Consider the following 63,921-nt stretch of genomic DNA (forward strand, 5'->3'; position numbering starts at 1 on the left):
TAATATGTCACAAAATGCTTTTCATTATTAACACACATTTATATTAAACCATATATTATTTATCTCTATATATTATATATATGGTACATAAAGGGTCATATAGTGGTACATAAAGGGGTGGTACATAAGACGACTGGTACATAAGGGGTGACATTCATTTTAATATCCGATTGGAACAGTCAATTTTATGCAAGTATATGTTTAAATGCAAATATACTATTTTTTGGTATTTTACTATGGTATTTAAAGAACTGTTATTTGTTTCGGAGGTTTAAACATAGCTTATTGTTATTTTAAATATTTTAGTATGGAAAAATAATATTTGAATATAAATTTAGGGGTTGCTGGCAATGCCAAAATTTATCTAAATAATCTCAAAAGCGAATATAGAACCATATCCGGTGAGTATAAAATTATGACCCCCTATATATCTTCGTGACCTTTTTCTTACATTGTAACACAAAATTCCGCATGGGCATCGATTTTGCTTTCTTGACGTCTTGTTTTTCTTAAATGTCAAGGTTCAAACGTCATTAAAGACCACAAAGTAACGAGTTGTCTTACCTTAATTTTGGTCATGCTGTCCCTTGCACACTTCAGTCCTGAGATTATTCCTTTCACTTCATCGTTAATTAACAACAGTAAAGTCATTGCACTCAAGCGAACCGACCACTCCATTTTGATCCAACAACAGAATTAGCAATTCAATGACGTTTAGTACGAATACTACAATATTGAGTGCTGCATATTTGTGAACATATATGTCCTCCGAAGAAAATAGGCGTTGCCGATGGCATGACATGCGCAGTCCATGTGCATTTTTATTGGCTGCCCTCATACCCCATGTAGGGGAACAATTAACGTGCGATTATTTTTCGCCATAAAGCAATTTAGTGTGAACTACTGCACTATTAATCAAACGCTTATTAACAGTACTGCTGTACTCAAGATAACAATCAATGTGCTAATCCGTGAAAACCGGCAACACTGTTATGCAGCCATGGGTTGTCAATTTCCAATCATCATATTGGTGCTTATGGTAAGTCACTTATATCAATTATTTGCACTTCTAGTGTTTCAACTTAACCTTTAAGATGAATAGTTCTTGTAGTATCAGCATATATTATAAGCCACTTTCAGCCGAAACTGAAATGCTATAAATGATTTAAGTTTGGTAAAATCGTTAAGTTAAAAAATGCATGCATAACAAGAGTATTTCCTTGAAGAATATGTTGCGTGTTGTGTTTTGCGAATTTCGGTCACATATTGGTTAATTGTAATTAACTCTGGTCACTAATTAATCAATCAACCACGTAAACTGATAATTGAAATTAGGATCCCTTCTTTTAATAAATTCCCAAGATTAAAGAAAAAACAAACAAAACATCTTTTACAGTTCGCTATTGGATAATACAATTAACACGCGCGTGATTTGTTTTTTTTCTTTCGCAAAATCCTAGTCCAGGAAGAGCTTTTATTAATTATGAAAAGAAAAAAACAACAACTGTGTATTAGAAACAAAACTTCAATTACCTATAACTCATGAATTTGTTCTAAATAAAAATTAAAATTATAGCATTAAACAATTGAAAAATCTACAGAATCAATATCGAAATAAGTCGGACTGAAACCGTTTTTGGATCGAACGATCGTAGCATTTATTATACTGTTATGTTGTTTATATATATATATATATATATATATATATATATATATATATATATAGATATATATATATATATATATATATATATATATATATATATATATATATATATATATATATATATATATATATATATATATATCTATATATATCTATATATATATATACGCGCTATTAAATAATATTATTTTAAGGTTGTATATGTTATAAATAAAAATGTATACGGGAATATTTATCAGCAAAAGCCTTTCAAATAAACTATTCACCCGCATTATTGCCGCGATTTGGAAATTCTTATGGTGCTATGTCTTTAAGCATCGCGGCATTATAAATTCTTATTCTAGCATAATTACTTATGTTTCCATGAAACATTATTTTATAAAAATCGGATCATTATTGACCGCCTTAACATTTTCGCATAACTTTGCTCGATAATCGTAGCCGTTGCTACTGACGACGCGTCGCCATCTTATCGTTTAATTGACCACGTGACCGCGCCGCCGGATTTAATTAAAGCGCGAAATTTCGAATCTCTGTATTTTATATGCCTTTGAAAGCGTTTTACAGTTCACCTGTTGTTCTAAATAATATACGTTTGTTCCCACAAAAAATGCGTCACTCTTAGAAACTCAATCAATTAAATGAGTACTAATAGAAATTGGAGTTGCAGTAGTAGTATAGTAGTTACAGTAGAAGAAGAAGTAATATCATCAGTAAACAGCCACTCAGTAGTAATTATACTAATAATTATAAAAATAATTAATAATAGTATACTATATGTACAATAGTGGCACCAACAACATTATCTTTGAAATCATTTATTGCAATAGTCATTATTTTTATTATTATTATTATTATTATTATTATTATTATTATTATTATTATTATTATTATTATTATTATTATTATTATTATTATTATTATTATTATAATATTATTATTATTATTATTATTATTATTATTATTATTATCATAAGTTTAACTATGAGTATTATTATAAGCAGTACTTTTAGTATTTCTGTATAATTATAAAAGTTATTATTGATATTAATAAGGTAAATGTTTCAATATTAAAGCCGGCCTTTTTTATTGTGGAACCTATCCAAGGGGCGATATTCCAATTACCGCAGAACACAGTCTATTATAAAAACATCAAATAATGAATATGCTATGGCACTTATATACAGGATGTGGCTGTGCGATAAGTAACCAAGGGTCCGTTTTTTTACAGCGTTTGACAGGCCACTTGATTTTCTAAATAATTTACATTTTGTTTGCATACGAATGAGTCAATCTTAAAAAACATGAATGTCATAAACATCTATGGCATAGCAAATAAAATTTTAGAAAGACTGTGGTATTTATAATAAACGGAGTAGAAGAAGAAGTGTTAGCATTATTATAAAAATGTAGTAGTAGTACAACTGGTAGCATTAGCAGTAGTAGTATCAGTAATAGTAGTAGTAGTAGTAGTAGTAATAATAATAATAATAATAGTAATAGTAGTAGTAGTAGTAGTAGTAGTAGTAGTAGTAGTAGTAGTAGTAGTAGTAGTAGTAGTAGTAGTAGTAGTAGTAGTAGTAGTAGTAGTAGTAGTAGTAGTAGTAGTAGAAGTAGTAGTAGTAGTAGTAGTAGCAACAGCAATATTAGTAGTAGTAGCAGCAACAATAATAGTAGTAGCAGTAGTAATAGTAATAGTAAACCTGAAAGTAGAATTATAGTTAAAGAAGTAGTAGAAGTAATATACCGGTATCGTCAGTGAACAGCAGCTCAGAAGGAATTTATAATAAAGATAATAATCATAATTACGACTACATGAGAATAAGTAAACATTGCAGTAGTAGAATTAGTAGTAGTTGCTGTTGTTAAAGTCGAAATAGTTGTTGTTTTAGTGGTAATGGTAACAGAAGCAGCAGTATTAATCATCAGCATAATATTTACACAAGGCGCACCAACGACTTAATGCTTGGAAACATCAACAGAAATTAACGTTATGAAAGTAATTAATGTTATTATTGAAGTTAATGTTTCAATATTAAACCGGATTGTTAAAAAATCGCGGAACCGATCCAATGGGGCGAAGTCTCTTGTCCAACAGGACACAGTCTATTATCAAAAATATTTCTTGTATATTCATGATATGCCTTTGCGATAAGAAATCAAAAGTCCCTAACTTGAAAGCGATTTACAGACCACATGTTGACAGCATAGGGTTATGTTTAAGCATGTCAGGGATACCTAATTTGCACAAAAATGTGGGTACTAGCCACGGGACGGATCCAATTCGCACAGCAGATAGTCGGTTGTCATAGCATTTTGGTATTAATATACAGGATGTGGCCTTGCGATAAGAAATCCAATGTCCCTTATTTTACAGCGTTTAACAGGACACATGTTGTTTCAAATACAACATTTTGTGAGCATAATAATGCGTCAATCTTAAAAGAAATCAATTAATATAATAAAAATCCCTGGAACCGCAATTTAACTTTATTGAAAGAAATTAATATCGATGTAAGCATGATAATAATTCTTCTTATTATTATTATTAGAAGTTTTAGTAGTATAAGTATTATTATTATCATCATCATCATCATTATTAGTAGTAGTAGTCATAGTAGTAGTAGTAGTAGTAGTAGTAGTAGTAGTAGTAGTAGTAGTAGTAGTAGTAGTAGTAGTAGTAGTAATAGTAGTGGTAGTGGTAGTAGTAGTGGTAGTAGTAGTAGTGGAAGTGGTAGTTCTAGTATTATTATTATTAGTAGAAGTAGTAGAAGTAGTAGAAGTAGTAGTAGTAGTAGTAGTAGTAGTAGTAGTAGAAGTAGTAGTAGTAGTAGTAGTAGTAGTAGTAGTAGTAGTAGTAGTATTATCATCATCATCATTATTAGTAGTAGTAGTCGTAGTAGTAGTAGTAGTAGTAGTAGTAGTAGTAGTAGTAGTAGTAGTAGTAGTAATAGTAGTGGTAGTGGTAGTAGTAGTGGTAGTAGTTGTAGTAGTGGAAGTGGTAGTAGTAGTTCTAGTATTATTATTATTAGTAGAAGTAGTTGTAGTAGTAGTAGTAGTAGTAGTAGTAGTAGTAGTAGTAGTAGTAGTAGTGGTAGTAGTGGTTGAAGTGGTAGTAGTGATAGTAGTAGTGGCATTGGGTTATGTTTTCGCATGTCAGGGATACCTAATTTGCAAAAAAATGTGGGCACTAGCCACGGGACGGATCCAATTCGCACAGCCGATAGTCGGTTGTCATAGCATTTCGGTACTTATACATAAAATAAAAGATCAAATGTACTTAATTTTACTGCGTTTAACAGGAAACACGTTGTTCCAAATAAAACATTTTGTAAGCATAAGAATGCGTCAATCTTAAAAACTCCATTAATGAAATATACACCTCTAGCATCGCAATTTACCATGTAAAAATAATAAATAAGCAGTAAGATAAATTGCATTATTATTATTGGTAGTAGTGGTAGTAGTAGAAGTAGTAGTAGTAGTAGCAGTAGCAGTAGCAGTAGTAGTAGCAGTAGAAGTAGCAGCGGTAGTAGTAGTAGTAGTAGTAGCAGTAGTAGTAATATATATACGCAGTCGACATTTACTCTATCATTACAGCTGGTAAAAGGTGTGACATGTGGCTTTGATCATATACTTGTTAATGTAAATTAAAGGTACAACTGACTGACGATCATTACAGTTTTATAAAGGTGTGACCTGTGGCTTAGATCATATACATGTTAGTGGAACTTGAACGGTACAACTTACTGACAATCATTACTGTTTGTTAAAGGTGTGATATGCGGATTTAATCATAAAATTGTTAATGAAAATTAAAGGTAAAACTGTCAATCATTAAAGCAGATCACAACAAATCCAAGTATCAATCTGTGAATAATTACAAACGTTTAACAGACATGGTACCTTAACAACATTATAAAAGTTGATATGTTGAGTATTTGTCTACAGTTGCTTATAAACAAATTAATTGTTCCTTACTTATTAACTGGTAAGTTGTAAGACTTGGATGAGCAAACAAAATTATCAATAAGCCATGCATTTTGGTGGAAATGTGAGAAAAACTTCGAATTAACTATTTCATTTATTAGTGAGCTTATGAATTGCAATTACATCGACATATTGTGAATGTCGGTTTTTTGACTAAATTAGAATGGAAACAGACAAAAATTAAAACAACAACAAATATATTATACTTTTTTTTAATTTCATGAAGTTTACATATTCATATTTGCTGCACATAATACATACAGCATTTATGTACTTTTACTTGCATATACAATATGAGAAGATGTCATTAGAAAATATTTCCTTTTAAATTTTTTAAGTTTAATATTTACGTTATCTCATTCATATATTGGTAAAACCGTTATGCTACGCTTTAATGATCTGGGTGACTTGTTCTCAAGATTATTATCAGCTTATCAACAATTAGTTTAAAATAACATGCCAATGTCTTGTGTACTAGGAGCAAAATATTTTTGGCTATGATTCAATGAAGGAGGATGATAAGAATATTAATATTTTGTAAAACCAAGTTTTATTGCACATCCAATTTTGTATAGAAGACATTACTTTATTGATAATAAACACATCAGTAATGTTAGATTTATCAGGGACCTATACATGGATTTATAAAATGAATTACATTTTTATCCACAAAAGCATCTTAATATACATATTTATCACCCGCTCTTTTAGTACGTGCCGTAAAACTCGATCTGTAAGTCTATGGGCCATTTATTAATTTTTTATTTTCAATAATGGTTCGAATAGCCAGAAATCTATTAATAAATATTTGTTTTAATATGTCTCTGTATAACCATTTCGCTTTCATATTCGATTGGTCAGATAAAACTGGTGTCACCAGTCTCAGAAACATTGTACAGCCGAGTCGACAGGTACCAACCCAATAAATATTGTAAACGTAATCGATTAAAACGCCGAGAAGTTTTCAATCGAAATCGATGGTAATAAAGTATTATTTGATTGGACATTAAGCTTTACGATAACCAATGATAATGATTGTATCATACTAAACAAATGGCGGTTCATTTGTGGGAACAGAATCTCATCTCGGTGAAAATCATAATCGGTAAGGCGGTCCATACAATAACCGAAAAGCACCGAAAAGCACCGAAAAGCACCGAAAAGCACTCAATTTCTCTCTATATATATGCAATATATCGTTTTTAGTGTATGTTAACGAGTTTAATTAGTAATAAATGGTTATATGATTGTATGTTTATACTACATTGTGCCCAAAATGGTAAATATCGGCAAATACCGACCGAAAAGCACTTCATGTGGAAACCGAAAAGCACTCAATTTCTCGCTATATATATGAATATTTGCGTTTCTATTGTGTGTAAACGGATTAAATTAGTTATAAATGGTTATATTTCATGCATATTTATACTACCTTGGGTTTATTATGAGGTATAAAGCCCCAAAATTGGATAAATATCGGCAATATACCGACCGAAAAGCACTTCATGTGAAGACCGAAAAGCACTCAATTTCTCGCTATATATATATATGAATATTTGCGTTTCTATTGTGTGTAAACGGATTAAATTAGTTATAAATGGTTATATTTTATGCACATTTATACTACCTTGGGTTTAAAACGAGGTATAAATGCCCGAAATTGGATAAATATCGGCAATATACCGACCGAAAAGCACTTCATGTGAAGACCGAAAAGCACTCAATTTCTCGCTATATATATATAATATTTGCGTTCCTATTATGTGTAAACGGTTTAAATTAGTTATAAATGGTATATTGCATGCATATTTATACTACCTTGTGTTTATTATGAGGTATTAATGCCCAAAATTGGTTAAATATCGGCAATATACCGACCGAAAAGCACTCCCGCGACAGCAGAGAATCACCGAAAAGCACTCAAGTTCTCTATATATACATGCAAGTTAACTATAAGGGCCGATTTTAATGGATTGAAAAAATGTACATATTTATTTAGTCAAAGTCTGTTCATATTGAAACTTAATTTTAATGTCTGAAGTCATCATTAACAACTTGTGAACGAACGGCCGGTACGCTTCTTTAATCAGCACAAAGCAGTTTGGAAATAGATTTTCGCACCTTCAATTAATTATATTCCAGATAATGATGAGAAGTTGTGTTATGATCGGCGCCTTTCATTCATGTCCGAACAGTGCGGCTCGTGTGAATTAATGTACAGTTTTGTTGATTTACATGTGCTCAATTATTTATTCGATGTACGATGTGAATCTAATCTTAGTTTTAGTGCAGATTCGTTCATACGACACAAAGACACTATTTTATGTTACGGATCTTTTCGGTTTAGAGGACTGAGACATTCATGTTAAAAATCGAATATAATATATATTTTTATAAAAAACAGGTAGCAAGTTATAAATATATCGGCAATGTACCAACCGAAAAGCATTTCATGGTGTTTATCATCTTATACGTAAATTGATGTATATGTTTTAAGTATTTCTTATTGACGTGAAACTCTTGAATAGAAATTGCAGCATGACTTTTAGTTAATGTGCTTTGTATTAATAATAGCGATTTTAATCGTTCCATTAAAACCATTCATTGCGCGAGCATCTAGTGTACGCTGGTAACTTAACACGCATTTTATTATGACTATTAATTAACAGCTCAAACACAAATTTAAAAAGGGGCGTGTGCGTTAAATCAATTACAATGGATTATTGAAGATACAAAAAAATCAACATGTACACTTGAAATTCAATAGCTCCCCAAATGAGTGCAGAAAAAACAACGTGTCAACGTGTCACGTATATTTCCCCTCCCTTACCTACCTGAATTAATATTGCAAAAAAACGTGTCAGCAATGCTTCTCGTATGACAATCCTCCCCCAATTAATGCAATAAAAACAACGTGTCAATATGGGACCCCAAAAACGCACATGGTTGCCGGGTTATGACCCCCTTTTCTCGCATATATTTTATCCATGTATCATGTGTATTCAGTTTTCATGCGAAAATATATCTTATTTCTTAATTTCCACCATCACACTTTATTAGCGCAGCGCCGACTCAGTAAATTAATTAATGTATTAAAAAAAGTGCAACGGTGAGGTGGATCAATTGTTAGTGCACACCACTTCAGCTATAAATGAAAGTTATTTTGGCTGTAAATTCGATATTTCCAATACAGTAGCCATGTTCCTGTGTATTGAGATGATAAGATCACCACAGCAGGTTGCTAATACACAGTGTAGACTGAAATGAAAACAGTTATTTTGGCTGTAAATCCAATTCCAGTACAGTAGCCATGTTCCTGTGTATTGAACTGATAAGATCACCACAGCAGGTTGCTAATACACCGTGTAGACTTCCACTGTTTTATTATAGTAATTGTTATTTACCTGCTTGGGATAAATGGTGTATTAATTCGGGTCTGATGGTGTATTGTAATATATATAATTCTGATAAGAAACAGTAGCACACAACAGGAATTTGGTTGATAAAAATAACTGATGTATTTATTGAAAGTGAAATTTGCCCAGAATAGTTGTATAAAATTTTTCGTCTAGCGGCCAAGTGCATTAATCCCGATCGCTGTTGGGTATTTTACTGTTTAGTAACACCTTAATACCATCATTTTTAAACTGATAACGGAAAGAAAGAAATATCTTTTTTTTGTTAAGTATACGTGCTTTCATTGGAGATACATTGCGGCAGAGTTCTAGTTCGCAGCGTAATCAAGCTCCGTGTAATCGGTATCCTTCAATAAATAAGTTTTTAATTATGTGTAATTTAATTCGCAACATTGCTTATCTCAACGTTCAATGGCCCGCGCACGTCACAAAATTTTAAAACATCATTATTGTTAAGTGTACATGCTTGATATATTCATAAAATAGCAGTTTTTTTTAAAAACAATCGGACTTTAACCTTTAATTTGATGCAAATGAACAGAAGAACTGATGTATTTATTTAACGTGAATAACATTTTGAACTAAAAATGTTTTGAATTAATGTTAATGCAAAAATAAATCTAGAACATTATACCGCTGTTGGGTATTTTACTGATAGTAACGCTCGATTGGTCATTGTCGGCTCGGGTAAAACTTACATGTACCCCGGGTACTCTTAAGTAACTCATACTCATGTTGATGCAGTTTCTTTTAACAGAAGTTTGTTTAAGATAATCGTTAGCGCGTTTTACATCGGATTTTGGGCGTGAAATACAACTGGGGTACAGTCTAATATCGACCGGGTACATGTAGGTAGTACCCGAGCCGACAATGACCAATCGAGCGTTAGTAAGCCATTAATACATACATTTTTAAAATGTGAACGGAAAAAGGGAAATATCGTTTTTTGAGAAGTTTACGCGCTTGATTAAATGTTAGCTGTAGAAATTTAGTCAACTCTTCGGGACACCCTCTTTTTACAGACTTCGGGCCGCATTACAGTCAAAAAAGAAAAATGCATTGATAAATGCTGCTAAGTCGGAAAGGAAACTATTAGATGCGTATAATGTGGGATTACAGCAGACTGATGTTACGTTCCCGTCTTCAGACGCGGACAAGATGGCGATCAATATTCTGCACAAATTTCATCCTGCAATGATAGGGCATTACACACCTATAAAAACAATCGGTGACGGCAACTGTCTGTTTAGATCTATTTCAAAATGTTTGAATGGTAGTGAAGAGCAACATATTTTGTTGAGATTGTTATCTGCTCTTGAACTTATTGAAAACGAAAGTTACTACAAATCTGACCAGTTCCTCGCCGATGACAGAATACTTAAGGCGGAATATTCAAATTTGTTGCATGATGTTATAGGTCTAAACACTTGGTCAGTCGTCGAGCTAATCTTTGTGGTAAGCGCAGTAATCAAAAAATGCATTAAGTCGTAAAACTCACTGATAGTTTACCTGTGCATTCCGTTGATATTTATATCTGAAAATAAATGAAACACGATTTAAATGCCCCGTCGTATAGATTTCTTTACAAATCTTAATGATAATCATACCTGGTTTTTTATCATTGTTCACATTTGTTATTATAATCATGATCTTGAATTTTATAACTTTTGTACCTTCTTTGCATATGTCTATGTAACATAGTTGTATCTTTGTTTATTTTGTTTAATCTATCTTTTATTCTAACTTTACTACCTTCTTTGCATATCTATATGTAACATAGTTGTATGTATAGTTTATCAATTTTTATTCTATGTTTTTTATATTATGTACCACTTATTAGTTAGAATGTACCATATATTTATATACACATTGCGTCCCATATGCCGGTGTATGTCCTGGATTTTTTTTTACATATCATTACTTTGTATAATCATAATCTGATTTGAACTTGAGGGTAACATAATCATTGACAGACAAGCTTATCTTAAGCTGTGCAGTTAAATTCTTGTTTATACAAATGGGACTGTTTCCGTTTTTTTTTATTTCTTGCATAAATTTTCGGGAATATTTCGGCCTTTTTTTTCAAAATTTGGCTCTTACAAGAGGTGGCCTCCACGTGGCAAGAGCTGGGCAACATATTCATTATGTTGGCAAACTACCTCATGTATATATGAGTCGTGTTCTGGGAAGAAAAAGGAGCTTAATGCATGTTCGTAAAATGTCATCCCAGATTAGCCTACGCAGTCCGCACAGGCTAATCAGGGACGACACTTTCCGCTTTTATGGTATTTTTAGTTTCAAGGAAGTCACTCCTCACCGAAAATCACGTTTGGGCGAAAAGTGTCGTCCCTGATTAGCAGTGCGGACTGCACAGGCTAATCAGTGACGACACTTTAAGCACATGCATTAAGCCCACTTTTCTCAGAACGCGCCTCATATATATATAGTGCTTTATTTTCAAACTTAAATCAATATTTAACGAAGTCATCATTGATTATATTAAATATAGAGAGAAATTGAGTGCTTGTGCTTTATCTTTAAACTTAAATCAATATTTAACGAAGTCATTATTGACTAAATAAATATGTACATCTTTTCAATCCATTATAAACGGCACTTATAGCTTAGTTTCGTTTATATATAGAGAAATTGAGTGCTTTTCGGTGATTCTGTGCTGTCGCGGGAGTGCTTTTCGGTGGCCACCAAAAATAGTAATGAGCTTTATATTTATATTCATATATATAGCGAGAAATTGAGTGCTTTTCGGTCTTCACTTGAAGTGCTTTTCGGTCGGTATATTGCCGATATTTATCCAATTTTTGGGCTTAATACCTCATAATAAACCCAAGGTAGTATAAATATGCATAAAATATAACCATTTATAACTAATTTAATCCGTTTACACACAATAGAAACGCAAATATTCATATATATAGTGAGAAATTGAGTGCTTTTCGGTCTTCACATGAAGTGCTTTTCGGTCGGTATATTGCCGATATTTATCCAATTTTGGGGCTTAATACCTCATAATAAACACAAGGTAGTATAAATATGCATGAAATATAACCATTTATAACTAATTTAAACCGTTTACACACAATAGAAACGCAAATATTCATATATATAGCGAGAAATTGAGTGCTTTTCGGTCTTCACTTGAAGTGCTTTTCGGTCGGTATATTGCCGATATTTATCCAATTTTGGGGCTTAATACCTCATAATAAACCCAAGGTAGTATAAATATGCATGAAATATAACCATTTATAACTACTTTAATCCGTTTACACACAATAGAAACGCAAATATTCATATATATAGCGAGAAATTGAGTGCTTTTCGGTCTTCACATGAAGTGCTTTTCGGTCGGTATATTGCCGATATTTATCCAATTTTGGGGCTTAATACCTCATAATAAACACAAGGTAGTATAAATATGCATGAAATATAACCATTTATAACTAATTTAAACCGTTTACACACAATAGAAACGCAAATATTCATATATATAGCGAGAAATTGAGTGCTTTTCGGTCTTCACTTGAAGTGCTTTTCGGTCGGTATATTGCCGATATTTATCCAATTTTGGGGCTTAATACCTCATAATAAACCCAAGGAAGTATAAATATGCATGAAATATAACCATTTATAACTAATTTAATCCGTTTACACACAATAGAAACGCAAATATTCATATATATAGCGAGAAATTGAGTGCTTTTCGGTTTCCACATGCAGTGCTTTTCGGTCGGTAATTGCCGATATTTACCATTTTGGGCACAATGTAGTATAAACATACAATCATATAACCATTTATTACTAATTAAACTCGTTAACATACACTAAAAACGATATATTGCATATATATAGAGAGAAATTGAGTGCTTTTCGGTGCTTTTCGGTGCTTTTCGGTTATTGTATGGACCCATACTCGGTAAGGCTTTATTTTAAAAAAGAAGAACAGCAAACACAAATTAAATAATATGAAATAATGCAAAGCCTCAAATCGTGCTCGATTAATGTTTAACAGATGAAAATAACAGAACAATTTGAGGACATATCACTTTCTGAAATGGTCAGAAGTGGGTGGGGAAATGTAAAACAATAATTCCTTATATTGACATTCCATTTAAAGTTTGAAACTGTGTGCACAATTAAAATAACATATACTTTAGTTATACATGAACTAGTTGTAATGAAATCTTTCTAAAGAGTTAAGAATGTACAGAAGAAACCCCATCCGGAAGAAACACCCTTCCCTAAAAACATTTGCAGCAACTAAAATAAATATATGTATTTTAATATATGTAGCTTCTAAAACAGTTACTGTGTTAGGTTTTCCATTCTGAATTATGATTCTTATACAACTACACATTAAAACTCATGACTAATACTATTTCTTCATTTTTCTTGACAAGAAAACACAAGCCAACTCAGGGTTTTTTTTTACTAAGAAAGTGACGCCGATATTCGGCGTCTTCCCCTACCAGAATTTTTCCCCTAAAAATACCATTTCCCCTCCAAAAATATAATTTTTCACCAAAATATAATAAAACCCTCAAAGAAATGTTTTTTTTCTTTTGGGAAGTCGACACTTATCCAATTTGTACCATGTACAACGATCTCGCTCTCTCTCTCCCGACGAACACTCAAATCTGGGAATCCCAGTGATTCTATATATAGCTCTTAAATTACGTCAATGAAACCGGGCAACTAATCGTATTAATCATGTGACTATTTTACTGGATTCCAAGCTTGCGCGAGAAGGGTGTTTCGTCAATTAATTACCGGAAACCAGTCGAATTTTCATCCGGGTTATGTGAAAGCCAAGATAAAAACGTTAAAACAGAAAAAAGTCTCACAATTGACGTTCATACGCGAACAAAATAAAACGTTCGGACTCAGAAAATATTAATTGCGTTGACGCATTTTTTAAGAATGAATCATCAAAAACCGTTGAAACCCAGCAGGATTCGGAGGTACATGTAATCAACATCGATTAATACTTTCGGATTATTGTGAAAGTGAAAGTAGACAATCGGCAGTTGCCGCACCTTTCCCTTCCAATACTGTAGCAGATCTAGATCGTCAACCCATTCATCATGAAATTGAAATCATAATATTGACATCGTTCCCCGGCCCCAGTTGAAAACATTTCCCATTATTAGATCTACACCTGCAACTTTATTTAGGACTTTGACTTTAATATCATACTTGTTCATGTGTTTAAGAACAAAAAGGTCAGAGACATGCCTCTTTTTCTAAAAAAAAACACCTGAAGTCTGTAGGTGAGTTATAGACATTGAAATGAACAGTTTTTATTTTTTCCCCAAATATGTCTCTTTCGCGCTCGATTTTCCCCTTTTACCCAGCGTCCAGCGTCTTCCCCTTTTTCTAAAAAAAACACCTGCAACTACAGTGCCCCCAGATAAGCTGCGTATCTTCGTCTTTCACCCTATTAAAATGTTTAAAAATGCAAAGAAATGCAATATCATGCGTATTGAAAACGCAACCAATTTGACTTTTACGCAAATTCGTCAAATTTGATGCGTACGATACAAAATCTACGATCAAAAATGCTTTGCTCATTTTAGGTATTTCTCTTTGGAATTATTATCGTAACGCGGTGACGCTTACATTCAGCAAGCTCAGCAAACGGTCATAGTTATTCAAACGCTATGCAGACTGGATTTCATAGTTAAATTAAGCGTCTGACCAAATAATTTACGACGACAAACATGCGTTTTCAATCTGACTTAATTCGTCGCTCAGTGTGCATGTATTTGTAAAGGGTCTGTACTTTTAGTTTCTGTAATGATGCGAAATAAAAATTGCTAAGAGAGGTCGAAAGACGTCCGAGATTGTTGCGCAAAAATATCAGCCGATCACAAACTTTTTTGAATCAAAAGGCAAGAGCCAATAAGTGCAGAATCATTCGTGTTATCGATTTTGTTAGCAACTGTGTATACAGCAGTTGAGTTGAAATCCAAAAAACATGATGGAAAGTCTGTTACTGAACAAACCTGTCAAAAGTCCTTGGTTAGAAATTGTCGACATTTTTTTAAGTTTATATCATGGACAGTTTCAAGGATTAAAGATATTACGAAACATAAGTTTATTAAAATTTATGATGATAGTTTACAGTTCTATTGAATCAATACAAGTGTGCAGTGTCAACAGAAGTATCTCTTCATCAACATGCTTTTCAAACTCTGAACAATCATTTTCACAGTACTATTTAAAGCCCTCCCCCCTTTAATCTATGCCATAACTTGTATAGATATAGTGACAAGTATACCGTTTTAAAAATTTAATAGTAATAAAATCTTCATATGTATTGTATTCAATAGTGACTATTCAATGAAATAAAACTGTCCAGATTTTGTTTTGTTGACAACTGTATATTATAAAAACGATTATTATTTTATTTTTGATAACATTGAATAAAGCTGAAATTAAATCTAGCATAATAATGTATGTGAATCAATGCTTTAAAGATCAAATGACAATAAAAAATTGACTTCAAAATAGGGCAACCAGTTTTTAATGAGGGCAAGTAGATGTTCAAAGTAACTTGCCCCCCGGGCAAGTGAGTGTCAATTTCTTACGTTAACCCCTGGTCATCCTTTAAGGTCAGAGGTCAAATATATTTGGCCCAAATCGCTTATTTTATGAATACTTTTGCAATATTGAATATAGCAACTTGATATTTGGCATGCATGTGTATCTCATGGAGCTGCACATTTTGAGTGGTGCAAGGTCAAGGTCATCCTTCACAAGGTCAAGGTCATCCTTCAAAGTCAAACGTCATATAGGGGGACATTGTGTTTCACAAACGCATCTTGTCTAATCTATGACTATCCACTCACCCTTCACTTAAATCTCCCCGCCCTTAATTACAAAAATATATCATATATCTATTGATATCAATGATCAACCAGAGCGTTTTTCTAAACTTAAACTTAGAAGTTAAACTTTCATCCATCTTTGTCTCATTGTTATAAACAATTACATACATCTCTAAGTTAATACTATAGTTGTATGTATTTAGCAAAAAAAATAAAATTTATCAATTAGTGTGAAATGGATAAATTGTTACAGTATAGTAAAATTTTGCTAAGGCTTTTGATCACAAATTATTATGTTAATTTATAATTATTTTTTATGTTCATTTATAATTAGATATAAGAAGTATTATGATAAATCAGCTAAATATTTTTTTATTATTGTAATTTGATATTTACATTAAAAGGTAATTTTATTCTGTAGGGAATGACCAATATATTTAAATTCTTTTTATGCTGAAGGAGGGCATATATTGATTGGACCCTCCATCCGTCTGTCTGTCTTTCCGTCACACTTTGTGTATAGGTTTCGCATTTAGGTTTTGAAAAATGCTCATAACTTTAATGTAGCTTCAGATAGCAACTTGATATTTGGAATGCATGTGTATCTCATAGAGCTGCACATTTTGAGTGGTGAAAGGTCAAGGTCATCCTTCAAGGTCAAAGGTCAAATATTTTACTTCAAAGCGGTGCAGAAGGGGGCATTGTGTTTCTGACAAATACATCTCTTGTTCGCTGTAAATTGATTAGCACTGACTTCTTCGAAACGAGCGCAGCCAATTTCAAAAATAGTTTTTACTTTGCCAGTGATGTTATTAACATTTTCAAAAGAAATTGCAGTTTATTTGTGTACTTAACTTATTTGTTCGTTTGAAAAATAGTTTGCAAAATGTATCGATTTGGCAGGATTTGTGGCACTGATATTGTATTTCTCAACAGGAAAAACAGCAACTTCCCGGTTTGTCAAGTATTTAAAAAACTTTATTGCATGACCGTTAACTTCACTCACAAATTCAAGCGGTCGATGTGATTTTTCAAGTCCTGCCTTCAAATTCTATGGAAGGATGGTTCTATTCAACACATTTAAATACTACAATGATTCTTTTTATTTACAGGTGAAGCAAGGTCAGGTAGAGGCATGAAAAAAAAGGCCTTAAATATATTAAGTATGAAGGCAGCTTTGAAAACAAAATGCGTCTGTGGGAATGAATGTTGTATGAAGTTGAGCATTGAGTCGGTAAGAGACATTCGGGAGAAGTTTTGGCACAATTCAAGATCAACAAGGATGTCATTATTGAAAGTGTTTTTTGAACAATCTAAAAAAAAGGGAAAATATAGATACTTTTCTGTAGTGTCAAGAAAACATAAATTTAGATTGTGCTCAAAAGTATTTCTTTCGACTCTAAAAATTAACAAAAACACTCTTACTATTGCTTCGAAAATGTGTGATGATTATTTGGATGCCCCATCTGGAAAGTCTCCACGCAGCTGGGATAGGAGCACACTCCTACTAATTGCATGGCTTGAAGAATACTTCACTTTTCATGGTGAGGCCACAATTAAAATATTGTTGGTTTGCCCTTTACCGACCCTAAATTTTACAGGTGGGTAGGTAGGTAGGAAAATTATTTTATTTTATTTGAGAAATTATATTTTTAATACTCTTATAGTCTATGAATATTTAAAACTCTGTTATTAAAGCACTGTTGCAGTGAACGAAGCCCTATGAAGCTTAACAATATCTTGTTTGCTGTTTATTGCATATATTAATATCAAATGCATGCTTGTGTGTTATTACATCAAATATTTGTTCATTATAATATGTTAATTGCTCAAATGCATTTGCAATTATTTAACAGCCAGACATCTTTTATTTTTAACTTAAACCTTTCCCTTAAATTGGGCTTAATTAGCATGCAACAAGCATCGAAGGAGTCTAGAAAGACAGCCCAAAGCCTTTAATGGAAAAATTCAGACATGGCGAAAGACCGTCACATTTTACAGGCCAGACTTGCCAACCAGGAGAAACAATTTACAGGCCAGTTGAAATTTGTACATGCCTCAATTTTAAGTGTTTGACCGGTTAGTGCATAGTTTCGGCATGGCAAAGTAAATTCATAAAAGGGCAAACTGAACAATATTATAAAGCATTATTTCTTCTTGAATGCTCTGAGCTTTTATGAGTACATACGTACAGCTCAGAGGGTAAATAGCTGGGAGTTGTATTATTGCAACTAACATAAGCATGAATACTTGATTTGGGGAAATAAATTAAGGGTGTTAGTTTCAGTTTGTGGATATATCAAAGACATAGATAACACAGATTGGAAACTTCGCGCCTTATCGGGCTATCTCTCGGCGGGGTCACGTGGTCGAGAAACTGATAAGAACACTTGGGATCAGCAGACGATTTATTCCATGAATAAATCGGAGTAGTCCGGAGATAGCCGGTGTATCACGATTGCGATAAGATAGCGACGCGTCAGTAGCAACGGCTACGATTATCGAGAAAAGTTATGCGAAAATGTTACGGCGCTGTAGAAAGGCGGCTGTAACTTGGTAAATAATGATCCGATTTTCATAAAATTAAGTTTCATAGAAACATGAGTAATTATGTTTTTATAAAATCTCGATTTTATTTACCTACAATAAGAATTCATAATGCCGCGATCATTGAAGCAATTGCGCTAAGAACTTCCAAATCGCGGCGAGAATGCTGTTGAATAGTTTATTTGAAAGGCTTTTGCTGATAAAATATTCTGGTATAATTTGGTATTTCAGACAGTTAAAACCTTATAAAATATTATTATTTCAAAAAGGATAGATACATGTGGACACATAGATCTAGGTCTCTGATTAAAACAACATTACAGTATAATAAATGCTATGATCGTTCGATCCAAAAACGGTTTTAGTTCGACTTATTTCAATATTGATTGTGTAGATTTTTTTCAATTGTGTGTGTGCATAATAGGGTAAAAGAGCTTAAAATTGTACCATCTTTGTACAAGGCCAAAATCCTTTAAAATGAACATTATCCTCCAGTTTAATTAATTCATACCAAGATTAACATATCACCAAGCATAAAAATCTGACTTAATCTATTTGGGATGAAAAATGAAAAAGTTTATCAAAAAGAACAAAAACACGTTTGACAGCTATCTTGTACAACAGAAGAAAAGAGCTTAAAATTGTACCAACATTGTATAAGGCCATATCCTTTAAATTGAATATTTTCTTGTAGTTAGTTTAAATCTATACTTAGATAAACATATTGCCTAGCATAAAAATCTCACTTCAACGATATGGGATGAGAAATGGAAAAGTTTTCACAAAGAAACAAACCACTTTGGCGACAGGTGTGAAAAATTATTGAATGAAATAACAGTCTAAAATTGTACAAAATGTACAAAGGCAAAATCCTTTAAAATGACTTATTTTCGTCTACTTTTTATTAATCATACCTAGAATTTCATATCACCAAGCATAACAATCTGACTTAATCGATTTGGGATGAAAAATGAAAAAGTTTATCAATAAGAACAAAAACACGTTTGACAGCAATATTGTACAACAGAAGAAAAGAGATTAAAATTGTACCAACATTGTATAAGGCCAAATCCTTTAAATTGAATATTTTCTTGTAGTTTGTTTAAATCTATACTTAGATTAACATCTTGCCTAGCATAAAAATTTTACTTCAAATATATGGGATGAGAAATAAAATAGAAAAGTGTTTCAACAAAATACAAACCACTTGATTGAATGAAATAACAGTATAAATAGTACAAATTGTACAAAGGCAAAATCCTTTAAAATACCTCATTTTCGTCTACTTTTTATAAATCATACATAGATTAACATCTCACCTAGCATAAAAATCTTACGTTATCAATATGTGATGCTTAATGAAGAAGTTTATAGAAAAATGCTTCGGGCCTTTCAATTTTTCAAAAATTATCGAAAATGAACGAATCCAGTGTTCTCTTTCAAATTCCGATAAATTAATAATTAATTAGAATAATAACTACCAAAACCTAAAGAATTATCAAGACAGAAAATAAATACTTATTTCTAATCACACACAAAATATTCAATATGTCTTTTTTCGGAGACCGACTTTGCTCACTACGTAAAGTTCGTAACGTTGCGCTTTCAGGCATTCATTGCTCTGCAAACTGACAACCGAGCGCTAAAAACACTAATTAACACATTAATATTGTTAATAACAATATCAAAATAATATAAACTAACCAGATCATGCTAAGAATACCCTACGACATCAAATATTAACGACTAATTACGAAGAATAATTGTTTGCTTTATAAGAAATTGGCCGACAGCAGCTGGAACAGGGAATAATCTACAGGTACACCGGCATCTCCAAAATCAATGTCACGTGACCCGCGTCCGCCGATAGATATTATCGCATATCGCTATAGCGGAGACGAGAGATTCCAATCTGTGTTATCTATGTCTTTGGATATATTAACGCTTTCAACATATATACTTCAGTGTTGTCGATGTATTTAGCTAAGAGACATTAATATATTAAATAAGTTTACCTTTACATATCCATTTCACTAACATGCCATTACAGTAAACTGTTTAGTGTGGCAAACATAATAAAGCAGAATATGCACATGAATCTGATTAAACACAGATCCACTTGCATATAAATCAAATCACGTTTGTCTTTTAATTTGCATTTTCGAACGATAATCCTGTAACTGTTAGATGTATTTTTCTTTGCGAGTAGACTGCATTCCAATTTTCAAACACTTGTTCTGTGACATTCAGTTCATACATTTCCAAAAAAAAAAGAGTTTTATTTGTATCTAAAACGTATGCTCCATCAGAGAATGACACGCTCTTTTCATTAATCCATACTAATTATATGATGTCCGTCGTAAATTCGATAGTCATTTGTCCTCACTGGACATCGTTATTTCTTTTAATTGTCCGCCATCTTGTATCACGTTAACAACATGTGTACAACAAACGTAAACTCGTATATGTCCGACTACTTTCGCGAACCAATAGTTAAGTATGATGTCGTTCGGCCATTTTCACGGAACACCGCCTATCGCGATGCTGGTTATAGACGCTTGCATTACTGTCTATTCTGGGGCGTATGAAATTCCAACCATCGGAGCGACCTAGATCTGTCAGGGGCGATAATAATAGACAGGGATATAAATACGCGCACGAATAAATATTGCAGTCGGCTCTTTTATGATCGTCGAAAAGAACGAAAATAAAAAAAATACGTTTTCAGAAATCGCAATAAAATTTTTAGGGTCGGGGGGTAAAAAGTGGGTCGGTCGGTAAAGGGCAAACAAACTCAATTTTAATTTAGGCCTGAGAGGATGCCAAACAGATATGAAATCCTTCTACCATACGGAACAGTCCAAAGGGAAATTTATGAACAATATAAAAAGGATGTTGAAAATCCGGTGTGCAAGAGCCAGTTTTATAAAAAGTGGAAGGAGAATTTTCAGTTTGTAAAGGCTAAAAAGGTAAAAGCTATGTTTGATTGTAAGTTTAGAAATTTTAATCTTAAAAGTTCAGTATATTATGGCAGGTATAAAAAAATGCAACTGAATAGTACTTTTTTCCCCACTATGTTTTGGTATGGGTCCTGGGTAATTAAAATTGAAAAATCCAATTGTTTTGACTTAAATTAGAGAATGAATTGACTTCTGTGTGTTTTTGCTAACAACAGAAAACGATTGTGTATACAATATTTAACATTATATTTGATGATTAAGCTGTTTAGCAACATGAACTGAATGTGGTTGGAAACCTTAAATTTGGAAGTACAGGTAGTCATTTGAGAAAAAAAACCTTGAATGTAAGAATGGGGCATAATTAAGCTCTCAAATTTTACCACAAACAAAAAAAGGATTATGATAATGATTATAAAGACGAAAATCTATCACTTTTTGATGAAATTGAATATAGTCATAATATGAGACTGACTGTAGAAGGAAATGTGTGTGTTGAAAAAGGGAAAGAGCCTCATTATAAACATATAAAAACAAAACAAAAAAACAACCTACTTACCCTCCTACATTTTTCTGGCAATTTTCCCTGCACCAAGACTTTTTTTGGCCTAAGAAGTCATTTTTTTTATTAGACATGATACTCATGTATGGAGTATATATCAGTCAACAGTCTTACAGACAGATATTTGTGCGCTTAAAACTCATAACGATACCTTATTTAATCTAAAGTAAATTAATGGAAGTTTTTTTCTTTGACTTTACAATTAGGAAAATTATAATTATTATAGCACTCAAGTAAATGTAAGCACTGATGCAAAAATATTTATAATGGACAGTTTGGCGGCTAAAATTCTTTTATCTAAAAGAGTGGTGAAATAAAACAATTGCATTGTGACATGCTCAGAACAAACTATAGAATAAATACAAGGCTATATTAAAGTAAAGAAACTGTTTTGTATTATTAACCAGAATCTATCCTTTTTCAGACAAATAGCTTTACCAGATGTACAACATGTGTGACATTGGAAAGACAGCTCACGAAAACCACATGTACAGAAATGCGGGCATTCTATAGACAAAAGAAAGAAGAACATAACCTTCGTCAGATGTAATTATTAATAGTTTGTTGTGCTTATATGAGTCGCAGTGAAAGTCATACAATCATAACAGGAAACATCTATAAGTCTCTTAAAATTTATACAGGCATTTTGTGGCAATGTTTGGAAATCATGACATATATTTGGTATTGGGAATTTTTAGGGTGTGAAAAGACTACTGCTTTTGGAAAAACTTATTAAATTTAACTCTAAAAAAACATTTAAATAAGAAAAACAAATCATATTAAAACTTATTGTTATATACTTTATTATATGTTATTTAAATTAAATTAAGATATAATAATCATAAGAAACTCCTTTCTAAAAAACATAAATCATTTTAAAATGGCATTTATTTTGGAAAATTGGGTATTTCTGTTTGCTTTGGGAATTGGCCTGTTTTACATACCCCATGAATACACCTGTAAATGCCTGTAACACTTTTATTTAGAATGTCCCTTCAACTACTGCTGGATGGATCTTGATTATTTAATTGTTCACAGTTGAATAATGTTTGAAGACCTGTAGATGGTTGTTAAAAAAGCATTTTAAATGTTCAGGAAGAATTATGGCCCCTTTATCAGTATTTAACATTGTGAAGATTGTTTTTTTTAATACTTGTTTTAATTACTTTTATCTAGTAGGTTTAGTTATTTTATATTTATGATACTGTGTTTCAGGTTTGAGAGGAAAACCTATTACAGTAAGCGTGAACTGGCTCAACAAAGCCCTAGGCAGCACATGTCCATTATTATTGATGGCATGGATCAAGGTTGGTCTTTTACCTGACATTTAATTAAAGGTTCATACCTACCGCTAAACATATTTGATTGATAACATTTATAAGAATCGAACAAATGATTGGTGTATTTGAAAATATCACATAGAACATTTACAGTTAGCTAAAGTGGACATGAAATGCTGATCAATATTATATACGATTACACTCAAGACATATTGAAAATCTGCGTCTGCCAACACTTGTTTACAAGATAAATTTTGGTTTCAGACATGATTTCAGTGTTCAAAGGAATGTTGTTTGGTAATGATTTTGTAGCTTTAATATTTTGTTAATGTTGTGTCAGTTTTTGGCCCTTTGTGATTTTTTGTCACTGGTCATCATCTTACATATTATTTATTGGAATGATCTGGTATTTGAATATTTTCTGAATATCATTCATACAGATGATTGTTATGGAATACTGTATGGCTATACTTAGTATGCTGGAGTAATGAAGACAAGTGCAAAATGATGTCTCCAGATGTGATAATCATTCAAAATAATGTTTCAAAATATTAATTCATTGCATTTTTTGCAGCAAAGACCAATTTGCCCCATTTTGCTGGAAGAAATCCAAAGGTAAAATGTTTGTTGTTGTTACCAACCAAAACAGAGGCGTTAAGTCTTTTGATATTTTTATTTTCTGCTCATGAGACATTTCTTGTTCTTAAATCTAATTTATTAATTTATTAATCTGTTTTTGTTTGCTCCCCGAAATATTTTCAGTGGAGCATATTGTTGCCAGTGTGTCCTTCCTTCCTTCCTTCCTTCCTTCCTTCCTTCCTTCCTTCCTTCCTTCCTTCCTTCCTTCCTTCCTTCCTTCCTTCCTTCCTTCCTTCCTTCCTTCCTTCCTTCCTTCCTTCCTTCCTTCCTTCCTTCCTTCCTTCCTTCCTTCCTTCCTTCCTTCCTTCCTTCCTTCCTCCTTCCCTCCTTCCCTCCTTCCTTCCTAACCGATCTCTTTCATATTTGGCATGTAAGGAACCTTGCATGGACCTCTACCTTTTAATGAGGTTTGAGGTTACTGTGGTCAAGGTCACCGAAATTGATTTTCTGTCACACTTTTTTACAGTTAATCATAGCACCTACAATATTTAACCGAGTACATGAAAAAATATATGATATCATACTATTTTAATAATGACAGTGAGATGGTATCAGAATCAAGAGATGAAATCGATACACATTGGTTAATTTTGTTTATTTATATTTGCAGAACCTTAATCCAGTGGATTTATTACATACGCACGTAACAGGAGTGTTGAGTCACGGACATGGCAGCTTTCATGCATATGTGGACATAGGAGAATATCCCCATGATCCAAATTTGGCAATAAACATTATTCTGAAAGAGTTACTGCGCCAGGCAGTAAGTGTGTCAACATTGTCAAATACTGTAATATTGAAATTTAAAAGGAAAAGCATTTGTGCAATATCTGTCAAACAGCAGACAGGTGTTTGAAACTTGCTATACTTAAAAATGAAAATGTGAGTATTGTTTGTGACCTTTTTTTCTGCACTGGTTAAAGGTCAGTTAACTGTTTGTTTAAATCAAACGAAACTTTGCTGTGTAATTACTCAACAAGTGCTGAATAAACGAGATAAAAATATCTTCAACTTGGCTATATATTAGCTGATTGACTGCCTGTAAAATCTATCTTTTCATCCCTTAATCCATATGTCTGTCCGAGACAAATGACATAACTCAATAAGAATGTAAGACATGAAAGAAAAATTTGGTAAACATGTTTTAAATGATAACTAAACAGCTTTGTTGGTTGTTAATGAAAAGATAAAATGTCTGGTGTAAAACACCTGCAGTTACTCATAATTTGAAGGTAGGCCAGATGATTTAATTAAATAAGTATTTTAAACAAATTGTTATTTAGCATGTTAAAAAACCCTCTTATGCCGCAGGGGTTTCACTGGCCCCAAAAAAGTTGTCGCCACTTTTTCGTGGCGTGAAAACTGTCGGTTATTCCAATCTTATTAATAAGAACAATTATTTATCAAATCCAGAGTGTTTTTTTTCCTCCTTTCAGCTGAGTTCATCCCTTTCAATGTAACAATTATCATTCAAACAATTAGTATTATTATACCCCCACAAACGAAGTTTAGTGGGTTATATAGGTTAACACTTGTCTGGCTGTTGGTCCGAGTCCGCTCTCTAATTCAAGTAGTTTTCATCCGATCTTCACCAAACTTGGCCAGAAGTATATAGATGATATCTACGCCAAATTTATACATGCGCCTTGCCGGGTCTAAAACTAGGTCACGGGGTGACTTAGTGCGTTTTAAACTTGAGCATGATGTCCACGTTTGCGTGTGAAGAAAACATGCTTAATATTTTGTGTCAATGCGGCATGTGGGGGTATTGTCACGTCTGTGACACAACTCTAGATAACTTTGTTGGATCTATATAAATGAAGAATTTAGTTTTTAAAACCATGTAAGGGGAGAAGGGCATTTTCCTTTTAAGAGCCTGATGGTACTAAAATCTCACCGCTGCTAATAGGTACTAACAGCAATACAAATGTCCATATATTCTAAATAGCAATGTCACCATAAAAGGATCAGAGCCATGTTTTCATCAATTATATTGAAAAATATTGTCAATATGAATAAAAATCATGCTGTTGTTTTTCAGAACAATTTTCTCCCACCAATACTATACATACAAGCAGACAACTGTTGGCGAGAGAACAAAAACAGATACGTGTTTTCATTTCTTCAATTGCTGGTTTCTGAACGGATTTTCAATGAGGTACATCAGTGTTTTTTTTCATTCAAAATCGGGTACTATAACCATACCCATTCCCAATGGAAAAAAGTATATATTTTTCCCAAATGTGAGCTAAAAATTACCAATGGAAGGTTTCCAAAAAAAATAATTTTTTTTTAAATGTCAATATTTTGTTTATCTCCCATCCATATAAGATTAACCTAAGAAAATATAATACTGGATACACCCGTATCCTCAATTTGGAAGCATTTGTTAGCAAAACAAAAACAACAATAATTTCCCAATTTTTGTCAAAACGACGCCAATTTTCCCAATCCAAAAAGGGACCCGGCCCTATTCCCAAAATGGTGAAAAAACCCTCTGTACATGAATTATGTCTATCACTTTCGATCATTCAGGACTTCAGGTCATTAAAATTATTTTGCATTAAAAGTGTGTGATCTTCTACTGGCGACTGGAGGTCATAATCAGTAAATCCTCTTTTATTCATGTCAGCTTGTGCATCCGTCTGTCAATCTGACTGTCCACAAAATTTGACAAAACTACTTCTCGAAACGTACTTTTCTGGTAATTGTTAACAGACAAAAAATAAACACGGCTTTGATAAATGGACACCAGATCTTATTATGAGACATTTCTTAAACCGATAACAGATCAACATGTCGGCAAATTCATGGCTTAATATCTAATGTCTCTTACTCTTCAATATATAATTATATTTTTCATGTGCACATGTCCTTTTTAATTGTCGGCCACACTCATGAAGACATTGATGCACGATTCAGTATGATTTCTAGGACGTTGGGTTCAAAAGACGCGGAAATCTTTGAAGACTTACTAAAAATTTTACAAAGTGCTGAAAGAGTGACCAAAATATTCGATGTAAAAAAATGGCTACAACCAAATCTTAATGTAGCTCAACACGCAACTCAGCCACTCCATTATAAATTTATTAATGTTGAGGGCATCGTTAAATTTTTTTATAAGGGTTACCAACACCAGCCCTGGACTCCACTCGTTGGACATTTCCTACAAAAAGTTCCTGAAGGAGTACCAGAAATTGTAGCTCCAGATTTTTCGAAGATCGAAATAGAAATTTTTTTTCAAAATATTGATGCCATTAGGCTGCTTCTCAAGCAAGAAAACTACAAAAAATGGAAAGATTTTTATGAAACATTAATGGTAAACGAAGATGCAAGTGAATTTCCCCTTCCGCTTCTACCTAAACAGCCGATTGAGACCGCAATTCCAAAAGGTGCTGGCTTAGTGCCAGAAGTAAGGGAACTTCTGGAAAAAGAAAATCGTCAGCCATTGGTGAGTATTTTAAAATAATAGTTTTGATAAGAACTCTCTTTACATGATTTTGAGGATTGAGGATTTTTATGTCCCCCACTATAGTAGTGGGGGACATATTGTTTTTGCCCTGTCTGTTGGTTTGTTTGCGCCAACTTTAACATTTGCAATAAATTTTGCAATATTGAAGATAGCAACTTGATATTTGGCATGCATATGTATCTCATGGAGCTGCACATTTTGAGTGGTGAAAGGTCAAGGTCATCCTTCAAGGTCAAAGGTCAAATATATGGGTCAAAATCGCTCATTTAATGTACACTTGCAATATTTCAATATTCAAGATAGCAACTTGATATTTGGCATGCTCATGGAGCTGCACATTTTGAGTGGTGAAAGGTCAAGGTCATCCTTCAAGGTCAAAGGTCAAATATATGGGTCAAAATCGCTAATTTAATGTACACTTTTGCAATATTTCAATATTCAAGATAGCAACTTGATATTTGACATGCATGTGTATCTCATGGAGCTGCACATTTTGAGTAGGTCAAGGTCATCCTTCAAGGTCAGCGGTAAAATATATGTGGCCAAAATCGCTCATTTGATGAGTACTTTTGCAATATTGAAGATAGCAACTTGATATTTGGCATGCATGTGTATCTCATGGAGCTGCACATTTTGAGTGGTGAAAGGTCAAGGTCAAGGTCATCCTTCAAGGTCAAATATATGGGTCAAAATTGCTCCATGTAATGTCACTTCTGCAATATTGAAGCTAGCAATTTTATATTTGACATGCCTGTGTATCTCATGGAGCTGCACATTTTGAGTGGTGAAGGGTCAAGGTCATCCTCCTAGATCAAACATCATATACGGGGACATAGTGTTTCACAAACACATCTTGTTTAATTGTGGAATTTATTGAGAAAGAATTAGGATTGTGGACTCTGCAGATTTAGTTGCACAATAAATGCGATAATACACAATTTGTGTTTAATATTCACGGCATGTATGGTTTGGCTAAATATATGAATGGGTTATTTATGTAGGAACCAATATCGACCTGAATAAAAAAAATAGCGCATCAATAATGTCCTTAGGAACTGATATCTCAATACGCAATAGAACAAGTGTCCCAACATAAAGAGATATTGCCTTATTAAACTTTTCTTTATGTACACATGTTATTATGCGTTCATTAAAGATGGTGACAATGTGTATGGTAAAATGGTAAAATCGCGAAAATTATTGTTTGTAAGAGAAAATTTCGTTTTTTGTATTGCCTTCAAGTATGTTTATCAACCTCTGTCCAACCTTGACCTTTTAAATGGAACATCTTTTTCAGCCTTTAGCAGAATGCTCCAGAATTTGTTTGAATACAGTTTTTCTACAGCTAGGAACTTTTCCTTATTCACAATTTTGATAACTCAATTGTTGCAAAATTTTGGAAGTGCCTAAGCCTTGGCCGCAATTTTTTTACAATATCATAAAGTTTGTGACTTGTTTTTATGACAGTGTGGCATATAGCAGTCTCACTGTCAATTGCCCGTCTGTCTGTCCATCTGTCTGTATGTCGTCACACTTTTGCGTTTAGGTTTCAAAAATACACATAACTTCTATTTCCCTTCAGATGTAACCTTCATATTTGGTATGCATGTGTATATGGACAAGGCCTTTCCAGACGCACACACATTATGAGCCCCTTGACCTTGAACTTAGGGTCCAGATTAAGGTTTTGAAATTTATGTTTAGTTTTAAAAAAATCATTTTTCGGGAACAAATGTTTTCAGATGGAGACAGCTCTTGTTTCAACATAATTTAAAAGTTCATGTTTTTTCACAAAACTGAAAAAGTTTAAGGTATTCAGTTACAAGGGTTTAAAAATTAAAGTACATCAATACTGGTACATTCGTGGCAATTTCAGAAATTGACCAAATCAAGTATCTATAGTCCTTTCTCTAGCTTAATCTTTTTAGCACTGACCGTCATGAGTTTTGCGTCTGATAGCATTTTTATTAAACTATGCACTATTTATTTTAAGGTTCAGATAAAAAGTCGCCATGCAGCAGAAGAAGGTTTGGGACCAAGGATATCTAAGAAACAAAAAGGTATATGTATATACATACTGTTTTGAAAAAATTGACAACATACATGTAGACAAAGTTGTACAATTATTCAATAACTTTCACTGTAACCATTAACTGTCAACCTCAGTGTCCTCATTGTGAAACATGAAACATGTTTTTGGTCAATATGGTTTGTTTAGCAAATGATTGGCTATCATATTGAAGGGGTCATCAGCTGCTGTTTGATTTAAGAGGATTATGGCTCTCATGATGTTCTTACCTTTTCTTCAGTTGATAAAAATGCAGGAAGACATGGCCAGGGCAAGAAAAAAGACATCTCATTCAAGGCGACGACATGCAGGTGTGTCTTAGTGCTGTTTTAATTAGAAAATCTTATTCAAACATAAAAACAGCATCAATAATTACTTGTATTTACCTTGAAGAAAAAAAACCCTGACTTATTTACCACATTTTAGGCCACACTACTTGTTTGGTCTATATATATATAAATTAAAGTATAAACAAGAAACATATTTTATGTATGCCGATTAGAATATATCTGGTGGTAACACTGTAGAAGTCCTGCTTATTTGGGCTTTAAAAAAAAAAATCGTGTTTGTGGAAATGGACGTATACGTATAGAAAGCCTACTTGCCGTTTTAAAAGCGGTAACGTTTGAAAAATGATAAATTACTTGCTAACTAGGCTTTAGATTTAATGACAATTTTGCACACTTTCAAATTGCTTCTATATCTGTATTGATCAACATGTATTTTATTTCAAGGTCAGAGACTAAATTATTCAAAGTGTATGGCTTTCAATTTAGAATGTGTGTGTTGATCTTAATTTTTTTTCTATAAAACATGGTGACAATCTATATACATGTAGACATATTGCAATTTAATTATTGAGTTCTATTGGACAAAATTTATATGTATGTCTCTATTATCTTTACCATATCCAAAAGTACTAAAATTATTTAAATGCAAACAACCATACTTTTCTGCTATAGTTATATTGTTTGTTCATAAGAAAAATACATTTTAAAAATAAATTACCGTATAAAGGTATCCCAAAGGACACTATACACATGCTTCAAATAAGACCTATAAGGGCACAAGTAATTGAAAGTGAACAATAATATTTTTTTGTTTTAGGTGTGACTGTTCAAAAGACAATCGTAGTGCTGGTGCATGATGGAAGCAAAAAGCACATTTGGTTAAAAATTTGGATGGATATGTTCAACTGTTTTGTTAATATGATTGCTTTTGTATTGTATGTTTTTTTTTGTCTGCTTGAAGGGTTTTTAGAACTGCTATTGATGTTTTTGAAATCGCTGTTAAGATTGTTCTTAGTAGAACACATGGGGTTGACACAACCAAGGGTTCTTTTGGTGTACTAAAGGTTTTATTTTTGTGTTGGACATAGTTCAAAGACATTTTTTATGGAAGTTTTTGGAAACTAATAATTATGCCCCCTGATCGAAAGATCGAGGGCATATTGTTTTTTGCCTGTCTGTCTGTCTGTCATTCATATATTGTGTGTGTCTCAAACTTAAACTTGGTTAAAGTTTTGCAATAACTTTTGCATTATTGAAGATAGCAACTTGATATTTGGCATGCATGTGTATCTCATGGAGCTGCACATTTGGAGTGGTGAAAGGTCAAGGTCATCCTTCAAAGTCAAAGGTCAAATGTATGGCTTCAAAGCGACGCAATAGGGGGCATTGTGTTTCTGACAAACACATCTCTGGTTCTTACTGTACAATACATACGAAAAAACTCTTGGGTGTGTTATGATATATGGTTATAGAATATTTTACTATAGAACAAAATCACATGTGTTCTAAGCATATGTTTATATTGATGGACTTTTTAACAATAGCTATTTTTATGCCCCCAGGTAGGGTGGCATAAAACCGTTGCATTGTCTGTCCTTCTTGCCATCTGCCTCTCCGTCATACTGTTTTCAAGAGGAATTTTTTGACAACACTTTAAGATATTAAGTTGATCCACCCAAATTGCCTTCAGATGAACTGTTAAATTGTTCCAAACTGATGATTTTTAGGAAGAAACTGGCCTGTGACTTATATTAAGGGATGTAATACGCTTTAAAAGGTGATAATTTTTATGTCAATGGACAGTTATTGCATTCATTGTGTACATATTATTAATCTTTTTAAATTTGTCAACGTACATATCACAGTGTGATTCTAAATATTATGTTTTCGATTTAGATTTGCAAGTTGTGATCGTATGTTTGTGTTTTAGTGAATTCAGCATAAAATATTGTCCTAATGAAATGTTTTTTATTAATCATGGTTAAATCATCATCATTAATCCTTTCACATTGTTTGAAATACGTTATATTTAGTACAAACTTATTTGTAAGCATTATCAATTGATAATGAGTTGTTTTGTAATAATCTCATTCGTATTTATTATGCCCCCCTTCGAAGAAGAGGGGGTATAAATTGCTTTGCTCATGTCTGTCGGTCGGTCTGTCGGTCCGTCCACCAGGTGGTTGTCAGACGATAACTCAAGAGCGCTTGGGCCTAGGATCATGAAACTTCATAGGTACATTGATCATGACTTGCAGATGACCCCTATTGATTTTGAGGTCACTAGGTCAAAGGTCAAGTTCACGGTGACCCGAAATAGTAAAATGGTTTTTGAATGATAACTCAAGAACGCATACGCCTAGGATCATGAAACTTCATGGGTAGATTGATCATGACTCGCAGATGACCCCTATTGATTTTTAGTTCAAAGGTCAAGGTCACGGTGACCCGAAATAGTAAAATGGTTTCCGGATGATAACTCAAGAATGCATACGCCTAGGATCATGAAACTTCATGGGTAGATTGATCATGACTCGCAGATGACCCTGTTGATTTTGAGGTCACTAGGTCAAAGGTCAAGGTGACCCGAAATAGTAAAATGGTTTTCGGATGATAACTCAAGAACGCATATGCCTAGGATCATGAAACTTCACAGGTAGATTGATCATGACTCGCAGATGACCCCTATTGATTTTAAGGTCAAAGGTCAAGGTCACGGTGACCCGAAATAGTAAAATGATTTTTGGATGATAACTCAAGAACGCTTTTGCCTAGGATCATGACACTTCATAGGTACATTGATTGGGACTCGCAGATGACCCCTATTGATTTTCAGGTCACTAGGTCAAAGGTCAAGGTCACAGTGACAAAAAACGTTTTCTCACAATGGCTGCCACTACAACGGACAGCCCATATGAGGGGCATGCATGTTTTATTTAAGTTCTGTTATCATATTTATTTTGTATATATTATGACTACTGTGAAGTTTATCATTTTCTAGTTCTGCAGATCAATATTATATTATGCTTTACAGAAATATTTGTTTTGAATCCTTGATATGAACATTCTGTGACCAGATGATATTTTTTCATGTTGATATTATTTATTTTTTTCAATTAAGATTACCAAATTTTGATTTTACTGTGTGAGTAAAATCAGAGGTGTCAATATTCAGGATTATTCCTGAATGCAGGATTTAGGCCCTCACAAACTGCTTTGATATTGATATGAATAAGAGGATTTTTGTTCTGGTATTTAAAGTTTTTTGTCACAAAAAGTCATTTTAAACACAAATTATTTTAATTTGACATATTGTTATCACAGTTAACATAATTAAATGAATTATTTACCATCTTTTGGCACTTGCAACCAACATGTAAGGCTTATTTTCAGGATTTTAGATTTTGGTCACTTGACACCCCTGAACAAATAGTCCTTTAGATGACTGTATGTTTATATTGTTGTTCATAAGTTAAAAAATTTAATATTATTTTGAAATAACTGTTTTGTTAAAGCCACACACCTTGAAAGGAAATAAATGGCTTAGTAAATTTAAATATATGTAATAAACATATTTTATGTATGCCAATTAGAATATATCTGGTGGTTAAAGGATAGAAATCCGTCTTCTTTTCGCTTTAAAACTGAAAAATAATCGCGGTTGTCGAAATGAATGTATACGTCTAGAAATCCTACTTTCGGTTTTAAATGCGGAACTGTTTGGAAAATAATAAATTACTTGCTAACTAGGCTATAGATTGAATTTTATATGTGCCAAGTAGAATATATCTGGTGGTTACAAGGTAGAAATCCGTCTCTTTTTCGCTTTCAAACTTAAAATAATTGCGTTTGTCGAAATGGACGTAATATACTTTATGTATCCTACTTTCGGTTTCTAAATTAAAAATAATAATAAATTACTTGCAAAATAGGCTATAGATTTAATGACAATTTTGCACAGTTTCAAATTGCATCTGTATGTATTGATTAAAATGTATTTCATTTCAAGGTGTGTGGCTTCAAATTAAGGGAAAGACTAGCATGTGGTTGGTGTATAGAGTTAATATTTTACTCCCTTTTAATTTAGAATACATACTTTAACTAATGTGATTGCTGTTCTTTTTGTTCTTTGACTCATTTCTACTGTGAAGTAATATAATGCTAATAAATGTTGGAAGTTTGTTATGCTGGAGTAATATTTTAATAATGGGTCTGTAAATTAGAAATGATAGAAAATGCAAGCAATTCACCTATTAGTTATAATGCTTGAATTTTGTTACCCTGGCATAACATTTCGTGCTTGGGTCTGTTGAAACAGTACAATACGAAATGTTTGGAATTTTGTTACCCTTGCAAAACATTTTGAGTTATTGTCTTTATATAAGAACTGATTGGCATTTTTTTTTGCAAGTGATTTACCTTTAGTTAAAATGTTTGGAATTTTGTTAAGCTCGCGTAACATTTAGTAATGGCTGCTTTAAATAAGAAAATATAGGATGTGCATTTGCCATTCACTTTCTGTTGACATTTTATCCATTTTGTTATGCTGGCATACCATTTTAAGTTTTGGTTCATAAACAAGAAATTATTCAAAATGCAAGTGATTCACTTTGGAATTGAAGTGTTTTGAATTTTGTTATGCTGGCATAACATTTTAAATTAAAATTTTGGTCTGTAAATAGGAAATCTTTCGAATTAATTGCATTTCACTTGGAGTTTTAATGGTCGGAGTTTTGTTACCCTGCCATAACATTTTAAGTTTTTGTCTGAAAAAAATAAATCATTTGTTATGCAAGCAATTCACTTTGAGGTTGAAATGTTTGTAATTTTGTTATGCTGGCATAACATTTTTAGTTTTGGTTGGTAAATAAGAAATGATTCCAAATGCAATTGATTCACTTTGGAGTCTAAGTGTTTGGAATTTTGTTATGCTGGCATAACATTTTAAGTTTTGGTTGGTAAATAAGAAATGATTCCAAATGCAATTGATTCACTTTTGAGTCTAAGTGTTTGGAATTTTGTTATGCTTGCATAACATTTTAAGTTTTGGTTGGTAAATAAGAAATGATTCCAACTGCAATTGATTCACTTTGGAGTCTAAGTGTTTGGAATTTTGTTATGCTGGCATAACATTTTAAATTTTTGTCTGTAAATAGGAAATCTTTCGAATTGCAAGCATTTCACTTGGAGTTTTAATGGTCGGAGTTTTGTTACCCTGGCATAACATTTTAAGTTTTTGTCTGAAAAAAAAAGAAATCATTTGTTATGCAAGCAATTCACTTTGAGGTTGAAATGTTTGGAATTTTGTTATGCTGGCATAACATTTTAAGTTTTGGTTGGTAAATAAGAAATGATTCCAAATGCAATTGATTCACTTTTGGAGTCTAAGTGTTTGGAATTTTGTTATGCTGGCATAACATTTTAAGTTTTGGTTGGCAAATAAGAAATGATTCCAACTGCAATTGATTCACTTTGGAGTCTAAGTGTTTGGAATTTTGTTATGCTGGCATAACATTTTAAGTTTTGGTTGGTAAATAAGAAATGATTCCAAATGCAAGTGATTCACTTTGGAATTGAAGTGTTTGGAATTTTGTTATGCTGGCATAACATTTTAAATTTTTGTCTGTAAATAGGAAATCTTTCGCATTGCAAGCATTTCACTTGGAGTTTAAATGGTCGGAATTTTGTTACCCTGGCATAACATTTTAAGTTTTTGTCTGAAAAAAAGAAATCATTTGTTATGCAAGCGATTGACTTTTAAGTTGAAATATAATGAATTTTGTTAAGCTGGCATAACATTTTTTCTATTTTCAATAAATTAGCATCTTGAAATTATCACAAAAACTTGATTTTTTTAGTAGAAAAACCCTGTAAAACACCTATTTAAATTGGGATTCATGGACATTCCCTTTTTAAAATAGACACAGTTTAAAGTAATTAACCCTCGAAATGCAAGTATTGTAATCGCCCAGTTCTGACTCGAAGTATTGTAATTATAAATTAAATTAAGGTTGACACAATTATAATATTGCTTACTTTTTAATAAATTATGAATTGTTATTTTAGATTATTAATACGCACTAGTATTGCAACGATCTTGCTCTAGATTTGTAAAAGCAATTATTTTTAATTAACATTTTGAGTTATAAAAAACTAAATTAAATGTTTGATTTATGGTTGTGGCCTGTAAAAGAGTAATGATTGAACTTGTATTAGTGCAAGGAGAGCTGTTATATAGATTGACAATCAGAAACACGATTAATTTATAGAAATATGACTGAGAGTGCAGAAATCTGCGAAATTCTCTAACAAAACCAATCTTTCAGTATCACGTTGCATACATAAATCGATGTGTTTTTTTTAATGGAAGGGAAAACGTAGTTCGTTGGTATTCTTAAACATGAGATACTAGATTTATTTATGGATTTTCTTCTTTTGTAATTAACACATTCGTTGAAACAGATGTCAGTATTTCCTTACAAAATGTAAAATGTTTTAAGTTAAAGCAAGAAACAATTTACTTTTTGTGCTAAGTTATTTTGATAGTTTGATGTTGCGTATCTATAAGCCTGTATTTCTTTTGTTAACATGAGTTGAACTAAACAATCGTATGCGCATGTTTCCAACAAAGTATCCAATGTTAATATATCTTAATCACCAAAGTGATTCCGTCTTCTAACATTTAGCCATTTTGTTTTCTTATTTTGCCAATGTTCGCATGTATGGTGACATTAACATGTGTTAATGAGGGTTCACAAAATCACTTAAAACTGCAAGTGCCGACAAACGCATTCTCTAATGACGCCTTAATTATCACGACGCTGTCATCATTTACGCTAAAACGACGGCGTGGAATCCGCCTAGGAAGGTCCGAAACATGTCTTTTTATAGTTAAGGCAATCGTATAAGTATTTAAAGAAGTCGCAAATCAAGTGCAAAGTCGCTAGGTGATGTTCACATCTTCCAATTCTGGATTGAGGTAATACTATGCTGTCAGTTTCCTTTAAAAGAAAGTATCCATTAATATGTTTAATGTAAACGAGAAAGTAACCATTATGATGCCCTGGTTAGCATACGATGATATAGTTGTTAAATTGTTATTACATTGAAACGTATTTTATTGTATTTTATCCCATTTTCACCGCGACATTGACGGTATAACACGTTGTGGGATATACTTGCTTGTATTCAACACTGTGGAATATACCTGTCGCGTGCACGGACTACTTTTTAAATGACGTCATGCGATATGCGCTAAAATTAGGTCGATATTGTTTGGTTCATTGATCGAATTTTAAGGTCACCCATTAGAAGAAAATGTGCACATTTTGCAGAAAAACATATATCTGACATATTCACCAAAAGAAATGTTGAAATAAAATATGAAATTACACGATTTTTGTTTTGTTATTTTTTTATTTATAACAAAGTCGACAAAACTTAAGCTTCAAAATTATACGACCTTCAACCTTTAAAACTAGTCATATGACATAATTTTTCGCCATCCGTATAATGAATCAGCTGATTGATGGCGTCATAAAATGGCATACTTGTTGCGTCATTTTCCTCATTTTTTTGACGATTTATTATAAACGCGACTTATTTCACATTTTTTCTACATGTACTGTATGTCGACATATCTGAATTGTCAATTGATCACATTTTCCTTATTTCGTGTAATGTGCATTGCTTATAACCAAAGCATATACTTTTGACATTTAACTTAAATATTAAGAATGTACAACAAGCCATACACATATCGCACAGTTCATGAATAATCTGCTATGTTTGCTTTCCTATTTAATTCACGTTAGGCATAGAGCTGTGTAAAGTATAAGATGGTAAAAATAGCACCACACTGGAATTGGGAACGTCCCATTTTGTACACGGGTATTTTCTACTTATTTATCTGTTGTGTACTGGAATGTTTTCCATTCTTTGTGTATTTATATATTAAATTATTTTCTCGTACAATAAGGGCATTTACCATAGATAAATAAAACATTGTGCAAGTTTAAACATAATTATGTTTGTATGCAGAAATCTGCAAATGCAACCGAGTTTACCAACGGCTATTATTAGATAAACTGCTCCGGTTCATTTGAACAGCAGTAATGTAGAGTACATGACGTAGCGTGTGACGAAGAAGAAAGTTTATCGCGTTCATAAACTCATTTGAATAAAGTGATAGAATGGCATAAGGGTCTTTATTTAACTATGCTAAAATAATTATTAAAGACCCTAGATGCAAAATCGTCAATTATTGAGTTAAATGGATTATTAGATGGATTTTAAAGGATAATTAAAGGTAAGATACTAGTTCTTACGTGTTTTGATTTTTGTTTGTACTTTTGTCGTTCCCTGTTCTCGGGGAAATGATTTTAACATGGGCGCCATTGATGCATCGGATCACACACGGCATACCCATAACATTTTATAAAAAACACGTTCTGCGCGTCCTTAAATTCGTCCGAAGTCGGAAAACGTATTGCCCTGTATATTTTGTCAAATAAAGTGTCAGTCGCTGCAATTGTCTGTTTACTCGTCAAAATTGTCAAGGTCTTCGATAGCTAAAGAAACTTCAGCGTACAGTTTATTTAGTATTGAAAGACCTGTACAAAGTCGCGCCAGTCAAAAATCATAAAAAGCGACATAAAGTTATGGTAGCCAAAACTAGGTCGTCGATGGTGTACATGTATGTTGACATCGACAGCATTTTGTCAGGAGCAATCGCCGCCATATTGGATTTGATCATTTTCTTTCGAAAATAAAATGAATTATAGTAAAGTAAAATCTTCTTTTCGCGGTCGTAATGTGTTAAAATTCGCATACTGCGTAAAATTGAATGTAGGCATATGGTGATATTTTTTACTTGTTTTACAGTTTGTGTGTGAATTTTTTAAAGACTATTTTGCGTACCAGAACAAATACATGTATATCACTACGCATGGTTACATTTGTTAGATTTTAAGCGCTTTTATGACTGAATTAAAATTATTGTTAAGGTTATTAGATCTATTTATGTTAAATGTCACGTTGAAAAAATCAAATGGGATAAATAGAATACTAGGATTAGCGTTGAATACAGAGAAGTTTATGTTGCTCGGCTCGAACACCGAAAGCGCTCGCCAAGGCTCGCGCTTCCGGCGTTCTAAGCCTCGCAACATAAACTTCTCTGTATTCAACGCTAACCTAGTATTCTCTATGTAGTTAGGTTTTAAATTTAATATCATGAAGTGTCATCATGTAAAGCCTGTTGACAAATGCCTTAAGTAAAATACCGTTTAATTATTATAAAATTACAATTCGTTGGTATTCTTTAATATGAGCTTCTAGTTTTCTTTAGGTTTTGCTTCTTTTTGTAATTAGCACATTTGTTTTAACAGATGTCAGTTTGACCTTACAAAATGTTAAAAGTTGAAGCAAGCAATGAGTGAAAATTCACTGGTGTTGCTACTGAAGTTTCTCTTTATTTGTATATTAAATGTAGTTTTTTCGTCACATGATGCATAGTTTCACATAAGAAATAGCTAGTGTAGTGTATAAATCGCAAGTTATTTAGTGTAATGGTTGTATGATAAATAAATAATACGTCTAAATAAGAATTTATCTATGTTTATTATGAAACTAGTTGCAAAACATTAGGCACATTTCTATCTTACCCCAAGTAGTGATTTTGTTTTAAGATTTCACGGGGCAGATTCTCCCGTGTTATTGCGTGTAAAGGATATATCAAAAATATACATCATTGCTTATATAATATTTATAATTCTTTATAATTGAGAATGCTGAAACTAAAAGGTTAAGTCGTTTTTCTAAATATTGTAATTTATATCGGTAAGGTTAGGAATTGAACCTGCTACCTGTCGAGACCACGTTTCGGCTATTAAAATTGTATATATTCACCGGCCCCAATCAATCACTTTGGGTGAAGACTTTTATAGTTACAAAAACGGCATTAAATAAAATACGAAAAACAATATTACTAGTGGACATTTTACTTGTCGAAGAAATTAGCAGACACACACAAAGCAACCAGGTATTCGATTAATTTGCAAGTGGCCTTTATGCTCAATATATATTATAATTAGCAACACGCAAACACAAAGGAGCAAAACTCTAACCATAAAGATGTGCGGCTAACTTGTTATAATTGAACAAATCGGTCACACCGTATTAGAGACGAAATAATGCAAATAGGGTTCCTTTTACTATGTGATTTGATTGCTAAACTATGAAATCACTAGACATATACACTTAATATGTTCAATATATAACAATTCAAAATAATTATATCACACATGGAAAATAACAACACTTTGATATACTAATTGTGTATGTTCATGTTTATTATAATTAATATTTCTGTTCGTTGACCAAGAACACGACACAATGTTCTGCGTATAACAAAGATTATTTGCATGGCTTAACAAACGCTCAATCACACTTGTACTTTTAATTGCGAAAACGATATCCATTTCAATTCTTGCGTTTTGGTTACGGTAGTCTTTATACACCTGTTTTGAGTGAATAATAATGTATTGTTTTTAAAAACATTAACAGAAGTTTGGTAATTAAAGGGCAATGCCGTTTGAACGGTTTCCGCTTTTAAATAAAAGATTGAAACGTTTAAATCACATTAGGCACACTGCAACATTCATGGCTTCTAAATGAACTCCACGCGTACGAAGATTTGCTTGATAGTGCCATTCCCCTTTACCAGGTTATGTATTCGGACATATCTTTGCTGAGCTTTATCAATGCTTTAATCGTAGGTTTATGGTCAGTTTACAATAGATTTAATTCGGATCTCGCGCGCTGTGGGTTTTTCCGATTTCTGAGCGCGCGCGGGGGGGTTCAAACATTGTCATTAATACAGTAATGAACAGTAACGTCGATTTACGATTTGCTTCCCATTCAGTAGTGGATAGTAAGTAATTAAACGACAGTAGTGTTTCTTTTAGGATATGTCAAAACGTTCAAGTCGTTTGCTGTCATTACTATTATTATTAAGAATGACACACAACAAATCTAACACTGATATACATGTATGATAGAATATTAATACAGGATTAAAGTCTAAATACACTGTTCATATGTACAGCGCCTATACGAATGGGTCCAGTAGCTAAAATCCTTAAAATACATGAAAAACAGACTTTGCTAGCTGTATGGTAATGAAGGAACCTATAAAAACGGCTTGACATATGCAATATTTCTTCTGAAAAGCATTATTTGTAACCGTCAGGATTGCAGAAGCTGTGATAACCCATGGCAATAACCCCTCCAGAACCAGATACAAATACACATGAACAATAAATCAATTTATTTGCAACATTAAAATAAACTATTTACAATATGATATGAATATCAAAAGAAATAAACAAAAAATTATCAAAGTTAATGGCCAGTTAACGTAGTCAAACTGTTGATGGTAGATGTAGTGGTGGAGTGGTATCGATAGTCACGACCTGAACCTATGTCCAGCCGTCAATGACCAGATCCGGAACTGAGTACCGGTTGTAGTGTTCTGCGAAGTAGCAAACTTCGAGCTGTACCTAGCCCGAAAGTAGAGTGCAGATAACCCGAGCTGTATCCAGCCCGGAAGTAGACTGTAGATACCCTAGCTGTATCCAGCCCGGAAGTAGACTGTAGATACCCGAGCTGTATCAAGCCCGGAAGTAGACTGTAGATACCCGAGCTGTATCAAGCCCGGAAATAGTGTTCTGTCAAACTGCGAGCAGCCGATGCCCGGACGTAGAACGTTGTCAAACGCCGAGCAGACTATGCCCGGTAGTAGAACGTACTGATGTCGTCTTACTTGACCGGCCGTATACCGGTGCGAACGGTTCCCCGTAATTCCGCCTTATAACGAGGTGTCGTAGGTAATGTCAACGAGTATGACGCCCTGTAGACTTGCGGATGCTCATGTAGCACTGGCGTAAAGCTAACGGTGCGTTGAAAACCTGTCGTCTACCATGCCAAACGACTACCCACACTGAAACGGCTTAAATAAATTACAGTAGTAAATACGTTGTCATTAACGACTGTCTTACAGTGATACCATATAAATATAAATATATAAATAAATATAGTACAATGTCATACAATGCATCACCAACATGTTTACTTTCATACATGCACAAGTTTTATATTATCCCCACGCTTTTTGAAAAGCCCATATTGTGGTTATCTTCTCCGTCCGTCCGTCTGTCCGTCTGTCTGTCTGTCCGTCCGTCCTGACCACTATCTTCTCATACACTATAAGCACTAGAACATTGAAACTTACACACATGGTATTTATGAGCATATGTGCGACCATGCATAATTTAAAATTTTGATCCGACCTCTAGGTCAAAAGTTATGGGGGTTGGGGCGGGGCCGGGTCAAACATTTTCACTCATTTCTTTAGGTTATTTTACTATAATTTCTTCATTTCTACACCGATTGTCTTCAAATTGATACCGAACCTCTCTTATAACAATACGGTCAATCTCAACTGTGCATGGCCCAATTACCAACCCTGGGGCGCCCCGCCCTCATAGGCCACGCCCACCCAAAATTGCAGTTTTACTATAATTTCTTCATTTCTACACCAATTCACTTCATATTTATATTGAACCTTTCTTATGACAATACGGTCAATCTCAGCTATGCATGGCCCCATTACCAACCCTGGGGCACCCCGCCCACATAGGCCACGCCCACCCAAAATTGCCTTTTACTATAATTTCTTCATTTCTACACCGATTTACTTCAAATTGATACTGAACCTCTCTTACGACAATACAGTTAATCTCAACTATGCATGGCCCCATTACCAACCTTGGGGCGCCCCTGGGACACACATGCGGCGTGGGGATGCCGCGCCATTTCTAGTTAAGTATTGCTACTCACTTGCATACATATATTAAATGCACTGTGTGCAACAAAAAGTTGTACCTATAATACAATTCACCAACTATCATCATCTGGATTAAATATGATAATCCACCGTTAGGTGTTTAAATTGAATTAAATCAAACTCTAATGGTTTGTTAAATCAATTGATACATAATGAGACTACACAAAATAAATGATATAAGACATTAACAAAGTCAGTATTATACATGCCTCGCGTACCTAGGATTATGTACACAAGCAAACAACTACACAGGTAATGCAAGTTTCCGCCTTTGACAACTATTTAAACAAGAATATCAGTGAAACGGATGGATGCTCCCCGATGATGCGCTTTGTCAATGTATGTGTTAATAAATGCCTACAAAAATCTAATATTAGCCTCTGTGACCTTGACCACAGTGACCTCAAACCTCATCAAAAGGTAGAAGTCCATGCAAGGCACCTACATGCCAAATATGAAAGCGATTGGTAAAGTAATGAAGGCGCTATGAGAAACGGTAGCAAAAGTGTGACAGAAGGCAGTCTATTATTAGCCCCGGTGACATTGACCCCAGTGACCTCAAAGCTCACCAAAAGGTATAGGTCTATGCAAAGTACCTACATGCCAAATATGAGAGCGATGGGTAAATTATTGAAGGCGCTATGTGAAACGGTAGCAAAAATGTGACGGAAGTAAGGAAGTAAGGAAGGAAGGACAAACTGGCAACTATATACTAATTTCGGCGAGCATAAAAATTGAAACACAACTTCGGCGTTTACTTGTAAAAATGCAAACAACAATCTACTTTATTCCTATAAGAATAAATTGTTATATTTAAAATAAACTTCGGCGTTTACTTGTAAAAATTCAAACAACAATCTACTTTATTCCTATAAAAATAAATTGCAATATTTAAATAAAACAACAATTTATCTCACCTAGCATAAACAAGTATCAAAAATGTAATTGAAACTAAAATAACTTACCCAAATGCCATATGTTATGGACACTTACGTCCCAGCTAGTGCTCTAGTCTCAAAGCTGTAACTGTCGTGTAGGTCAAATAGTCTGTCGATTTATACGTGAAACCGCCCAGCAGCGTTTACCGAAAAATCGAGGAACATTCTCTCCATGAACTCAAACTGAACAACTTTTCTTCAACTGACCAAAAAAAATAGACATAAATCGACCATGTACACATCACCCGAGTCTAACTTTACAGAAAAAAATAACAATTTACAAAAATATGAAGATCGAAGTTTCTTAAAACTTAACGTATTTAAACGTGTTTTGGCTTAAAATGTATCTTCTACCACACTGAATAATGTGGCTAACTAAAACTTGCTTAAAACCCCTATTATAACCACCAAACAGAAAATTCTGAAAACTTACATAACTTGACAAATGTAAAGTTCTATACAAATGAGGCCCGATTATTAACATAAAACAACATAGAAATCGGATCTATCGTTACATTATTCATGTTCTTGTTTTTATCGGCATGCTTTATAGATATAGCAAATACAAATAATGTATGGTAAAGCTCGTTAGTGATGTGCCTTCTAATCTTAAGGTCTTAGTATTAAGCGAATAATTTTTCTTTTAACTTTTTAGATTAGATTAAAGAAAAGCACCACACTAGAGCTATGTCAATCGACATATAAATATCTAACTGATATGGAACGATATGTGAGTTCTAGTACAACGAATGGACTGAGGATAGTATAAGTAAGGTTGTTGTTGTTTGATACTTGTCTATATGATCTTAAATATATTTGAATAGTATACTATATATACGATGGAGTCAATGTCTTGGTAGTTTCGTTTACAAAACTTCCATTAAAACTGTATGCCCAGGCCTACGCACAGTATATTCAATTACATTGTTACGTGACCGAAGCTGTTTACATGTACATGCAGCATTATATCGGGTTACATAGTATTCTTACCAATCAAACACGATCGAGATTAGTTCATCTAAAGACAAATGATTAAATCATGGTATTTTTATCAACTACAACGAACGTTTTAGCAGAAAACGTGGTGTTAATTATTCAGCGATACAGTGTAAGAGAAATTATTGATTCACTCTCTTTTAAAATATGCTAGTCAGCTTTTGTTTGTACCTACCGCGCGTGCTCAAATATCAGAAAAACTCAGACTGGAGAGTTCCCAATAACAACTATTGTATCTATAACCACAGGTGGAAGTAGCGTATCCTGTTTAGTATATGGGCCCAGGAGCCCAATATATTCACAAAAAAATATATAATCATGTTTAATTAGAGTTAATGACCTTGTTATGATTCCAATATCAGAGTTTTTTTTTTTTCATGGTTCTTGGTCAATTTTTCTCTCTTTAAACATGACTTTATATATTTATTTGAATATATTGGGCTCCTGGGCCCATATACTATCCAGGGTACGTTACTTCCACCTGTGTCTAAAACGTGTATTTCGTGTCATTTTAACCAATTTTTTATGCATTAAATGATGTTAATATTGAGTGCCTCACCAACAGTGTGATTTGCGCCAACCTATTTCTATGTGTATATCTTAAATGATAAAACCCAAACACACGGCGATTATTCGAAAATGATACCAAAAAGATTGATTGCTACCTCAACGCGAACGAGACCAACCTTTTGAAGCTAAAATCCAAAACTTACAACGTTTCAGAAGAGCTGGAATACTTAATTTAAAAAAAAACACGCGGCATAACCCTTCTCATTTTTTATGAATTAGCTGTGTCAAATTACCGCGCATGTGATATTAATTTATACTCTATTGTTTGGATGGTTCGCCTATATGATATTCATTATTGTTACATATACGAATATGTTAAATAAATGAAAAAATCGATACACATGTTTTATTACGTTTGCATGTCATGTTACTTATAAACGCAGTTTAATAAAACGCGTGGAACAAATAATTTCTTCAAATGTAACTGTAGCGTTCAAAGAAGTATATACTTTCCTCTTAAACAATTCGGAATTAAATACTTATTAATAAACAAAATGTGCAAACGTTCAGACAAAGTGTTACCTTGAATTCAACGATGACGATATGGTTTTATATTTGGAAAAACGCGAGTTAAAGATTCATTAACGTTTAATATTACTCGTTACGAATTCAGTCAAGTTACCACTTCCTTAATTTATTTACTTGATTTATTGTAACATTAAAATAAGTTCAATATAGTTGATTAAACACTCCTTGGCTATAGTCATCTATTGGTTATTTTTTTAAGAAATTACAATAATGACATTTAAGTTGTATTCTATGAAGTTAAAGCGTTTAAGATGCAATACAAGTGAACACATCTGCAATTACTATTATCGTTGATAACAATCACAATATGCCCAGATGTACATACTACGATTCAAATTCTTTTCTCTGATAAAGTGTATTGTTATTGATTTTAATGCGACAATGCATAAATCCGTCTGTTTCCTGTATAGCAATCGCAAAGTGTGGGTTGGAATTTCAATAGCTTGGTCTCATAAGTACCCTATGATTTCTGCATCTTCATATTACTAACTGCTTTGTCATATCCTGCTTTGTCATATCAATGCTATCCAATTTTCTTCAAACGTTTATTGAAGCTATTTAAATGTCATTGACTTGCTTAAATGTATTCAACACACATTCAGCAAATGCGACAGAAATGCCAGATTTAAAAAAATCCGGACTTTCTGAATAACGTCAATATTGCATTAATATAAGTTTGCTTTAAACAAGTAATAAGTGAATCCAATACACGAATATAAACATTCGCAATGTTAAGTTATAAACACCTTTAGATATACTTCTGCTGTTTTCGATCGGATATTCTGTCACTGGAGCAACTAGTTCAGTGATTCGATTTATGCTCGGTAAACAAATGAACACAATTATGTGTTATATTTTCGGATCACCATTATAATGTTTAGAAATAATTGCCTGACATAGACGAGCATTTTTGGAACTATTGAATTAAAAGACTGCGGCCATGTTGTTGGACTACAATTTTATATAACCAAAGATTTTACACTGATTTGACTTGCATAATTTATCCAATTAATTATAATTTCAATAAATGTGTCAAGTAGTATACCGCTATATATGCAATTTATATATTGCCTTAATTATGTAACTGTGAGCTCCTGTCTATTTTGCAATACTGTTAATTGTAAAATGTGACTTGCTTACATTAGCCATATATTAATTACTTCAATATATAAACGTGTATTGCTATGTATGCAATAAAGACTGTTGTGTTAGGCTTTTCATTACGCAGTTAATAGATCGTGTATGCAATTCAATATTGTACACCATTCATTATGATCTGTTTTATATTCTGATGAACAACGATGTAGAGGAGGATGCCCGTGACCACTACATACATATTGACGAGGCAAATAAATTATATAGAACTGAAAAAAGGGAATAGAATAAAAAAATCCATTCGCAACAGGACAGCCGAGCGCTATCTGTCTATTCTTGGTTTAATATTAATACATTTGTATGTTGTTCCTGATATGTAAGAAAATCATTTTCATTTGAACAAGTATGTGTTGGTGTTGTTTAAAATAAAACACAAAGGCTTTCCGTGCCACAACGAAAGCGAAAGTAGGCAATGTTTAAGTAAGATTGACGATAATTACTATATAGCGTACATTGAACGTAAAGTTTTGATGATAAAGATGATATCAATGATATTAGATATTTGACATATTACGGAAAAGCTATGTTAAAAAGTCATCAAAGTGGCATGTATGCACGATTGTTCCACCACCCTCGTCATCATTCCATCATTGATAGAGTTTGTGATAAGTGTTTGGACCTGCGGAATACTGTGAACCTGTAGCTGGATATATGCTTCAACTTATGGACCACCTCTTTTTATGCACAAATGTTTTTACAAGTTTTAATTTTTGATTTTCTTATTTGTTTTGTGAATTACGATCATCCATTTTTCATGTTTATAACAGACAGGCAGCCGAGAATGAACAAAGAGGCAGCATTTTGACAGAGAGGCCACTGATATGCATCTACACCGTGGGAAAGTGTCGTCCCTGATTAGTCTGTGCGGACTGCACAGACTTATCTGCGAAGAAACTGTTCGCAGATGCATTAAACCCCCTTTTCGCAGAGCACGGCATATATATTTGACGTATCTTACACATAGTCAATTGATTAGAGAGATGCAAAAAATGCTTCTTTTAGCGTTGAGGATAAAAACACAAACGCAGTTGAAAGGTCGCCACCATGTTTAAGTGATATTACGGGCATTTTTCACTCATTGTTGAATTGAGCTGAAAAAAATTATAGGTCAAAAGAGTAAGTTTAAATGTGGTTACTGACCAATTAACTTCAACTCATCATGCTACCGGATGTTTATTAAAAATATATTTTATATACGATATTTTACATGACTCACCCAGTCCTCTAAGCCGAAATGATCCGTAAAACAAAAGTGTGTATTTGTGTCGTTTGAACGAATCTGCACTAAAACTAAATTTAGATTCACATCGTACATGCATGATCAGTTGTCAAACGAAAGTACGGTTGATATTCAAATGCATTTTTTTTCTCTTTCCGGGATGTTGTTTTAGTATGTTGATGCTGCATCAACAAATATAAGTGTATATGAAGAGAAAACACCAAAAAATAAACAACGGTTGAGATAGACACCTATAAACTGTTAGATGCCCATAATATCACTTTAATCAGCGCGTATGCATAATTTGCGCGTTGGAAAAGTATAGTTTCACGTACGCAGTGCGCTCATAATCCCAATATTATTACTAACAACCTACATACATAACATGGTGACAACACTGAAGAGACATACACTCGAGAAGAAAAGTACAATCATAATCAGTGGGAAAAATGCAAGATATCGTCATCATCAAATTTCGAATGTGAAATACTGTTTCGGATTGAAATTTAGCCAATATGTACTAAAGTACTAATATATTTAGTTTTCTTCTATAATACCATGTACTGTTCTTGTTGAGCTTTAATCGGTGTAATGGTTGCCAAATATGTACTTGTACTGCATTGTGTGTTTAGCTAAATCTCTAATAGCTTCACGTTTTAAATGTATTGTACTGTTTCTTAAATACCATTATTACTTTATTTTATTTGATTGCGCCATACATATTTTCACATGTTGTTTTGTATCAAAACGACGTATCCCTTAGGGATGCCTTAGCTCGCCTTTAATGCAAAGGTAAGTGAACACTACACTTCTTATTTATATGCATACATGAACAGAAAATGATGTTTTGTGTTCGAGCCATTTTTATACAGTTCAAGGCTGAATTCCGAAATAAATTAACAAATATCAGCATCATAATGAGTCGTTCAAATAGAGGAACATATCATTCACAATTATGGTTAATATAATCAATTATATCAAATAAGGGTACTTGTGTGAAAAACAGTTAGAAAAATATCAAATTTGTATTTACCATCAAATTATTTTTGATATATTCCTGATCTTGCTATTGAAAAGTAATACTTACATTATTTACACATTTAGAAGTGCCGAGCTTGCCAACGGAGGCATCCGTACCATATAAACCACGTGGCTTAAGTATCCAGACATCTTGTATGAGTCGAATCACAACCTCTGAGAAAGTATGGTGAAAAGGGGATTGACCATAATCAAACGCGCTATTTTAATATGAAGCTTTATAAAAACGTGTTTGTTGTGTGTTTGTGAAAATCGTAATTTATTTGGAGTTTCATATTAAACCAATCTAAACAATACAGTCTCACGCCTTCGAATATAAAAAAGTGGCGGGTCAATAAAAACAAACATAACATATAGCATTCTTAACTCTTCGCGTGTTGTTTTCATGTTCATCGTTTTACTTGTGTGGTAAAAACATAAATATATTGTTTACATTTTGATCTTAATAGCGCAATAAAGTTTGTATAGCAATTTGCAAAAGTGTTATAATGGGCATTGGGCAAATGAATGCATTTACAAGCAAAGTTATTCATTGAACATTTCGAATAAAAGGTTCATTGGCAAATTTAAAGAAGCATTCAATTTATGTTGAATATTGATATGCTTTTGTTGTTGTTATAGCAACAACATATGCATCAGTAGCAGAAGCAGTAGGCGTTGTAGAATTTATATTATTAATTATTGTTTTAGTAGTAGTAGTAGTAGTAGTAGTAGTAGTAGTAGTAGTAGTAGTAGTAGTAGTAGTAGTAGTCGTAGTAGTAGTAGTAGTAGTAGAAGTAGTAGTAATAGTAGTAGTAGTAGTAGTAGTAGTAGTAGTAGTAGTAGTAGTAGTAGTAGTAGTAGTAGTAGTAGTAGTTATATAAGTAGTAGTAGTAGTAGTAGTAGTAGTAGTAGTAGTAGTAGTAGTAGTAGTAGTAGTAGTAGTAGTAGTAGTAGTAGTATTGGTAGTAGTAGTAGTAGTAGTAGTAGTAGTAGTAGTAGTAGTAGTAGTAGTAGTAGTAGTAGTAGTGGTAGTAGTAGTAGTAGTAGAAAGCAAGATCTTAATTGAAGTATAAAACTACAGTGTCAGACAGCTTTCGATCCCATTATGGTTTGCGCTCTAACAGATTTTTTTTACACCGACCTGTCATAGACGTATTCACGGAGATAAACTCTACTGTTTCAAATTAACAGAAACCATAACTTCTGTTTTATTTATTTAATCACACTCGATTTAGTATTTTGTAATACTAGTTAACATCACATGTTTGAAACAGGGACTGTAAGGAAACAATATTCGGCAGATTAAAATGGACGGATAACAGTACCCCGAAGATGATAAATCTACATTTGCCGCTATGTAGCCAATAGGTTTGAAACAAGCCCGCGCTATGTAGCCAATAGGTTTGAAACAAGCCCGCGCTATGTAGCCAATAGGTTTGAAACAAGCCCGCGCTATGTAGCCAATAGGTTTGAAACAAGCCCGCGCTATGTAGCCAATAGGTTTGAAACAAGCCCGTTTGGCATAACTGATAGAAAAGAAATGTACAAGTTAATCGGTAATTGTGATTAAACATAATCACATTGTATTTGAATTCTATACCATTATTTCTAAAATCAAGCCTGTTGGGAATGCCAAAAATGGCGAAACGTGTTTTAATTTATAACGATATACGATGTTATTTTATTGTAAAAACAAATATTGCAAATATTGTACATGTATATGACCTAAGCAGTTAATCTATTTTTTGACGTGTTCTTTAAATCTAGTAATTCTAAATGTTATGTGGTATGCTTAGTCGATTCTTGTATAAGCATTCGGTCACATTTGCTCAAATGCAGTTCAGTTTCTCTCCTGATAATGTGTCAATAGTTTTAATATTCCTATATGTATAGGTCGTTATTGTACTGTTTCGAGCCTATGGGAACAGTAAAAACAATGTTGTTCAAGCGTTTTGTAAAAGGCATGAAAGGCTGTAAGGAAAAAGCACTGTGACGATGAGACTTGTATGAACTTTGAAATTAAGCAACAACCCTCAAACTCGCTCTTAAGCTGGTAGAATATATCTGTATATAACCGTAAAATTATTCGTAATAATTTTAATAATAAAAATTTACGGACTGCACGGGCTTATCTTGGTCGACACTTTACGCACGTTCATTAAACCCCATTTTCACAGAGCACGGTCCAATTAATCTTCCTTACACATCCAGCACTACCAGAGCCGTGCAGACCCTTCTTGTAATCACTTGTGGATTTACAAAATAGTATATAATATGTAACATATTATGGACCGTTATCTGTGAAAGGGGGTATATTGCATATGCGTGAAGTGTCGTCCCAGATTAGCACAGGCAAATGAGGGACGATACTTTACGCTATAGTTCTGTATGCCTGTGCGGACTCCACAGGAATATCACGGACGACACTTTACGCACATGCATTAAACCCTCTTTTCACAGAGCGCGGTCCATTATAAAATATATGAGAACTATAAAGCAGAGATAAGTATAATTATTAACCTCGAAGTGCTGTCCGTAAACAACAACAACAACAACAGCAACAACATTTATTTCAGCAATAAAGCTTATACAAGCTCTTAGCCTACACATATACATTTTATATATACAAGTAATGGAAGATGTGGATTAGATGTTAAATTCAACATATAGTGATAGTGCAAAACATATGTAATATATTCGTTTGAAAAAAATATATTCAACATTGACAACAATATAATATTAAGAAGTACAGTATTCATTCACTGAAAATTGTGTTAGTATTCAGCAACAAGTTAAAGAAATAATTAAAAATCAAATTATTTTAATACGAGAATGACGGTCATTGTTTTTTATAAAATTTTACAATTTCTGAAAGTTGATATAACTATCATAAATAATTAATAGCTTTGCCATTAAGAAACAAGAAATATCTTTAAAAAAGATATACGGCGTTGATTGTGGTCGATGTTTATGAACGATCAAAAGTTATCTCTATGAGATAAAAAGTAGCGGATGCCTTTTTTCTGCGCAGTTGTTAGCTACATCATAAGCAAATCAATTACGGGGTGTTGCGCCAGATTTCGTGGCTTATTTTGCTTTATGTGATATTATTACTCATCTATATTTACAGAATAGAAAAACACAAGAAACATGAAAATAAACGAGTGCATATATAGGTCAGCCGGCAATACTCGAATCTTATTTAATTGCATAATTATAGTATAGCGAATTATTGTGGTCATGCTTAATAAACTGGTCTAAATGGATAAATATTTCTAATTAATTTTATCAAAATGGGTCCTTATCATGCAAATTTTGAAACTATATTAAAAATCGATGATTGACATACCACAATAATATCGCCGAATATCTTTATTTAGTATCTTTCTGATCAAAACAGACTTCAAGTGCACAAAGTTTACGAGACGGCGTTTATATAAAGATTTCTGCAACTGACCGCAAACTGACCTTGATACCTTGCGGATTGGAATGCAATGCATTACAGTCACTACGTTATTGTCAGTAAGACACAATGATCGCAACCCCTTTTGCGAACTCCGGTGATGAACTGTATATAAACTCTGACTTTCACAAAATGACCGCGTATTGACCCGAAACCTCGCGGGTTGAAATGCAATGCAAGTAAGTACTAAATATGACAACATAGCCTTTAGTTAAACGCTTTTGCGCTGGTAATTCTCTGAAAATAAAAGGTGACGCACAAACTGTATTTATGTCGAAAATTGATTGTAAAACTGTTCTATCTATTGGGCCTTTTCATTAGAGATAAAATTGTTTCATGCAGTAAAACAGTGTTACAAAGACGCGGATATGTTTCCAATGTTCTGGTGTTATACTCAAATCAGCCAATGGAATAAATGAAGTGTATTCATTCGTACCTAGCCGCGGGAAATTTTATTTGAGTATTATTGGACACTTACAAAGGTCAAGTCAGGGTGAAAAGCTGGCTTATTCAGCTTACGCCGAAAAAATGCAAAATGAAACAACAAGTTGAGTAGAAACAAATTAGCATTGTTTATAATGCTATTCAAATTTATAAGGAATGAGAAATTGAATTTGAGTTAAGGTATGTTGTGCGTGAAATATAAGATGTAATAATGTTAAAGGGATGTTACTTTCTTAAAGACTAATTACGTATCTAGTAGGCGTTGTAAATTTGCAGCTTCATATATAAACTTTGCTAGACTAATTGTGTCTTGTTCTGTGAAAGCTGATCATAATGCATGTGCGTAAAGTGTCGTCCCAGATTAGCCTGTGCAGTCCGCACAGGCTAATCAGGGACGACACTTTCCCATTAAATGGTATTTTCCGTTTAAAGGAAGTCCCTTTTTACCGAAAATCTAGTTTAAGCGGAAAGTGTCGTCCCTGATTAGCCTGTGCGGACTGCACAGGCTAATCTGGGACGACACTTTACGCACATGCATTATGCCCAGTTTTCTCAGAACAAGACACAATTAGTAAAGTTTGATTTTCACTGGACATCAGTCTTTGAACCTTTGAAATTGTTGGTAAAGTTTTCTGCTCAGGTGCGTATGGAGCAAACTAGTAAGAAATGGTACTCAGTTTCTACAATATTCATATTACATAATTTGCACTTACGGTTTTCTTATTCAATATTATTGTATAGCCCCTTTCATTTCTAGGTTATGCGATGATAAACGGAATCTGCTTAGGGTTATTTTATATTTTGGTTCATTAATTTTGTCCAAATAACATTCTAACGATAAAGTATGTTTGAATAAACAGTACGTAGAGAGACGGGTAGAGCTGTTAATCACGCCGTGCCATGTTTGAGTATAATTGTCTAATATTCGTTGTTTGCATTGTATAAATTGAGATTCTGTTATGTTTTGGTCTACCCATAATTCGGATATACCGATGCTGTCGAGAATGGATTTTACATGCTATGCCCAGTTTTGATTGTTGTATGTATGTCCATTTTCCGTATCGTGTTTTAGCATATTGTATGTGATTTTTATCAAAATACCCTCATTTGATGATAGTAGTTTGAACCAGTATTTAATAATGTTTATGTTCCGTATTTCATTAAAGGGTATTCTTCCTAATTCTCCATACAACGCGCTAAAGTTGGTTGATTTATTTACACACAGTAATTTCCTTAAATATTTCGTGTGTACGGCTTCAATATCTTTCGCCTTTGTTGTACCCCATATTTCAGACGAGTAATTCAAAATAATTGGTACTAAGATATCAAAGAGTTTGAGTTTGCTTTTTGTTCTGAAATCATACATGTTGAGCACTGAGAAAAGTCGGTGCATTGATTTTGACGCATGGTCTGCTATGCATTTTTGCGTTCTGTTGAAGTTACCGTTTTTAAATAAGTGTACCCCCAGATATTTAAAGGAAGTAACGACTTCTAGTTTTTCGCCATACAGAAAGATATTGATGTTTGTGTAATGTGTACCTTTTTCGAAAATTAACACTTTTGTTTTAGCTGTATTTATTTTTAATTTCGATGCATTACAGTATGCTTCTATGTCTGTAAACATGTGTTGTAGTGAGTTTGGTGACGTTGCGAATAAAATTTGGTGACATCAGCATACAAAATAAGAAATTATTTCAACTCGTCTTTATTTAATAAACCATCTAAATCTGTAGTTATGTTCTCCAACATGTCATTAACGAACATCATGAAGAGCAGTGATGAACTGGAATCACCTTGTTTCACCCCTTGGTGTTCCGAGATTAGGTCGGGCAAGTTATGATTGAATTTAATTACTGATTTCACGATACTATACATCGCTCTTTCAGCGTTTATCATTTTTAAACTCACATTTTCCGTTATCAATTTTTGCAAACGTAGCGTGTGATTGATTTTATCATAGCATTGTTGATAGTCGATAAAAATTGTGTATAATTGTTGGCCTGAGTTTATTATTTTTGATATAATTGCGTTTAGTATAAATGTGCAATCTGTTGTGCTTTTGATAACCAAACTGGCAGTTAATGATTTTTTGGTGTTTGTTTGTCCAGTTTGTTAAACGGTTGAGTAGCAATTTTGAGCATATTTTTGCTAGGATATTTTTCAAGGTTATACCCCTATAGTTTTTTGTTTCATTTGATTTCCCGCCCTTATATAAATGGACAATGTATCCGAGATCCCAGTCTTCCGGGTATTCGGCATGGTTGAAAAGTTTGTTGTATATTGCTAGGAGGTTTGGTGCTGATACACTAAACGATGATTTAATTAGTTCTTCAGATATATTATCAGGCCCACGAGACTTATTATTTTTTATGGAATACAGCTGCATTGAGCAAATTCAATGTGAATTCTTTATCTTAATCAATATCCGTAGATTCGGTAGTAGCAACATTTTCATTGATTTGTTCGGGCTGTTCGCCTAATAAGTTTTTAAAGTGCGTATAAAAGTCATCTACTATTATCCTGTCATCCTTGTTTCGTGCTTGTTTAAAGCATGTTTTAAGGATTTCCAGAAATGTTTTAGATTTGCTTTTGCCTTCTGATTTTTTTGTATTTTGCTTTAGATTTCTTTCGTATTTTGTTGTACTTTGTTCTTATATTTACAAAGTGTGTTTTGTTTTCATCTGCTTTTAATTTGATGAATATGTTTCGTGCGCGTTTGAATTCTTTTTAAGCTGTGTTGCAGTGATAATCAAACCATTTCTGGGAATCTGCTTAGTTTCGAAAATGTTTGTCGTGGTTAATATTAACTTTTTTCCAAATAAAGCTACTGCATTGTCATAAATATCGTAGTGAAATGTTTTCTTTGTTTTCATCAAACAAATTGATGTTCACTTTCGATGAGTCTTTCAATTTTCCAACAAAACTTGAGTTAAAAACAATTTTAGTTTCCTCTTTGTATTCACCGGTTGTGATATGTCTAGTTTTGGTGTTACATTTTAAAGAAAAGTAAACACCTGCGTGATCGGTAAAGCTTTGCCAAATGAGTATTTGAAATTCGTATATATTATCAACATAATTTGAATTTATAATAAGATAATCTTTTATATTCAAGCCTCTATTTGAGACTTAAGTAAATTGATTTTCCTGCTCTTTGTTGAGACGACCATTAACGATAATATGATTAGTAGCCCTGCATAGATAAATTAGCCTTTTTTCCGTTACAATCAATTACCTTGTCCGGATTGTTGCGTATTACTGGGAAATGTTTATTTGTATTTTCTGTATCTATTTCTTCAAATAGTCAAGGTACTTATCATACTCTAGTATATCTGATAAGTTACCTGTTCGGGCATTGAGGTCACCCGTTATGCATGTTTTTCGGGCTGGTCATATTTCTCAACCCCCTTCTCAATTTTATAAAAACAAATCGAAATCTTGGTCAATTAAAACTTTCGAATTGACAGGTGGGATGTAAGTATGACACAGATACATATCCGACCCTACAGAAAATAAATCTTGTTTTAATTTTAGCCACACTATTCCATATTGATTAGTTTCTACAATGGAAATATTATCTGATAACTCATTTTTATAATAAATTGAAAGTCCACCGCTAAAGCTTTGTTTGCACCAGAACGTTTATTACCGTAAACATGGTAGCTAATATACCCATTAATGTCAGTATTAATCGGTTGCTTTTTGTTTAGCCAAGTTTTAGAAAGTAATATTAGATAATATTTTTAACGTATTCTTGAAAGTCAACATCATTTATTTTTCTGGCGAGTCCATTCACGTTCCACGCTATAACATTTAACTTTCCTTCCTTGTCCTAATATGTAACCTCCTTGAACTGACTGCTTCCATATTCGCGTGATAAAAGTTTTGCACCGGCCCACTTCACTTGTTTACCAGCGCTCTTTTCACGGTTAAATAGAGCGTTATTTTCCCGCCTCTGCTGCAGCACTGCTTTGGTTTGCTGAATTCCGATGCCCAGTCGGCGGTTTTGAGGTCATTTGTTTTGGGGATTGCCGTTGTCCGTACCAATTCTCGTTGTTGGTAGTAGTGGAATTTGGCCACTATCAGTCTGCATTTTTCCGTTACTGGGTTTACCAGGTCTGTGAACTCTGTCTTATGTTATGTTCTCAACTAATCGAAGCTTTTCTGAAATTATAGATATCACAATTTTCATGTGAAACTTAGGGGCAACCATAAAACAATAGATTTTCTCTCATGCTTCTTGCTACGAGGTTGTTCATTTGTTTGCTCGTTTTCATCTACATGTGTCAGTATTGTTAAATACATATTATCAAACCAATCACATACAATCACATATATAGCACAAATGTGCATTTGTTTCATGGCCTGAAAAAGCAACTAGCTTGTTGACCCGTTGTTAAACATTTATTTTTAACCTGGAATTACTTTTTGCAAGCATTAACACTAAATAGGTAATACGGGCAAAAGCCCGCGAAGCGGGCGTTGACCGTTCATACATATGGGAATTAAGACATAAAATTACATAAGAATACCACATATGGATACGTCTAAAAAAAATTTGCCACGCGACATATATTTTCGCAATGCTATTTATGAACTTGAACAAATCAAAAACACTTTGACATATGCTAAATCACATGTAAATACATACCTCAGAAAAGTTATATCAATGACATCATAATTGTGTAGCGAATCGCACTAAATATTCTCGCATTATTTGGTTTTCTTCGCAACCGTTCCAGAATTAGGTCATTACTCAATTATTTTCCCTGAATGCTCTTCTTCAGTGGGTATAAGCCGAAGACTGGTTCACTACATATAGTAACAGTCTTCACCGAACACAATTTAGGGGAACATAACCCGTCTTTAATATATTGCCGAATCTCCGATTTCTGTCGAATTTATTTGCTTTGATCTTTTCGATATCTTATTGTTATTATTATCCTGACAAATCACAAACGCTTGTTAAAAAATTATTAGTTTTAAACACTATAGTTGGCATCTCTATTCTTCAAGTATTCTCGCGGTATTTCAATAACGACACCCTACTGTTTATGTATCAGAATTTGTGACGCATTTTCCATTCGCTCTCAGAAAGAAGTTTTACGTTTGATCATGAGCAATATTCTGGTAAGTTGTCGTTGTTACCCACCAGAAACACATTAATTCACAAATTTTTAAGATATTCAGATCTAACTTTTTAGTCTTTTAGCTTTAATTTTTAAAGTATTTTCACCTCGTCTGCTCGCACTTTACCGATATCCCAAAAGGTTACATATCACTATAAATAGTTTAGGCCTAAAACCACAAAATCCGATACCGTTGGAATTTTCGTACCACAATCTTACGTAAAAAATCTTCCAGATTCGTAATCAACAAAAAACAAGACATTTATAAATTGTCTGCATTATTGATCAAATTTTAAGATATTTGTTGGTTTTCCGTTTTTAGAAGCTGTTCTGCCAAGGCAAGAGCTGGGCATTATACAAGCCATTATATCCAGCAAAACTGACAGTTTTGGTTTACAGAAATCAACAAAGGAGGGATTCCCGAACTATCAAAATTTCCAAGCTATACACACAGTTATTATCTGTGGTGATCTTTATTGGTTCTGTTTGTTTACTTGGATGGAACATGTGTGAATTTTTATAGAACTTTGAAAAGTCTATATATGTCTATCTATAAACAAAAATCAGCTATGGTATAATAAGATCAGATGTGCAAACAATGTCAAAGGGTTGTTAAATTAACAATTTGAAGGCAATTATGCTGAAAAAATATGAAAAGTTTCAATGCAAATTTTGTCTGTATATCGACAAGTGTCTGCCGATTATTGTCAAACTAGTAATACAAAACTTACCACAAGTATGTAAAAGCACTAAGTACCAGTGATCATTTTTAGTAAGATAGTGTAATTCTAAACAGTAGCAAATAGCTTGTTTAGTAAATGCATAATGCAATTAATATGATTTCCGTTCTATTGTGTAATTAATAAATTGGTTGTTACTTGCTAATCCATGATAAATGTTTTATGGCTAGTGCAAAACCAGCAATGTTAATTTTGTAAAAGGTAATACAATAACACCACTTTGTAATTTCATATACGTAAATATTCTTGAAATGTAGGTTGATGAGTTTTACTTATTTTGTAACTATTATTTTATGTGCAAATAAATGATGTGAAGTGTTTTGTATATCCACACAATACCACATATCTTTTTATATATGTACTGTATTCTGTGTTATTTGAATGTTTAAATAAAAAAATATGGATGATATAACATGATGCATTCTAATATTTGCATTCAAATTGTAACTGTAGAGCTAAGTGTATGCAGTTTAGACTGTGATTTTAGAATTGCTACAAAATGGCTAGTTTTTTAGTGGCGACACAATTTCAACTATTCAACAATAGTTTGCGAAAGAAAATTAGAAACCTGCAAGATACCTGTATTTATTAAATATTTTAATTGCGAAACAAGTATGTTGTTATGCTGTTACACATAATTATACATTGATAATACATAAGAAGACAATTAGCGGTGTTAACGTTTCCCAACAGTAGAAATCATTCTTCTGATGAAGTCAGTGGTATACAGACGAAAGCTCCAGGTATGGCTTTCAATACGTAGTGTGTGTTATTTGGCAGTCTAAAACTTATTGGATTAAAAAAAATCCTGTCAAATTTGTCAATCAAAATTGATTTGACACATCACATGTACTGTATGCTAAATGCAACTGCTTTAGCAAGCTGTCAAGTTGAATTGAGACATTTGATGAAACAAACTGGTTCCTGGGTAGGACCAGTACTAAGTGTCTATATGACGTACCATGACGTCGAAAGTCTACAAGACCTTCTAGGTAGAACGAGAAATGTACTTCGACGTACAGTTTTCACCGACCCTTGAGTGTTAGCCAATCAGAAGACACCTTACATCTGTTGCTTTTAGAGATATTTGACATTGAACATAAGTATTATTATTATTTATACCAAATTATGCGACTATCGACCGCTTACTCATAGATATTGTGCGTATTTATTAAACATTTTTATTATTATAATTTATACCAAATTATGCGACTATCGACCGCTAACTTTTAGATATTGTGCGTATTTATTGACCTGGCGTGGCGGAATTAACCTCTGACTTATGCAAGTTATGGTTATCACAAAATACGACCAACGGAGAGGTTATAATACATTATTTATCCTGTTAATGCTTGGTACTGTTTGGTTACAGTTGGGAATTTCCTACGCAGTAATGCACTGGACGGTCGTGATACTCCGCCCCGCATGATCAATACATACTCACAATATGCTGAATAATTTTAATTTTAAAAAGGTAACAATTGAATCTTCTTCAAATTTGTATATAATCTATTTCAATGCATTAAATACTTGAAACTTCTATGTGTTGTTTTTTTGCCATTCTGATATTTTTATTCATTTTGTCCTCAATTAAAAAAGAGATTTTAAACATTTATTATGAATAAATCTGAAGAAAAAGCGGCTCAAGAGACTAGTGTTTTGATTGGCTGTTCAAAAAATGTGTACGTCGAAGTACAAACATGTATGTCGAAGTACAAATTGTACTTTGACGTACAAATATATACTTCGAAGTGTATTTTATATTTATGTCGACGTACAATTATTGTACTTTGACGTACATTTCTCTTTTTAACTTGTAGGTCTTCTTGACTTTCAACCCAAATGGTACGCCATAGTATGTCTTTAGGGTTATCTAAAGAATGCTCCCACTTAAGAGATCAATACAGAGACCTCCCAGTGACTAAGCCAGTTAGCAGACACCCCATCCACTATACCACAGACACCGAACCAGCTGTAAATTCCTGTGGCTAGAAAACAAAAAAATATAAGATGCTAGATCTTTAAGCTTGGAACATGTAACTTGTTTTAAGATTGATTTTTTTGGATGCTTTACTTAATTATTGCAACAATTATAATATTTTAAACACAATCATGTCAATATATTTATTAGAAATACATAGTTATCAAAAAAACTTAAAAAGCCTTTGCCCGTAAATTAGGTTGCACCTATAATCATATTAGGAAAAACTAACTTAAGTACACAATTAGTGTATACTTCGGTAGTTAACCGGCGTTACATTTGATGATATACAAATTAGGAACACATATAAATTATTTAACAAGCTGCTTGTGATGGTATCTAGCAAACGTTGGGTCAAATCGAATATAGGTAAAGTCAATACTTAATAAAGGTAACCGATCATTAACCGTTCATAAAATGCAAATATACTTCATATATTCCAATGAAGTCGTCTCGTCTTGATAGTCTAAATATTTAAAATATCACAGTTTTATCACACATGTAAATAAAAGTATTCTTTTTCTTCCAAGACGCCTCTCACTTTATCTCCAATATCTTGTAAATGTCATTTTTTTACGTGTACCTTACAACTGAAACTCTTGTATCGGATTTTCCATTATTTTCAATACTGTTATTATATGTTTATAATTTAAAGTCCAATTATGTTCGCCTGACACCATGCAACGGTAACGTCACCGAGGGAAAAGAACTATATGTCGCGTTCAGAGGAAAATGGTTATAATTCATGTGCGTAAAGTGTCGTCCCAGATTAGCCTGTGCAGTCCCCACAGGCTAATCAGGGACGTAACTTTCCACTTTTATGACATTTTTCGTTTAAATGAATTTTCTTCTTAGAAAAAATCCTACTTAGGCGGAAAATGTCGTCTCTGATTAGTCTGTGCGGACTGCACAGGCTAATCTGGGACGACACTTTACGCACATTCATTATGCCCAGTTTTGTCAGAACGCGACTCATATTTTTACTTCGGGTCAAAATATTCTTAAACATGTACCTGTTATAAATGCTGTATGAAAATCAATGTATAACAACCACTTATATGTAAAATAAATATGTTTAAACTAAATTAAAGAACCAATTACACCTCATGTTAAATATTGACGTTTACTGCTTATAGGTCAGACAAAACTCGTGTCAGAGTCATAAAAATATGAGAACGTCGTGCTGTCGTTTTTCACACCATTGTTTTTTTGAAAATCTTTCTAATTTGATTTCAATTTTGTTTAAGCGGAACTTAAGTCTTTCACGGAAAATAAACTTTATTTGTTGTCGCGTTCTCATTTATTTCTTCCTATATATGTCAAGATTCGACATTGCATGACAAAGCAATCAATGCAAGATCTCTTTTTTATAGGGATGTTGTGGAGTTCTTATATTAGTAGGATACACTCGAATATTTATTTTAAAATGTAAACCCAGGAGTCATTGACAAGAAATGTGTAAACTGCATGTTTTTAATTATTGTCTTTTTCAACCATCGACATTTCCGATTTCTTGCTAATATCAAATCAAATTAAGATGATTGCCAAGCGGGTTCTTCCACGTGAACTTTCTCTGCTAGCGGATAGTCTGAACGAAGCACACTTGTTTAATGAAACACGCATGATAAAAACGTAGTGAGTGTTCAAGCAATAACAGCCTGTTGTTCGCTAAGAAAGAGTTTATAAAAATAATGAGATTACATATTTGCTACATATACCATTGATACGTTACAAAAAAGTGAATTTACTCTCGCTTAACTTGTTTTAAATACGTTTGAACCACGCCATTTGTTGAGTTATCGTTTGCAACATCTAGAGCTGCCACTGAAACAATTCTCATTAATTATGTATAGTTGCATGTGACAGTAATCCGAATGAACACGATAGTGTATTGAATTATTTTGTATTTTGACTTGTTTGTAACTAAGTTGCACCCTTCAAACAAATAAATTAAGTTCAATGTTTAGTCCCAAAGTAATATAGCATCACCTTAATTAACGTTTGAACTTTACGAAAGTGGTTTCTATATGCTCGTTTTTATTACGATTTTAACCTAACTTAAGCGACTGTTGTTTGCTGCAACGTACACCAACACAGTATCGTTGAAGCAAACTACAGTTGCGTAGCCCTAACATACGTTATAGCATTTACTTACAAATTAATTCATATATATCAATATATATACTTGCAAACAACGAAGAAACTACCCAATTCTTTAATACCTCAACGAACTTTTTTAACACAGAATTGCCGTCTTTTTTGGAAAGGAAATTATTACATATTTATGTTTGATCTTGAGTTTGTGATCTTTATGTTGACAACTATATCACCATTTATGTTTTTATATTTTAGGTCATATGTATGTATTTTAGATTGTGTTTGGCAATTCTAAAATATTTGCAAAACAATAAAACTATTGCAACACATTTTTTTAAATGTCATTTTTTTAACTTATCGTTTTAAAACATAATATTTGTATTAACAAATCTGAACAGAGTTTTAAATTAAACTTTTTTTTCCTATCGAAATTTAGACTGAACAGATTGAAAGCAAAGATATTAACAGATCAGGGTCGTCAGTATGTCTTCTTAAAAAGCCATGTTATAAGGGAATATCTGATATGTGAACCCCCACCCCTGATAATAATACGGCCTTTATCTTACTTGTGATAAAATTGTTTTCATTCACTATAAAAAGCCAATTTAACTATGAAATTTCCTAACAAAACAAAAGTGACTCGAATGCCACGAAAGAATGATAATGATGTCACCAGTGTACGTCATCAATTAATTGCACAATCCCGGAACAATGTGAGTAATACAATAGCATGTACATCGGCAGTTTTATTATCGAATTATATATGACACTATATAACACCATATCATATAATTGCAAGTAAATTGTGAGCGTGGTGGACTCTCCGTTTTCTGCGTATCGACATGAGGTTTTATAGAGATATTACTTACACAATGTCGAAGTACACGAGGTCATTTTATTGTATGTCGCGATATTATGTGCACAGTTACATGTCCTTGAACTTACTAAAATTTAGTGACTTAAATCATGGTAAATATACATTTTTGTCAAAAACAGTTATGTGTTTAA

The 63,921-nt window shown here is 33.1% G+C and overlaps 3 protein-coding genes across 3 annotated transcripts in view; 2 read left to right on the plus strand and 1 right to left on the minus strand.

Annotated features, from left to right (window-relative positions):
* The window catches only part of LOC127860896 (uncharacterized), an 11,581-nt gene extending 9,458 nt beyond the window's left edge, over positions 1–2,123 (minus strand). The window contains exons 1-2 of the mRNA XM_052399201.1: positions 1,933–2,123; positions 565–1,146 (exon numbers count right to left, since the gene is read on the minus strand). Of these exons, the coding sequence (XP_052255161.1) occupies positions 565–678 (114 nt within the window). The 5' untranslated portion in view covers positions 679–1,146; positions 1,933–2,123. The remainder of the gene's footprint in view (positions 1–564; positions 1,147–1,932) is intronic.
* Positions 2,124–16,331: 14,208 nt separating this feature from the next.
* On the plus strand, positions 16,332–25,362 carry LOC127860897 (uncharacterized). Its single transcript, XM_052399203.1, has 7 exons — positions 16,332–17,466; positions 21,281–21,433; positions 22,408–22,529; positions 23,199–23,290; positions 23,838–23,878; positions 24,513–24,665; positions 25,339–25,362. The coding sequence occupies exons 1-7, from the start codon at positions 17,053–17,055 to the stop codon at positions 25,360–25,362; spliced, it is 999 nt and encodes a 332-aa protein (XP_052255163.1). The 5' UTR covers positions 16,332–17,052.
* A 1,788-nt stretch (positions 25,363–27,150) lies between these two features.
* LOC127860204 (uncharacterized) lies at positions 27,151–33,917 on the plus strand. The gene is made up of 4 exons (XM_052398133.1): positions 27,151–27,353; positions 29,368–29,434; positions 29,684–29,753; positions 30,550–33,917. The coding sequence occupies exons 1-4, from the start codon at positions 27,219–27,221 to the stop codon at positions 30,587–30,589; spliced, it is 312 nt and encodes a 103-aa protein (XP_052254093.1). The 5' UTR covers positions 27,151–27,218; the 3' UTR covers positions 30,590–33,917.
* The last annotated feature ends 30,004 nt before the right edge of the window (positions 33,918–63,921 follow it).

Source organism: Dreissena polymorpha, chromosome 15, assembly GCF_020536995.1.
Source record: "Dreissena polymorpha isolate Duluth1 chromosome 15, UMN_Dpol_1.0, whole genome shotgun sequence".
NCBI classification, from domain to species: domain Eukaryota; kingdom Metazoa; phylum Mollusca; class Bivalvia; order Myida; family Dreissenidae; genus Dreissena; species Dreissena polymorpha.

Excerpts from the sequence above, each read along its gene's own strand:
- LOC127860204 (XM_052398133.1), top strand. The coding sequence starts at position 27,219 with ATGGTAAACGAAGATGCAAGTGAATTTCCCCTTCCGCTTCTACCTAAA. Across the intron at positions 27,354-29,367 it reads AAGAAAATCGTCAGCCATTG|GTTCAGATAAAAAGTCGCCA; the intron begins GTGAGTATTTTA and ends ATTTATTTTAAG. Across the intron at positions 29,754-30,549 it reads TTCAAGGCGACGACATGCAG|GTGTGACTGTTCAAAAGACA; the intron begins GTGTGTCTTAGT and ends TTTTTGTTTTAG.
- LOC127860897 (XM_052399203.1), top strand. The coding sequence starts at position 17,053 with ATGAAAAAAAAGGCCTTAAATATATTAAGTATGAAGGCAGCTTTGAAA. Across the intron at positions 23,291-23,837 it reads TATTGATGGCATGGATCAAG|CAAAGACCAATTTGCCCCAT; the intron begins GTTGGTCTTTTA and ends CATTTTTTGCAG. Across the intron at positions 24,666-25,338 it reads AAGAGTTACTGCGCCAGGCA|CTGAGTTCATCCCTTTCAAT; the intron begins GTAAGTGTGTCA and ends TCCTCCTTTCAG.